The sequence below is a fragment of the Haliotis rufescens genome, unplaced genomic scaffold (genome assembly GCF_023055435.1).
Source record: "Haliotis rufescens isolate VD_foot unplaced genomic scaffold, xgHalRufe1.0.p SCAF_18, whole genome shotgun sequence".
Lineage (NCBI taxonomy): Eukaryota > Metazoa > Mollusca > Gastropoda > Lepetellida > Haliotidae > Haliotis > Haliotis rufescens.
The window spans coordinates 19,032,775-19,088,777 of NW_025963868.1; the positions used below are offsets into that span (position 1 = coordinate 19,032,775).

The 56,003-nt window shown below is 45.9% G+C and overlaps 1 protein-coding gene across 2 annotated transcripts; it reads left to right on the forward strand.

The window, feature by feature from the left end:
* The first annotated feature begins 17,971 nt into the window (after positions 1-17,971).
* On the forward strand, positions 17,972-52,137 carry LOC124121022 (ectoine dioxygenase-like). Of its 2 annotated transcripts, none has more exons than XM_048398311.1 (9): positions 17,972-18,222; positions 19,799-19,877; positions 20,225-20,306; positions 30,445-30,555; positions 31,282-31,373; positions 37,918-38,008; positions 39,720-39,849; positions 50,784-50,935; positions 51,779-52,137. In XM_048398311.1, exons 1-9 carry the CDS (start codon positions 18,063-18,065, stop codon positions 51,878-51,880), a joined length of 999 nt encoding a protein of 332 aa, XP_048254268.1. In that variant the 5' UTR covers positions 17,972-18,062; the 3' UTR covers positions 51,881-52,137. The 2 variants fall into 2 exon arrangements, with proteins under 2 accessions (XP_048254268.1, XP_046339918.1); XM_046483962.2 differs by lacking the exon at positions 37,918-38,008 and adding an exon at positions 35,185-35,275 and having other exon boundaries at positions 17,976-18,222.
* The last annotated feature ends 3,866 nt before the right edge of the window (positions 52,138-56,003 follow it).

The following is a 56,003-nucleotide window of genomic DNA, read 5'->3' on the forward strand; positions in this document are numbered from 1 at the left end:
GGTGAACGGTGCTTCCAGCTCTTACACAGCAAATACAGGTGAACGGAGGTTCCGGCTCTTACACAGCAAATACAGGTGAACGGTGCTTCCAGCTCTTACACAGCAAATACAGGTGAACGGAGGTTCCAGCTCTTACACAGCAAATACAGGTGAACGGAGGTTCCGACACGTACACACAAAATACAGGTGAACGGAGGTTCCAGCTCTTACACAGCAAATACAGGTGAACGGTGCTTCCAGCTCTTACACAGCAAATACATGTGAACGGAGGTTCCGGCTCTTACACAGCAAATACAGGTGAACGGAGGTTCCGGCTCTTACACAGCAAATACAGGGGAACGGAGGTTCGGGCTCTTACACAGCAAATACAGGTGAACGGAGGTTCGGGCTCTTACACAGCAAATACAGGTGAACGGAGGTTCCGGCTCGTACACAGCAAATACATGTGAACGGAGGTTCCGGCTCTTACACAGCAAATACCGGTGATTGGAGGTTCCGGCTCTTACACAGCAAATACCGGTGAACGGAGGTTCCGGCTCTTACACAGCAAATACAGGTGAACGGTGCTTCCAGCTCTTACACAGCAAATACAGATGAACGGAGGTTCCGGCTCTTACACAGCAAATGCAGGTGAACGGTGCTTCCAGCTCTTACACAGCAAATGCAGGTGAACGTCGGTTCCGGCTCTTACACAGCCAATACAGGTGAACGGAGGTTCCGACACGTACACACAAAATACAGGTGAACGGAGGTTCCAGCTCTTACACAGCAAATACAGGTGAACGGAGGTTCCAGCTCTTACACAGCAAATACATGTGAACGGAGGTTCCGGCTCTTACACAGCAAATACATGTGAACGGAGGTTCCGGCTCTTACACAGCAAATACAGGTGAACGGAGGTTCGGGCTCTTACACAGCAAATACAGGTGAACGAATGTTCGGGCTCTTACACAGCAAATACAGGTGAATGGAGGTTCCGGCTCGTACACAGCAAATACATGTGAACGGAGGTTCCGGCTTTTACACAGCAAATACCGGTGAATGGAGGTTCCGGCTCTTACACAGCAAATACCGGTGAACGGAGGTTCCGGCTCTTACACAGCAAATACAGGTGAACGGTGCTTCCAGCTCTTACACAGCAAATACAGATGAACGGAGGTTCCGGCTCTTACACAGCAAATGCAGGTGAACGGTGCTTCCAGCTCTTACACAGCAAATGCAGGTGAACGTCGGTTCCGACACTTACACAGCAAATACAGGTGAACGGAGGTTCCAGCTCTTACACAGCAAATACAGATGAACGGAGGTTCCGGCTCTTACACAGCAAATACCGGTGAATGGAGTTTCCGGCTCTTACACAGCAAATACAGGTGAATGGAGGTTCCGGCTCTTACACAGCAAATACAGATGAACGGAGGTTCCAGCTCTTACACACCAAATACCGGTGAACGGAGGTTCTGACACGTACACACAAAATACAGGTGAACGGTGCTTCCAGTTCTTACACAGCAAATACAGGTGAACGGAGGTTCCAGCTCTTACACAGCAAATACCGGTGAACAGAGGTTCCGACACGTACACACAAAATACAGGTGAACGGTGCTTCCAGCTTTTACACAGTAAATACAGGTGAACGGAGGTTCTGACACGTACACACAAAATACAGGTGAACGGTGCTTCCAGCTCTTACACAGTAAATACAGGTGAACGGTGCTTCCAGCTCTTACACAGCAAATACAGGTGAACGGTGCTTCCAGCTCTTACACAGCAAATACATGTGAACGGAGGTTCCGGCTCTTACACAGCAAATACAGGTGAACGGAGATTCCAGCTCTTACACAGCAAATACAGGTGAACGGAGGTTCCAGCTCTTACACAGCAAATACAGGTGAACGGTGCTTCCAGCTCTTACACAGCAAATACAGGTGAACGGTGCTTCCAGCTCTTACACAGCAAATACAGGTGAACGGAGGTTCTGGCTCTTACACAGCAAATACAGGTGAACGGTGCTTCCAGCTCTTACACAGCAAATACAGTTGAACGGAGGTTCCGGCTCTTACACACCAAATACCGGTGAACGGTGCTTCCAGCTCTTACACAGCAAATACCGGTGAACGGAGGTTCCAGCTCTTACACAGCAAATACAGGTGAACGGAGGTTCCGGCTCTTACACAGCAAATACAGGTGAACGGTGGTTCCGACACGTACACACAAAATACAGGTGAACGGTGCTTCCAGCTCTTACACAGCAAATACAGGTGAACGGAGGTTCCGGCTCTTACACAGCAAATACCGGTGAACGGAGGTTCCGACACGTACACACAAAATACAGGTGAACGGAGGTTCCGACACGTACACACAAAATACAGGTGAACGGAGGTTCCAGCTCTTACACAGCAAATACAGGTGAACGGTGCTTCCAGCTCTTACACAGCAAATACAGGTGAACGGTGCTTCCGGCTCTTACACAGCAAATACCGGTGAACGGAGGTTCCGGCTCTTACACAGCAAATACAGGTGAACGGAGGTTCGGGCTCTTACACAGCAAATACAGGTGAACGGAGGTTCCAGCTCTTACACAGCAAATACAGGTGAACGGAGGTTCCGGCTCGTACACAGCAAATACAGGTGAACGGAGGTTCCGGCTCTTACACAGCAAATACCGGTGAACGGAGGTTACAGCTCTTACACAGGAAATACAGGTGAACGGTGCTTCCAGCTCTTACACAGCAAATACAGGTGAACGGAGGTTCCGGCTCTTACACAGCAAATACAGATGAACGGAGGTTCCGGCTCTTACACACCAAATACCGGTGAACGGAGGTTCTGACACGTACACACAAAATACAGGTGAACGGTGCTTCCAGTTCTTACACAGCAAATACAGGTGAACGGAGGTTCCAGCTCTTACACAGCAAATACCGGTGAACGGAGGTTCCGACATGTACACACAAAATACAGGTGAACGGTGCTTTCAGCTCTTACACAGCAAATACAGGTGAACGGTGCTTCCAGCTCTTACACAGCAAATACAGGTGAACGGTGCTTCCAGCTCTTACACAGGAAATACATGTGAACGGAGGTTCCGGCTCTTACACAGCAAATACAGGTGAACGGAGGTTCCAGCTCTTACACAGCAAATACAGGTGAACGGTGCTTCCAGCTCTTACACAGCAAATACCGGTGAACGGAGGTTCCAGCTCTTACACAGCAAATACCGGTGAACGGAGGTTCCAGCTCTTACACAGCAAATACCAGTGAACGGAGGTTCCAGCTCTTACACAGCAAATACAGGTGAACGGTGCTTCCAGCTCTTACACAGCAAATACAGGTGAACGGTGCTTCCAGCTCTTACACAGCAAATACAGGTGAACGGTGCTTCCAGCTCTTACACAGCAAATACAGGTGAACGGAGGTTCCGGCTCTTACACAGCAAATACAGGTGAACGGAGGTTCCAGCTCTTACACAGCAAATACAGGTGAACGGTGCTTCCAGCTCTTACACAGCAAATACATGTGAACGGAGGTTCCAGCTCTTACACAGCAAATACAGGTGAACGGAGGTTCCAGCTCTTACACAGCAAATACAGGTGAACGGAGGTTCCAGCTCTTACACAGGAAATACAGGTGAACGGTGCTTCCAGCTCTTACACAGCAAATACAGGTGAACGGTGCTTCCAGCTCTTACACAGCAAATACCGGTGAACGGAGGTTCCGGCTCTTACACAGCAAATACAGGTGAACGGAGGTTCTTGCTCTTACACAGCAAACACAGATGAACGGTGCTTCCAGCTCTTACACACGAAATACCGGTGAACGGAGGTTCCGACATGTGCACACAAAATACAGGTGAACGGTGTTTCCAGCTCTTACACAGCAAATACAGGTGAACGGAGGTTCCAGCTCTTACACAGCAAATACACGTGAACGGTGGTTCCGACACGTACACACAAAATACAGGTGAACGGTGCTTCCAGCTCTTACACAGCAAATACCGGTGAACGGAGGTTCCAGCTCTTACACAGCAAATACAGGTGAACGGTGGTTCCGACACGTACACACAAAATACAGGTGAACGGTGCTTCCAGCTCTTACACAGCAAATACAGGTGAACGGAGGTTCCAGCTCTTACACAGCAAATACAGGTGAACGGTGCTTCCAGCTCTTACACAGCAAATACAGGTGAACGGAGGTTCCATTTCTTACACAGCAAATACAGGTGAACGGAGGTTCTGGCTCTTACATAGCAAATACAGGTGAACGGTGGTTCCGACACGTACACACAAAATACAGGTGAACGGTGCTTCCAGCTCTTACACAGCAAATACAGGTGAACGGAGGTTCCGGATCTTACACAGCAAATACAGGTGAACGGAGGTTCCGACACGTACACACAAAATACAGGTGAACGGAGGTCTAGCTCTTACACAGCAAATACAGGTGAACGGTGCTTCCAGCTCTTACACAGCAAATACAGGTGAACGGAGGTTCCGGCTCTTACACAGCAAATACAGGTGAACGGAGGTTCCGACACGTACACACAAAATACAGGTGAACGGAGGTCTAGCTCTTACACAGCAAATACAGGTGAACGGTGCTTCCAGCTTTTACACAGCAAATACAGGTGAACGGTGCTTCCAGCTCTTACACAGCAAATACAGGTGAACGGTGCTTCCAGCTCTTACACAGCAAATACAGGTGAACGGAGGTTCGGGCTCTTACACAGCAAATACAGGTGAACGGAGGTTCCGGCTCTTACACAGCAAATACAGGTGAACGGTGCTTCCAGCTCTTACACAGCAAATACAGGTGAACGGAGGTTCCGGCTCGTACACAGCAAATACAGGTGAACAGACGTTCCGGCTCGTACACAGCAAATACAGGTGAACGGAGGTTCCGGCTCTTACACAGCAAATACAGGTGAACGGAGGTTCCAGCTCTTACACAGCAAATACAGGCGAACGGAGGTTCCGGCTCGTACACAGCAAATACAGGTGAACGGAGGTTCCGGTTCTTACACAGTAAATACAGGTGAACGGAGGTTCCAGCTCTTACACAGCAAATACAGGTGAACGGAGGTTCCAGCTCTTTCACAGCAAATACCGGTGAACGGAGGTTCCAGCTCTTACACAGCAAATACAGGTGAACGGAGGTTCCGGCTCTTACACAGCAAATACCGGTGAACGGAGGTTCCGGCTCTTACACAGCAAATACAGGTGAACGGAGGTTCTGGCTCTTACACAGCAAACACAAATGAACGGTGCTTCCAGCTCTTACACAGCAAATACCGGTGAACGGAGGTTCCAGCTCTTACACAGCAAATACAGGTGAACGGAGGTTCCAGCTCTTACACAGCAAATACAGGTGAACGGTGCTTCCAGCTCTTACACAGCAAATACAGGTGAACGGTGCTTCCAGCTCTTACACAGCAAATACCGGTGAACGGTGCTTCCAGCTCTTACACAGCAAATACAGGGGAACGGAGGTTCCCACACGTACACAAAAAATACAGGTGAACGGTGCTTCCAGCTCTTACACAGCAAATACAGGTGAACGGAGGTTCCGGCTCTTACACACCAAATACCGGTGAACGGTGCTTCCAGCTCTTACACAGCAAATACCGGTGAACGGAGGTTCCAGCTCTTACACAGCAAATACAGGTGAACGGAGGTTCCGGCTCTTACACAGGAAATACAGGTGAACGGTGGTTCCGACACGTACACACAAAATACAGGTGAACGGTGCTTCCAGCTCTTACACAGCAAATACCGGTGAACGGTGCTTCCAGCTCTTACACAGCAAATACCGGTGAACGGAGGTTCCAGCTCTTACACAGCAAATACAGGTGAACGGAGGTTCTTGCTCTTACACAGCAAACACAGATGAACGGTGCTTCCAGCTCTTACACACCAAATACCGGTGAACGGAGGTTCCGACATGTACACACAAAATACAGGTGAACGGTGTTTCCAGTTCTTACACAGCAAATACAGGTGAACGGAGCTTCCAGCTCTTACACAGCAAATACAGGTGAACGGTGGTTCCGACACGTACACACAAAATACTGGTGAACGGTGCTTCCAGCTCTTACACAGCAAATACCGGTGAACGGAGGTTCCAGCTCTTACACAGCAAATACAGGTGAACGGTGGTTCCGACACGTACACACAAAATACAGGTGAACGGTGCTTCCAGCTCTTACACAGCAAATACAGGTGAACGGAGGTTCCAGCTCTTACACAGCAAATACAGGTGAACGGTGCTTCCAGCTCTTACACAGCAAATACAGGTGAACGGAGGTTCCATTTCTTACACAGCAAATACAGGTGAACGGAGGTTCCAGCTCTTACATAGCAAATACAGGTGAACGGTGCTTCCGACACGTACACACAAAATACAGGTGAACGGTGCTTCCAGCTCTTACACAGCAAATACAGGTGAACGGAGGTTCCGGCTCTTACACAGCAAATACAGGTGAACGGAGGTTCCGACACGTACACACAAAATACAGGTGAACGGAGGTCTAGCTCTTACACAGCAAATACAGGTGAACGGTGCTTCCAGCTTTTACACAGCAAATACAGGTGAACGGTGCTTCCAGCTCTTACACAGCAAATACAGGTGAACGGTGCTTCCAGCTCTTACACAGCAAATACAGGTGAACGGAGGTTCGGGCTCTTACACAGCAAATACAGGTGAACGGAGGTTCCGGCTCTTACACAGCAAATACAGGTGAACGGTGCTTCCAGCTCTTACACAGCAAATACAGGTGAACGGAGGTTCCGGCTCGTACACAGCAAATACAGGTGAACAGACGTTCCGGCTCGTACACAGCAAATACAGGTGAACGGAGGTTCCGGCTCTTACACAGCAAATACCGGTGAACGGAGGTTCCAGCTCTTACACAGCAAATACAGGTGAACAGAGGTTCCGGCTCGTACACAGCAAATACAGGTGAACGGAGGTTCCGGTTCTTACACAGTAAATACAGGTGAACGGAGGTTCCAGCTCTTACACAGCAAATACAGGTGAACGGAGGTTCCAGCTCTTACACAGCAAATACCGGTGAACGGAGGTTCCAGCTCTTACACAGCAAATACAGGTGAACGGAGGTTCCGGCTCTTACACAGCAAATACCGGTGAACGGAGGTTCCGGCTCTTACACAGCAAATACAGGTGAACGGAGGTTCTTGCTCTTACACAGCAAACACAGATGAACGGTGCTTCCAGCTCTTACACAGCAAATACAGGTGAACGGAGGTTCCGGCTCTTCCACAGCAAATACAGGTGAACGGAGGTTCCAGCTCTTACACAGCAAATACAGGTGAACGGAGGTTCCAGCTCTTACACAGCAAATACAGGTGAACGGTGCTTCCAGCTCTTACACAGCAAATACAGGTGAACGGTGCTTCCAGCTCTTACACAGCAAATACAGGTGAACGGAGGTTCCCACACGTACACAAAAAATACAGGTGAACGGTGCTTCCAGCTCTTACACAGCAAATACAGGTGAACGGAGGTTCCGGCTCTTACACAGCAAATACAGGTGAACGGAGGTTCCGGCTCTTACACAGCAAATACAGGTGAACGGAGGTTCTTGCTCTTACACAGCAAACACAGATGAACGGTGCTTCCAGCTCTTACACAGCAAATACCGGTGAACGGAGGTTCCAGCTCTTACACAGCAAATACAGGTGAACGGAGGTTCCAGCTCTTACACAGCAAATACAGGTGAACGGAGGTTCCAGCTCTTACACAGCAAATACAGGTGAACGGTGCTTCCAGCTCTTACACAGCAAATACCGGTGAACGGTGCTTCCAGCTCTTACACAGCAAATACAGGGGAACGGAGGTTCCCACACGTACACAAAAAATACAGGTGAACGGTGCTTCCAGCTCTTACACAGCAAATACAGGTGAACGGAGGTTCCGGCTCTTACACACCAAATACCGGTGAACGGTGCTTCCAGCTCTTACACAGCAAATACCGGTGAACGGAGGTTCCAGCTCTTACACAGCAAATACAGGTGAACGGAGGTTCCGGCTCTTACACAGCAAATACAGGTGAACGGTGGTTCCGACACGTACACACAAAATACAGGTGAACGGTGCTTCCAGCTCTTACACAGCAAATACAGGTGAACGGTGCTTCCAGCTCTTACACAGCAAATACAGGTGAACGGAGGTTCCAGCTCTTACACAGCAAATACAGGTGAACGGAGGTTCTTGCTCTTACACAGCAAACACAGATGAACGGTGCTTCCAGCTCTTACACACCAAATACCGGTGAACGGAGGTTCCGACATGTACACACAAAATACAGGTGAACGGTGTTTCCAGTTCTTACACAGCAAATACAGGTGAACGGAGCTTCCAGCTCTTACACAGCAAATACACGTGAACGGTGGTTCCGACACGTACACACAAAATACTGGTGAACGGTGCTTCCAGCTCTTACACAGCAAATACCGGTGAACGGAGGTTCCAGCTCTTACACAGCAAATACAGGTGAACGGTGGTTCCGACACGTACACACAAAATACAGGTGAACGGTGCTTCCAGCTCTTACACAGCAAATACAGGTGAACGGAGGTTCCAGCTCTTACACAGCAAATACAGGTGAACGGTGCTTCCAGCTCTTACACAGCAAATACAGGTGAACGGAGGTTCCATTTCTTACACAGCAAATACAGGTGAACGGAGGTTCCGGCTCTTACATAGCAAATACAGGTGAACGGTGCTTCCGACACGTACACACAAAATACAGGTGAACGGTGCTTCCAGCTCTTACACAGCAAATACAGGTGAACGGAGGTTCCGGCTCTTACACAGCAAATACAGGTGAACGGAGGTTCCGACACGTACACACAAAATACAGGTGAACGGAGGTCTAGCTCTTACACAGCAAATACAGGTGAACGGTGCTTCCAGCTTTTACACAGCAAATACAGGTGAACGGTGCTTCCAGCTCTTACACAGCAAATACAGGTGAACGGAGGTTCCATTTCTTACACAGCAAATACAGGTGAACGGAGGTTCTGGCTCTTACATAGCAAATACAGGTGAACGGTGCTTCCGACACGTACACACAAAATACAGGTGAACGGTGCTTCCAGCTCTTACACAGCAAATACAGGTGAACGGAGGTTCCGGCTCTTACACAGCAAATACAGGTGAACGGAGGTTCCGACACGTACACACAAAATACAGGTGAACGGAGGTCTAGCTCTTACACAGCAAATACAGGTGAACGGTGCTTCCAGCTTTTACACAGCAAATACAGGTGAACGGTGCTTCCAGCTCTTACACAGCAAATACAGGTGAACGGTGCTTCCAGCTCTTACACAGCAAATACAGGTGAACGGAGGTTCGGGCTCTTACACAGCAAATACAGGTGAACGGAGGTTCCGGCTCTTACACAGCAAATACAGGTGAACGGTGCTTCCAGCTCTTACACAGCAAATACAGGTGAACGGAGGTTCCGGCTCGTACACAGCAAATACAGGTGAACAGACGTTCCGGCTCGTACACAGCAAATACAGGTGAACGGAGGTTCCGGCTCTTACACAGCAAATACAGGTGAACGGAGGTTCCAGCTCTTACACAGCAAATACAGGTGAACGGAGGTTCCGGCTCGTACACAGCAAATACAGGTGAACGGAGGTTCCGGTTCTTACACAGTAAATACAGGTGAACGGAGGTTCCAGCTCTTACACAGCAAATACAGGTGAACGGAGGTTCCAGCTCTTACACAGCAAATACCGGTGAACGGAGGTTCCAGCTCTTACACAGCAAATACAGGTGAACGGAGGTTCCGGCTCTTACACAGCAAATACCGGTGAACGGAGGTTCCGGCTCTTACACAGCAAATACAGGTGAACGGAGGTTCTTGCTCTTACACAGCAAACACAGATGAACGGTGCTTCCAGCTCTTACACAGCAAATACAGGTGAACGGAGGTTCCGGCTCTTCCACAGCAAATACAGGTGAACGGAGGTTCCAGCTCTTACACAGCAAATACAGGTGAACGGAGGTTCCAGCTCTTACACAGCAAATACAGGTGAACGGTGCTTCCAGCTCTTACACAGCAAATACAGGTGAACGGTGCTTCCAGCTCTTACACAGCAAATACAGGTGAACGGAGGTTCCCACACGTACACAAAAAATACAGGTGAACGGTGCTTCCAGCTCTTACACAGCAAATACAGGTGAACGGAGGTTCCGGCTCTTACACAGCAAATACAGGTGAACGGAGGTTCCGGCTCTTACACAGCAAATACAGGTGAACGGAGGTTCTTGCTCTTACACAGCAAACACAGATGAACGGTGCTTCCAGCTCTTACACAGCAAATACCGGTGAACGGAGGTTCCAGCTCTTACACAGCAAATACAGGTGAACGGAGGTTCCAGCTCTTACACAGCAAATACAGGTGAACGGAGGTTCCAGCTCTTACACAGCAAATACAGGTGAACGGTGCTTCCAGCTCTTACACAGCAAATACCGGTGAACGGTGCTTCCAGCTCTTACACAGCAAATACAGGGGAACGGAGGTTCCCACACGTACACAAAAAATACAGGTGAACGGTGCTTCCAGCTCTTACACAGCAAATACAGGTGAACGGAGGTTCCGGCTCTTACACACCAAATACCGGTGAACGGTGCTTCCAGCTCTTACACAGCAAATACCGGTGAACGGAGGTTCCAGCTCTTACACAGCAAATACAGGTGAACGGAGGTTCCGGCTCTTACACAGCAAATACAGGTGAACGGTGGTTCCGACACGTACACACAAAATACAGGTGAACGGTGCTTCCAGCTCTTACACAGCAAATACAGGTGAACGGTGCTTCCAGCTCTTACACAGCAAATACCGGTGAACGGAGGTTCCAGCTCTTACACAGCAAATACAGGTGAACGGAGGTTCTTGCTCTTACACAGCAAACACAGATGAACGGTGCTTCCAGCTCTTACACACCAAATACCGGTGAACGGAGGTTCCGACATGTACACACAAAATACAGGTGAACGGTGTTTCCAGTTCTTACACAGCAAATACAGGTGAACGGAGCTTCCAGCTCTTACACAGCAAATACACGTGAACGGTGGTTCCGACACGTACACACAAAATACTGGTGAACGGTGCTTCCAGCTCTTACACAGCAAATACCGGTGAACGGAGGTTCCAGCTCTTACACAGCAAATACAGGTGAACGGTGGTTCCGACACGTACACACAAAATACAGGTGAACGGTGCTTCCAGCTCTTACACAGCAAATACAGGTGAACGGAGGTTCCAGCTCTTACACAGCAAATACAGGTGAACGGTGCTTCCAGCTCTTACACAGCAAATACAGGTGAACGGAGGTTCCATTTCTTACACAGCAAATACAGGTGAACGGAGGTTCCGGCTCTTACATAGCAAATACAGGTGAACGGTGCTTCCGACACGTACACACAAAATACAGGTGAACGGTGCTTCCAGCTCTTACACAGCAAATACAGGTGAACGGAGGTTCCGGCTCTTACACAGCAAATACAGGTGAACGGAGGTTCCGACACGTACACACAAAATACAGGTGAACGGAGGTCTAGCTCCTACACAGCAAATACAGGTGAACGGTGCTTCCAGCTTTTACACAGCAAATACAGGTGAACGGTGCTTCCAGCTCTTACACAGCAAATACAGGTGAACGGTGCTTCCAGCTCTTACACAGCAAATACAGGTGAACGGAGGTTCGGGCTCTTACACAGCAAATACAGGTGAACGGAGGTTCCGGCTCTTACACAGCAAATACAGGTGAACGGTGCTTCAAGCTCTTACACAGCAAATACAGGTGAACGGAGGTTCCGGCTCGTACACAGCAAATACAGGTGAACAGACGTTCCGGCTCGTACACAGCAAATACAGGTGAACGGAGGTTCCGGCTCTTACACAGCAAATACAGGTGAACGGAGGTTCCAGCTCTTACACAGCAAATACAGGTGAACGGAGGTTCCGGCTCGTACACAGCAAATACAGGTGAACGGAGGTTCCGGTTCTTACACAGTAAATACAGGTGAACGGAGGTTCCAGCTCTTACACAGCAAATACAGGTGAACGGAGGTTCCAGCTCTTACACAGCAAATACCGGTGAACGGAGGTTCCAGCTCTTACACAGCAAATACAGGTGAACGGAGGTTCCGGCTCTTCCACAGCAAATACAGGTGAACGGAGGTTCCAGCTCTTACACAGCAAATACAGGTGAACGGAGGTTCCAGCTCTTACACAGCAAATACAGGTGAACGGTGCTTCAAGCTCTTACACAGCAAATACAGGTGAACGGTGCTTCCAGCTCTTACACAGCAAATACAGGTGAACGGAGGTTCCCACACGTACACAAAAAATACAGGTGAACGGTGCTTCCAGCTCTTACACAGCAAATACAGGTGAACGGAGGTTCCGGCTCTTACACACCAAATACAGGTGAACGGTGCTTCCAGCTCTTACACAGCAAATACAGGTGAACGGAGGTTCCAGCTCTTACACAGCAAATACAGGTGAACGGAGGTTCCGGCTCTTACACAGCAAATACAGGTGAACGGTGGTTCCGACACGTACACACAAAATACAGGTGAACGGTGCTTCCAGCTCTTACACAGCAAATACAGGTGAACGGAGGTTCCGGCTCTTACACAGCAAATACCGGTGAACGGAGGTTCCGACACGTACACACAAAATACAGGTGAACGGAGGTTCCGACACGTACACACAAAATACAGGTGAACGGAGGTTCCAGCTCTTACACAGCAAATACAGGTGAACGGTGCTTCCAGCTCTTACACAGCAAATACAGGTGAACGGTGCTTCCGGCTCTTACACAGCAAATACCGGTGAACGGAGGTTCCGGCTCTTACACAGAAAATACAGGTGAACGGAGGTTCGGGCTCTTACACAGCAAATACAGGTGAACGGAAGTTCCAGCTCTTACACAGCAAATACAGGTGAACGGAGGTTCCGGCTCGTACACAGCAAATACAGGTGAACGGAGGTTCCGGCTCTTACACAGCAAATACCGGTGAACGGAGGTTCCGGCTCTTACACAGGAAATACAGGTGAACGGTGCTTCCAGCTCTTACACAGCAAATACAGATGAACGGAGGTTCCAGCTCTTACACACCAAATACCGGTGAACGCAGGTCCTGACACGTACACACAAAATACAGGTGAACGGTGCTTCCAGTTCTTACACAGCAAATACAGGTGAACGGAGGTTCCAGCTCTTACACACCAAATACCGGTGAACGCAGGTTCTGACACGTACACACAAAATACAGGTGAACGGTGCTTTCAGCTCTTACACAGCAAATACAGGTGAACGGTGCTTCCAGCTCTTACACAGCAAATACAGGTGAACGGTGCTTCCAGCTCTTACACAGCAAATACATGTGAACGGAGGTTCCGGCTCTTACACAGCAAATACAGGTGAACGGAGGTTCCAGCTCTTACACAGCAAATACAGGTGAACGGTGCTTCCAGCTCTTACACAGCAAATACCGGTGAACGGAGGTTCCAGCTCTTACACAGCAAATACAGGTGAACGGAGGTTCCAGCTCTTACACAGCAAATACAGGTGAACGGAGGTTCCAGCTCTTACACAGCAAATACAGGTGAACGGTGCTTCCAGCTCTTACACAGCAAATACAGGTGAACGGTGCTTCCAGCTCTTACACAGCAAATACAGGTGAACGGTGCTTCCAGCTCTTACACAGCAAATACATGTGAACGGAGGTTCCGGCTCTTACACAGCAAATACAGGTGAACGGAGGTTCCAGCTCTTACACAGCAAATACAGGTGAACGGTGCTTCCAGCTCTTACACAGCAAATACCGGTGAACGGAGGTTCCAGCTCTTACACAGCAAATACAGGTGAACGGAGGTTCCAGCTCTTACACAGCAAATACATGTGACAGAGGTTCCAGCTCTTACACAGCAAATACAGGTGAACGGTGCTTCCAGCTCTTACACAGCAAATACAGGTGAACGGTGCTTCCAGCTCTTACACAGCAAATACCGGTGAACGGAGGTTCCGGCTCTTACACAGCAAATACAGGTGAACGGAGGTTCTTGCTCTTACACAGCAAACACAGATGAACGGTGCTTCCAGCTCTTACACACCAAATACCGGTGAACGGAGGTTCCGACATGTACACACAAAATACAGGTGAACGGTGTTTCCAGCTCTTACACAGCAAATACAGGTGAACGGAGGTTCCAGCTCTTACACAGCAAATACAGGTGAACGGTGGTTCCGACACGTACACACAAAATACTGGTGAACGGTGCTTCCAGCTCTTACACAGCAAATACAGGTGAACGGAGGTTCCAGCTCTTACACAGCAAATACAGGTGAACGGTGGTTCCGACACGTACACACAAAATACAGGTGAACGGTGCTTCCAGCTCTTACACAGCAAATACAGGTGAACGGAGGTTCCAGCTCTTACACAGCAAATACAGGTGAACGGTGCTTCCAGCTCTTACACAGCAAATACAGGTGAACGGAGGTTCCGGCTCTTACACAGCAAATACAGGTGAACGGAGGTTCCAGCTCTTACACAGCAAATACAGGTGAACGGTGCTTCCAGCTCTTACACAGCAAATACCGGTGAACGGAGGTTCCAGCTCTTACACAGCAAATACAGGTGAACGGAGGTTCCAGCTCTTACACAGCAAATACAGGTGAACGGAGGTTCCAGCTCTTACACAGGAAATACAGGTGAACGGTGCTTCCAGCTCTTACACAGCAAATACAGGTGAACGGTGCTTCCAGCTCTTACACAGCAAATACCGGTGAACGGAGGTTCCGGCTCTTACACAGCAAATACAGGTGAACGGAGGTTCTTGCTCTTACACAGCAAACACAGATGAACGGTGCTTCCAGCTCTTACACACCAAATACCGGTGAACGGAGGTTCCGACATGTACACACAAAATACAGGTGAACGGTGTTTCCAGCTCTTACACAGCAAATACAGGTGAACGGAGGTTCCAGCTCTTACACAGCAAATACAGGTGAACGGTGGTTCCGACACGTACACACAAAATACTGGTGAACGGTGCTTCCAGCTCTTACACAGCAAATACCGGTGAACGGAGGTTCCAGCTCTTACACAGCAAATACAGGTGAACGGTGGTTCCGACACGTACACACAAAATACAGGTGAACGGTGCTTCCAGCTCTTACACAGCAAATACAGGTGAACGGAGGTTCCAGCTCTTACACAGCAAATACAGGTGAACGGTGCTTCCAGCTCTTACACAGCAAATACAGGTGAACGGAGGTTCCATTTCTTACACAGCAAATATAGGTGAACGGAGGTTCTGGCTCTTACATAGCAAATACAGGTGAACGGAGGTTCCGACACGTACACACAAAATACAGGTGAACGGTGCTTCCAGCTCTTACACAGGAAATACAGGTGAACGGAGGTTCCGGCTCTTACACAGCAAATACAGGTGAACGGAGGTTCCGACACGTACACACAAAATACAGGTGAACGGAGGTCTAGCTCTTACACAGCAAATACAGGTGAACGGTGCTTCCAGCTTTTACACGGCAAATACAGGTGAACGGTGCTTCCAGCTCTTACACAGCAAATACAGGTGAACGGTGCTTCCAGCTCTTACACAGCAAATACAGGTGAACGGAGGTTCGGGCTCTTACACAGCAAATACAGGTGAACGGAGGTTCCGGCTCTTACACAGCAAATACAGGTGAACGGTGCTTCCAGCTCTTACACAGCAAATACAGGTGAACGGAGGTTCCGGCTCGTACACAGCAAATACAGGTGAACAGACGTTCCGGCTCGTACACAGCAAATACAGGTGAACGGAGGTTCCGGCTCTTACACAGCAAATACAGGTGAACGGAGGTTCCAGCTCTTACACAGCAAATACAGGTGAACGGAGGTTCCGGCTCGTACACAGCAAATACAGGTGAACGGAGGTTCCGGTTCTTACACAGTAAATACAGGTGAACGGAGGTTCCAGCTCTTACACAGCAAATACAGGTGAACGGAGGTTCCAGCTCTTACACAGCAAATACCGGTGAACGGAGGTTCCAGCTCTTACACAGCAAATACAGGTGAACGGAGGTTCCGGCTCTTACACAGCAAATACCGGTGAACGGAGGTTCCGGCTCTTACACAGCAAATACAGGTGAACGGAGGTTCTTGCTCTTACACAGCAAACACAGATGAACGGTGCTTCCAGCTCTTACACACCAAATACCGGTGAACGGAGGTTCCGACATGTACACACAAAATACAGGTGAACGGTGTTTCCAGCTCTTACACAGCAAATACAGGTGAACGGAGGTTCCAGCTCTTACACAGCAAATACACGTGAACGGTGGTTCCGACACGTACACACAAAATACTGGTGAACGGTGCTTCCAGCTCTTACACAGCAAATACCGGTGAACGGAGGTTCCAGCTCTTACACAGCAAATACAGGTGAACGGTGGTTCCGACACGTACACACAAAATACAGGTGAACGGTGCTTCCAGCTCTTACACAGCAAATACAGGTGAACGGAGGTTCCAGCTCTTACACAGCAAATACAGGTGAACGGTGCTTCCAGCTCTTACACAGCAAATACAGGTGAACGGAGGTTCCATTTCTTACACAGCAAATACAGGTGAACGGAGGTTCTGGCTCTTACACGGCAAATACAGGTGAACGGTGGTTCCGACACGTACACACAAAATACAGGTGAACGGTGCTTCCAGCTCTTACACAGCAAATACAGGTGAACGGAGGTTCCGGCTCTTACACAGCAAATACAGGTGAACGGAGGTTCCGACACGTACACACAAAATACAGGTGAACGGAGGTTCTGGCTCTTACACAGCAAATACAGGTGAACGGAGGTTCCGGCTCTTACACAGCAAATACAGGTGAACGGTGCTTCCAGCTCTTACACAGCAAATACAGGTGAACGGAGGTTCCGGCTCGTACACAGCAAATACAGGTGAACAGACGTTCCGGCTCGTACACAGCAAATACAGGTGAACGGAGGTTCCGGCTCTTACACAGCAAATACAGGTGAACGGAGGTTCCAGCTCTTACACAGCAAATACAGGTGAACGGGGGTTCCGGCTCGTACACAGCAAATACAGGTGAACGGATGTTCCGGTTCTTACACAGTAAATACAGGTGAACGGAGGTTCCAGCTCTTACACAGCAAATACAGGTGAACGGAGGTTCCAGCTCTTACACAGCAAATACCGGTGAACGGAGGTTCCAGCTCTTACACAGCAAATACAGGTGAACGGAGGTTCCGGCTCTTACACAGCAAATACAGGTGAACGGAGGTTCCAGCTCTTACACAGCAAATACAGGTGAACGGTGCTTCCGGCTCTTACACAGCAAATACAGGTGAACGGAGGTTCCGACACTTACACAGGAAATACTGGTGAACGGAGGTTCCAGCTCTTACACTGCAAATACAGGTGAATGGAGGTTCCAGCTCTTACACAGCAAATACAGATGAACGGAGGTTCCAGCTCTTACACAGCAAATACCGGTGAACGGAGGTTCCGACACGTTCACACAAAATACAGGTGAACGGTTCTTCCAGTTCTTACACAGCAAATACAGGTGAACGGAGGTTCCAGCTCTTACACAGCAAATACCGGTGAACGGAGGTTCCGACACGTACACACAAAATACAGGTGAACGGTGCTTCCGAAATAAACTCCGTTGCAATTAGTTCCAAGTGAAACCGCATTTTGCCTGGACTACTATATTAGTAATAAGCATAAAACAGATGATGATTTGCAATCGGCAAACCAAAACCTTTCTACAAGTCCTGACGAAACAAAGACTACTCGTCAGGGCAGTATGTAGAACAACCTACTGGCAGCAGAGCCGGGAGGCACAACATGTATTCACTCGTAAGTGGATCAATACATACTAGAGATGCGGTTTGTATTGGAAGTATGCATTCAGCCGGGGACCTGCTCCAACAGCAGGACTCCACATCGAACTGGCTAGGTTCACTAAACGGGACGCCATTTAATGTTTACATTAAGTAAGTGTACGCTAAAAATAAATGTTAATATTGACAACTTGTGTGTGACATCCACTTGCACACTGACCTACATGCCGACAGAGCACATCTGCCGTGCTGATTACGCCAGCCACAACCAGACGAGACGCGGCGCCATGGCTCTCACTGGTAGGTGCATTCATTTATATATTGTCACCATGACACCATGACGTAGTAGTTGATACTCTCCAGGCGACGTGGAGTGACATAATACTGATCCTTTGGCCCAGGTGATATAGTGGCAAACCCTATTGTCGACCACATATCCATATGCAGGTGTTGAGTACAGCAAGGAACATAAAGTCTAGCATATCACTGAATCAGCCCACGATGTTCTCTTTAAGTAAATGAATCGAATTATTTATTATAGAAAGAGCAGAACCTTTTACATAACAATGAATTGGTTCCAAGATATATTGTATCCGTTTTATACAGTCATTCATGTTATAAGCACTTGTGTTGAGACTTCTGTCTCTCCCAAAAACTGTTCAGTACACAAAGGGTGAATGCGTATCAGCTTGATCACGCTACGTTTTTCCGGTCGGTTCATTGGCAGGACCGCATAAGGACACTGTGCGAATATTGTTAGTGTTGTGTTGTGTTGTATTGTATTGTCAGAGTACTGTCTGATGTAGCATCATCAAGGTAGTAATCGGTACTGTCTTCTGTGCATCATCAAGGCAGTATTCGGTATTGTCTGCTGTAGCATCATCAAGGCAGTATTCGGTACTGTCTGCTGTAGCATCAAGGCAGTATTCGGTATTGTCTGCTGTAGCATCATCAAGGCAGTATTCGGTACTGTCTGCTGTAGCATCAAGGCAGTATTGGGTATTGTCTTCTGTAGCATCATCAAGGCAGTATTCGGTATTGTCTTCTGTAGCATCATCAAGGTAGTAATCGGTATTGTCTTCTGTAGCATCATCAAGGCAGTATTCGGTATTGTCTTCTGTAGCATCATCAAGGCAGTATTCGGTATTGTCTGCTGTAGCATCATCAAGGCAGTATTCGGTATTGTCTTCTGTAGCATCATCAAGGCAGTATTCGGTATTGTCTGCTGTAGCATCATCAAGGCAGTATTCGGTACTGTCTTCTGTAGCATCATCAAGGCAGTATTCGGTACTTTCTTCTGTAGCATCATCAAGGCAGTATTCGGTACTGTCTTCTGTGCATCATCAAGGCAGTATTCGGTACTGTCTGCTGTAGCATCAAGGCAGTATTCGGTATTGTCTTCTGTAGCATCATCAAGGCAGTATTCGGTATTGTCTTCTGTAGCATCATCAAGGTAGTAATCGGTATTGTCTTCTGTAGCATCATCAAGGCAGTATTCGGTATTGTCTTCTGTAGCATCATCAAGGCAGTATTCGGTATTGTCTGCTGTAGCATCACCAAGGCAGTATTCGGTACTTTCTTCTGTAGCATCATCAAGGCAGTATTCGGTATTGTCTTCTGTAGTATCATCAAGGCAGTATTCGGTACTTTCTTCTGTAGCATCATCAAGGCAGTATTCGGTATTGTCTTCTGTAGCATCATCAAGGCAGTATTCGGTACTGTCTTCTGTAGCATCATCAAGGCAGTATTCGGTACTGTCTGCTGTAGCATCTTCAAGGAAGTATCACCCGGAATGATTATTGTATTGTATTGTATTGTATTGTATTGTATTGTATTGTATTGTATCGTATTGTATTGTATTGTATTGTATTTTCAGAGTTTAACTACACATCGCCCTTCGAGGCTACTGACGCGATGAAAAGAGGATTTGATGAGAAGGGATATGTTATTATTCGGTACTGTCTACTGTTGTATCATCTTGGCAGTAGTAGCTGTCTTGTGAAATACCATCAACCTGAACTTTGCCCTGAATGTCATTACATTAATGTATTATTTCCCAAAACTGAAACACAGCGAATGAATATTCTCAATTTGTGTGTTAAATTCCTCTCACCCATAGCAGATTTAGTTGTCACTGCTTTGTAAAGTATCTTATGAAATGCATAAAGTGTATCGTAATTGCGTTATTAGAAAATCACTGCAAAAATTGTTTTTAAAAGAATTAATTTGTTGTGGTCTGAGTTAATTTCGACGTTGTTGTCATTGTTGTCAGAGTTCGTGTGAACTTTGGATGTTTTTTCAGTGGTCTTCTCGAGCCCGATGAACTGAAGAAAGTGACACGCGCCTTCGAGGAGAGTGAATATATCCAGGCTAATGCGTATTCTGTGAGGAGCTGTCAACATTATCTTCTAAATCCAAAAGCAACACTCACAGATTACAAAGTTTCACACAGCCCAAGACTATGCGGCAACACAATACTGACAGATTACAAAGTTTCACTGAGCCCCAGACTATGCTACAGCACAACACTCACAGATAACAAAGTTTCACACAGCCCCAGACTATGCGGCAACACAACACTCACAGATAACAAAGTTTCACACAGCCCCAGTCTATGCTACAACACAACACTCACAGATAACAAAGTTTCACTGAGCCAAAGACTATACGGCAACACAATACTCGGATATTACAAAGTTTCACTGAGCCCCAGACTATGCCGCAACACAACACTCACAGATAACAAAGTTTCACACAGCCCAAGACTATGCCGCAACATAACACTCACAGATAACAAAGTTTCACACAGCCCCAGACTATGCGGCAACACAACACTCACAGATAACAAAGTTTCACACAGCCACAGTCTATGCTACAACACAACACTCACAGATAACAAAGTTTCACACAGCCCCAGACTATGCCGCAACACAACATTCACAGATAACAAAGTTTCACACAGCCCCAGTCTATGCTACAACACAACACTCATAGATAACAAAGTTTCACACAGCCCCAGACTATGCCGCAACACAACACTCATAGATAACAAAGTTTCACACAGCCCCAGTCTATGCTACAACACAACACTCACAGATAACAAAGTTTCCCTGAGCCCCAGACTATGCTACAACACAACACTCACAGATAACAAAGTTTCACTGAGCCAAACACAATACGACAACACAATACTCGGAGATTACAAAGTTTCACTGTGCCCCAGACTATGCCGCAACACAACACTCACAGATAACAAAGTTTCACTGAGCCAAAGACTATACGGCAACACAATACTCGGATATTACAAAGTTTCACACAGCCCCAGACTATGCCGCAACACAACACTCACAGATAACAAAGTTTCACACAGCCCCAGACTATGCCGCAACACAACACTCACAGATAACACAGTTTCACACAGCCCCAGTCTATGCTACAACACAACACTCATAGATAACAAAGTTTCACACAGCCCCAGACTATGCCGCAACACAACACTCACAGATAACAAAGTTTCACACAGCCCCAGTCTATGCTACAACACAACACTCACAGATAACAAAGTTTCACACAGCCCCAGTCTATGCTACAACACAACACTCACAGATAACAAAGTTTCCCTGAGCCCCAGACTATGCCACAACACAACACTCACAGATAACAAAGTTTCACTGAGCCAAACACAATACGACAACACAATACTCGGAGATTAAAAAGTTTCACTGTGCCCCAGACTATGCCGCAACACAACACTCACAGATAACAAAGTTTCACACAGCCCCAGTCTAAGCTACAACACAACACTCACAGATAACAAAGTTTCACACCGCCCCAGACTATGCTACAACACAACACTCACAGATAACAAAGTTTCACACAGCCCAAGACTATGCCGCAACACAATACTGACAGATTACAAAGTTTCACTGAGCCCCAGACTATGCCACAACACAACACTCACAGATAACAAAGTTTCACTGAGCCAAACACAATACGACAACACAATACTCGGAGATTACAAAGTTTCACTGTGCCCCAGACTATGCCGCAACACAACACTCACAGATAACAAAGTTTCACACAGCCACAGTCTATGCCGCAACACAACACTCACAGATAACAAAGTTTCACACAGCCCCAGACTATGCCGCAACACAACACTCACAGATAACAAAGTTTCACACAGCCCCAGTCTAAGCTACAACACAACACTCAGAGATAACAAAGTTTCACACCGCCCCAGACTATGCTACAACACAACACTCACAGATAACAAAGTTTCACACAGCCCAAGACTATGCCGCAACACAATACTGACAGATTACAAAGTTTCACTGAGCCCCAGACTATGCTACAGCACAACACTCACAGATAACAAAGTTTCACTGAGCCCCAGACTATGCTACAGCACAACACTCACAGATAACAAAGTTTCACACAGCCCAAGACTATGCGCAACACAATACTGACAGATTACAAAGTTTCACTGAGCCCCAGACTATGCTACAGCACAACACTCACAGATAACAAAGTTTCACTGAGCCAAAGACTATACGACAACACAACACTCACAGATAACAAAGTTTCACACAGCCCCAGACTATGCCGCAACACAACACTCACAGATAACAAAGTTTCACACAGCCCCAGACTATGCCGCAACACAACACTCACAGATAACAAAGTTTCACACAGCCCCAGACTATGCCACAACACAACACTCACAGATAACACAGTTTCACACAGCCCCAGTCTATGCTACAACACAACACTCATAGATAACAAAGTTTCACACAGCCCCAGACTATGCCGCAACACAACACTCACAGATAACAAAGTTTCACACCGCCCCAGTCTATGCTACAACACAACACTCACAGATAACAAAGTTTCACTGAGCCCCAGTCTATGCTTCAACACAACACTCACAGATAACAAAGTTTCACACCGCCCCAGACTATGCTACAACACAACACTCACAGATAACAAAGTTTCACTGAGCCAAAGACTATACGGCAACACAATACTCGGATATTACAAAGTTTCACTGTGCCCCAGACTATGCCGCAACACAACACTCACAGATAACAACGTTTCACTGAGCCAAAGACTATACGGCAACACAATACTCGGATATTACAAAGTTTCACTGAGCCCCAGACTATGCCGCAACACAACACTCACAGATAACAAAGTTTCACACAGCCCAAGACTATGCCGCTACACAACACTCACAGATAACAAAGTTTCACACAGCCCCAGACTATGCGGCAACACAACACTCACAGATAACAAAGTTTCACACAGCCACAGTCTATGCTACAACACAACACTCACAGATAACAAAGTTTCACACAGCCCCAGACTATGCCGCAACACAACACTCACAGATAACAAAGTTTCACACAGCCCCAGTCTAAGCTACAACACAACACTCACAGATAACAAAGTTTCACACCGCCCCAGTCTATGCTACAACACAACACTCACAGATAACAAAGTTTCACACAGCCCAAGACTATGCCGCAACACAATACTGACAGATTACAAAGTTTCACTGAGCCCCAGACTATGCTACAGCACAACACTCACAGATAACAAAGTTTCACTGAGCCCCAGACTATGCTACAGCACAACACTCACAGATAACAAAGTTTCACACAGCCCAAGACTATGCGGCAACACAATACTGACAGATTACAAAGTTTCACTGAGCCCCAGACTATGCTACAGCACAACACTCACAGATAACAAAGTTTCACTGAGCCAAAGACTATACGACAACACAACACTCACAGATAACAAAGTTTGACACAGCCACAGACTATGCCGCAACACAACACTCACAGATAACAAAGTTTCACACAGCCCCAGTCTATGCTACAACAGAACACTCACAGATAACAAAGTTTCACACAGCACCAGACTATGTCGCAACACTTTACTGACAGATTACAAAGTTTCAATGAGCCCCAGACTATGCTACAACACAACACTCACAGATAATAAAGTTTCACACAGCCCCAGTCTATGCTACAATACAACATTCACAGATAACAAAGTTTCACACTGCCCAAGACTATGCTACAACACAACACTCACAGATAACAAAGTTTCACTGAGCCCCAGACTATGCTACAACACAACACTCACAGATTACAAAGTTTCACTGAGCCAAAGACAATACGACAACACTCACAAATCACAAAGTTTCACTGAGCCCCAGACTATGCTACAACACAACACTCATAAATAATAAAGTTTCACACAGCCCCAGATTATGCTACAACACAACACTCACAAATCACAAAGTTTCACTGAGCCCCAGTCTATGCTACAACACAACACTCACAAATCACAAAGTTTCACTGAGCCCCAGTCTATGCGCAACACAACACTCACAGATAACACAGTTTCACTGATCAAAACACAATACGACAACACAACACTCACAAATCACAAAGTTTCACTGAGCCCCAGTCTATGCTACAATACAACACTCACAAATCACAAAGTTTCACTGAGCCCCAGACTATGCTACAACACAACACTCACAGATAACAAAGTTTCACACAGCCCCAGCCTAAGCTACAACACAACACTCACAGATAACAAAGTTTCACACCGCCCCAGACTATGCTACAACACAACACTCACAGATAACAAAGTTTCACACAGCCCAAGACTATGCCGCAACACAATACTGACAGATTACAAAGTTTCACTGAGCCCCAGACTATGCCGCAACACAACACTCACAGATAACAAAGTTTCACACAGCCCCAGACTATGCGGCAACACAACACTCACAGATAACAAAGTTTCACACAGCCACAGTCTATGCTACAACACAACACTCACAGATAACAAAGTTTCACACAGCCCCAGACTATGCCGCAACACAACACTCACAGATAACAAAGTTTCACACAGCCCCAGTCTAAGCTACAACACAACACTCACAGATAACAAAGTTTCACACCGCCCCAGACTATGCTACAACACAACACTCACAGATAACAAAGTTTCACACAGCCCAAGACTATGCCGCAACACAATACTGACAGATTACAAAGTTTCACTGAGCCCCAGACTATGCTACAGCACAACACTCACAGATAACAAAGTTTCACTGAGCCCCAGACTATGCTACAGCACAACACTCACAGATAACAAAGTTTCACACAGCCCAAGACTATGCGCAACACAATACTGACAGATTACAAAGTTTCACTGAGCCCCAGACTATGCTACAGCACAACACTCACAGATAACAAAGTTTCACTGAGCCAAAGACTATACGACAACACAACACTCACAGATAACAAAGTTTCACACAGCCCCAGACTATGCCGCAACACAACACTCACAGATAACAAAGTTTCACACAGCCCCAGACTATGCCGCAACACAACACTCACAGATAACAAAGTTTCACACAGCCCCAGACTATGCCGCAACACAACACTCACAGATAACACAGTTTCACACAGCCCCAGTCTATGCTACAACACAACACTCATAGATAACAAAGTTTCACACAGCCCCAGACTATGCCGCAACACAACACTCACAGATAACAAAGTTGCACACCGCCCCAGTCTATGCTACAACACAACACTCACAGATAACAAAGTTTCACTGAGCCCCAGTCTATGCTTCAACACAACACTCACAGATAACAAAGTTTCACACAGCCCCAGACTATGCTACAACACAACACTCACAGATAACAAAGTTTCACTGAGCCAAACACAATACGACAACACAATACTCGGAGATTACAAAGTTTCACTGTGCCCCAGACTATGCCGCAACACAACACTCACAGATAACAAAGTTTCACTGAGCCAAAGACTATACGGCAACACAATACTCGGATATTACAAAGTTTCACTGAGCCCCAGACTATGCCGCAACACAACACTCACAGATAACAAAGTTTCACACAGCCCAAGACTATGCCGCTACACAACACTCACAGATAACAAAGTTTCACACAGCCCCAGACTATGCGGCAACACAACACTCACAGATAACAAAGTTTCACACAGCCACAGTCTATGCTACAACACAACACTCACAGATAACAAAGTTTCACACAGCCCCAGACTATGCCGCAACACAACACTCACAGATAACAAAGTTTCACACAGCCCCAGTCTAAGCTACAACATAACACTCACAGATAACAAAGTTTCACACCGCCCCAGACTATGCTACAACACAACACTCACAGATAACAAAGTTTCACACAGCCCAAGACTATGCCGCAACACAATACTGACAGATTACAAAGTTTCACAGAGCCCCAGACTATGCTACAGCACAACACTCACAGATAACAAAGTTTCACTGAGCCCCAGACTATGCTACAGCACAACACTCACAGATAACAAAGTTTCACACAGCCCAAGACTATGCGGCAACACAATACTGACAGATTACAAAGTTTCACTGAGCCCCAGACTATGCTACAGCACAACACTCACAGATAACAAAGTTTCACTGAGCCAAAGACTATACGACAACACAACACTCACAGATAACAAAGTTTGACACAGCCCAAGACTATGCCGCAACACAACACTCACAGATAACAAAGTTTCACACAGCCCCAGTCTATGCTACAACACAACACTCACAGATAACAAAGTTTCACACAGCCCCAGACTATGTCGCAACACTTTACTGACAGATTACAAAGTTTCAATGAGCCCCAGACTATGCTACAACACAACACTCACAGATAATAAAGTTTCACACAGCCCCAGTCTATGCTACAATACAACATTCACAGATAACAAAGTTTCACACCGCCCAAGACTATGCTACAACACAACACTCACAGATAACAAAGTTTCACTGAGCCCCAGACTATGCTACAACACAACACTCACAGATTACAAAGTTTCACTGAGCCAAAGACAATACGACAACACTCACAAATCACAAAGTTTCACTGAGCCCCAGACTATGCTACAACACAACACTCACAAATCACAAAGTTTCACTGAGCCCCAGTCTATGCTACAACACAACACTCACAAATCACAAAGTTTCACTGAGCCCCAGTCTATGCTACAACACAACACTCACAAATCACAAAGTTTCACTGAGCCCCAGTCTATGCGCAACACAACACTCACAGATAACACAGTTTCACTGAGCAAAACACAATACGACAACACAACACTCACAAATCACAAAGTTCCACTGAGCCCCAGTCTCTGCTACAATACAACACTCACAAATCACAAAGTTTCACTGAGCCCCAGACTATGCTACAACACAACACTCACAGATAATAAAGTTTCACACAGCCCCAGTCTATGCTACAACACAACACTCACAAATCACAAAGTTTCACACAGCCCCAGTCTATGCTACAACACAACACTCACAGATAACACAGTTTCACTGAGCAAAACACAATACGACAACACAACACTCACAAATCACAAAGTTTCACTGAGCCCCAGTCTCTGCTACAATACAACACTCACAAATCACAAAGTTTCACTGAGCCCCAGACTATGCTACAACACAACACTCACAGATAATAAAGTTTCACACAGCCCCAGTCTATGCTACAACACAACACTCACAAATCACAAAGTTTCACACAGCCCCAGTCTATGCTACAACACAACACTCATAAATAATAAAGTTTCACACAGCCCCAGATTATGCTACAACACAACACTCACAAATCACAAAGTTTCACTGAGCCCCAGACTATGCTACAACACAACACTCACAAATCACAAAGTTTCACACAGCCCCAGTCTATGCGCAACACAACACTCACAGATAACTCAGTTTCACTGAGCAAAACACAATACGACAACACAACACTCACAAATCACAAAGTTTCACTGAGCCCCAGTCTATGCTACAACACAACACTCACAAATCACAAAGTTTCACTGAGCCCCAGACTATGCTACAACACAACACTCACAGATAATAAAGTTTCACACAGCCCCAGTCTATGCTACAATACAACACTCACAGATAACAAAGTTTCACACCGCCCAAGACTATGCTACAACACAACACTCACAGATAACAAAGTTTCACTGAGCCAAAGACTATGCTACAACACAACACTCACAGATTACAAAGTTTCACTGAGCCAAAGACAATACGACAACACTCACAAATCACAAAGTTTCACTGAGCCCCAGACTATGCTACAACACAACACTCACAGATAACAAGGTTTCACTGAGCCTCAGACTATGCCGCAACACAACACTCATAAATAACAAAGTTTCACTGAGCCCCAGTCTATGCTACAGCACAACACTCACAAATCACAAAGTTTCACTGAGCCCCAGTCTATGCGCAACACAACACTCACAGATAACAAAGTTTCACTGAGCCCCAGTCTATGCTACAACTAAACACTCAGAAATCACAAAGTTTCACTGAGCCCCAGTCTATGCTACAACTCAACACTCACAGATTACAAAGTTTCACTGAGCCCCAGTCTATGCTACAACTCAACACTCACAGATTACAAAGTTTCACTGAGCCCCAGTCTATGCTACAACTCAACACTCACAAATCACAAAGTTTCACTGAGCCCCAGTCTATGCTACAACTCAACACTCACAGATTACAAAGTTTCACTGAGCCCCAGTCTATGCTACAACTCAACACTCACAGATTACAAAGTTTCACTGAGCCCCAGTCTATGCTTCAACAAAACACTCACAGATAACAAAGTTTCACACAGACCCAGACTCTGCCGCAACACAACACTCACAGATAACAACGTTTCACTGAGCCTCAGACTATGCCGCAACACAACACTCACAGATGACAAAGTTTCACTGAGCCCCAGACTATGCCGCAACACAACACTCACAGATTACAAAGTTTCACTGAGCCCCAGACTATATTGCAACACTATGGGTTGACTTAGTGTTGGTGAAATACATGACCAATGGGATGACTTAGTGTTAGTGAAGTACATGACCAATGGGATGACTTAGTGTTAGTGAAGTACATGACCATTGGGATGACTTAGTGTTAGTGAAGTACATGACCAATGGGATGACTTAGTGTTAGTGAAGTACATGACCAATGGGATGACTTAGTGTTAGTGAAGTACCTGACCAATGGGATGACTTAGTCAGTGTTAGTGAAGTACCTGACCAATGGGGTGACTTAGTGTTAGTGAAATACATGACCAATGGGATGACTTATAGTCAGTGTTAGTGAAGTACATGACCAATGGGATGACTAAGTGTTAATGAAGTACCTGACCAATGGGATGACTTAGTGTTAGTGAAGTACATGACCAATGGGATGACTTAGTGTTAGTGAAGTACATGACCAATGGGATGACTTAGTGTTAGTGAAGTACCTGACCAATGGGATGACTTATAGTCAGTGTTAGTGAAGTACATGACCAATGGGGTGACTTAGTGTTAGTGAAATACATGACCAATGGTATGACTTAGTGTTAGTGAAGTACATGACCAATGGGATGACTTAGTGTTAGTGTAGTACATGACCAATGGGATGACTTAGTGTTAGTGAAGTACCTGACCAATGGGATGACTTGGTGTTAGTGAAGTACCTGACCAATGGGATGACTTAGTGTTAGTGAAGTACCTGACCAATGGGATGACTTAGTGTTAGTGAAGTACATGACCAATGGGATGACTTAGTGTTAGTGAAATACGTGACCAATGGGATGACTTAGTGTTAGTGAAGTACCTGACCAATGGGATGACTTAATTTTAGTGAGGTACGTGACCAATGGGATGACTTAGTCAGTGTTAGTGAAGTACATGACCAATGGGATGACTTAGTGAAGTACCTGACCAATTGAATGACTGACACGTGCACACTTGCAAAGTTAGACAAGCTCTTGTTGTAGTCAGTTTAATGGTTGTTTCTAAATGACCTTTGTTCGTCAACATAACAACATGCTTTGTTTCTCATATGAGCTTATTGCTTTCATTGCTCACTTCGTTTTCATTAAATAACCTTGTTTTACAAACTGGTATAGTTTATCAAGCTGCGTGTCAACTGTCATTGCATGTATGTGTGCTGCATATATTGCACTAAAAAAATGGAAAATACCGAATATTTGTTTAAAACGTCATTAGAAGCTATAGTTTAAAACTCTTTTACTGGAAACTATGTTATTTTAGCGTTGTGTACCTTACGGACAATTTAAGAAGTATATGAACCACAGTCAGACTATAGTAGAAAAATTTGTCAGCACCATACCCGTGCTCGTGGGTTTCACCGAAGTGGTAAACGTCTGAGACCTGCATCACTTCGGGCTTTCCTCCCACATTAAGCTGACACGCCGTGATATAACTGAAATACTGTTAAAAGCGGCGTTAAACCCAACTCACTTACTCACTTTTGTAGAAAAAGAGATGGCTTTTACTGGATAGCCTGTTAAATTATTAAAACTATAAAATATATTGCCAATATGGTTGCCGTGCCGAGGCTTTATTTCATGTCATATTCAAATCTCGATACAAATTTCAGACAGATGACAACACTGGAAGGAAGACTCGCGTGGCATGTTGGAAACAACCAGGTGATGACGTCACAGGTCTTGTCACGCGCAGTGAAAGGGTTGTGAGGACTTGTGAAAAGGTATATCCGATATTATTCTGATTTCATGTACTTCTCTTGCTTACCTAGATATTTATGACTACACACAACACACGTAAAAACACATCCGTGAGTATCCAGGTCAGAATTGGTGCTCAGCAAACCCATGTTTATGGTAAGAGGTGACTATGCTTGTCGTAAGAGGCGACTCACGGCATCGGGTGGTCAGATTCGCTGACTTGCTTCTGTGAGAGGCATTTAGAAGTTGGAGTCTAAGTAAGTAAGGATATGATATATGGATAAACAACTTCTTTATTACAATTAGGAGCGACGTTTCCGTGTAGGTTCTAACACCGTTATCAAGCAAGTGATAACCTACACGGAAACGTCGCTCCTGATTGTAATAAAGAAGTTGTTCATCCATATATCATATCCTTACTTACCTTGCTGTCTTAGTTGATACATGTCATCGTATCCCAATTGCGTAGATCGATGCTCATGATGTTAATCACTGGATTGTCTGGTCCAGAGTCGATTATTTACAGACCGACGTCATATAGCTGGAATATTGCTGAGTGCGACTTTAAACAAACAAACATGTGAAAGCAAAAAAAATAATTAAAAAATGTCTCCATGACATTCTTTGACAGCTGATGGAAAAAAGTCTGTCTCTTGCTTACGTTTGACAAGCATGCGATTATTAATCAGTTAGGTATGGAATACTGTAAGGGACATTCTCGCCCGCTCGGACTTGTTTTGTGTTGCCAGTTGCTGGGAGGCGAGGTGTTCCACTACCACTCCAAGATTAACATGAAGGACGCGAGGACTGGAGGGCAGTTTGTCTGGCACCAGGACTACGGGTAATTCTGACAATGGTGTTAAATGATATATGCCATCTACATATATGTTAGTCCGTATTTTGCAAGGTGAATATGATGATAATTACAAAAAGAAATCCGATCAATTGTTTAAAAGAATGGGAGATCTGTGATAATGAAGTCTTTCTATGACGCTGTGATGCGTGCACTGCGACGACCCACGTATAGGATGGTAATAAAGGAGTGTGTGTTTAATCAGGATGTCCTTGCAAGTTCATCCTCGTCCAAAATGTAATATTTTTTCAACTAATCCAATTGCACATTTTGTGGATAACTTTTTGGCTTGAGACCGCGGAATAACCTGCTAACAACATTCACTCTAACATGGACCATGGCCTTTTTAAGCCACCCTGACACTTGCACGATTTTGGTCCCTGCAATGCCGCGCAATGCGTCGTGGCAAGGCGCGCCATTTCGGTGGTACGCAGCGAAGGGTGAAGCCGCGTTTGCGCCCTGTTCGCACACTGTACACGCATAAGTTACGCAATGTCTACGCAACGCACGGCCAAAAATGGGCCGCATTGACACGCAATGGCACGACTTGTTTACGTATAGGTTAAGTATTGTTCGCGCATTGTTCACGACTACTGTACCGCAATGTCCCGCAGTGTCACACACGACACGCATAGTTCCCGCTGTTTTCCCGCTTCTCCACGCATTGCCCTGACGACTTCGCGCATGCGTGAAGTCGTCGTGGCAATTTTGGTCACGCTTTGTCTCGCTTCAAATCCCGTTTTTGGCGTATGTAAATAAACTCCAAATAGAAGAGACGCTTCATTCCTCGACTCGCTGTGGACGATACAACATGCTGAATACCAGAGACACTGTTATTGCAGAACAGAGAAGGTGTCTCTATCTGGCAGCTGCAGGACTATTACTTCTTGAAGAGCATGAGAAAAAGCAGCAAGAGCAAGAGGTAGAGCATGAGAAAGAAGAAGAGACATCCCTAACTAGAACAAGGAAAGCAAGGGCAGGGTGGGTTAGGGAATGGCTGGCTAGAAGACATGATTTCGGACACTATGATCAGCTATTGACTGGACTCCATAAGGAAGATCACAGAGGCTAAAGGAATTACCTGATAATGACACCTGACCTGTTCCAAGAGATGGTGGAGCAGTTAACCCCTCACCTTAAGAAAGAGACCACATTCATGAGAGAACCGCTTGAAGTTGGACTCAAGCTGGCTGCCACCCTCTGCTTCCTAGTCACTGGAAATTCTTATTCAAGTCCACAGTACAGCTTCAGAGTTGAAGCAAGTACAATCTGCAAGTTCTTACCAGAGGTGTGCAAAGCCATCATTGAGGTCTTCAAGGACGAAGTGCTCAGCTGCCCCCAAACTGAAGAAGAGTGGAAGGAGGTTGCTGAGATGTTCAGCTCCAGATGGAACCACCACAACTGTCTGGGGGCCCTGGACGGCAAGCACGTTCCTATGAAGAAGCCACTCAAAGCAGGCTCCCTCTATTATAATTACAAGGGCTTCCACAGCATTGTACTCATGGCAGTTGCAGATGCTAGGTATAAGTTCTTGTATGTTGATGTTAGGGCAGAGGGTGGTGTCCCATTGAGCCAGTCCTTGTGTCTCTTGTCATACAACTGTGGGTAGTCTTTTACATATTCTGCTAATTTCATGGTACCCTCATCTGTCCACTTAAACTCAGGAATTTCTTCCTTGGACACTCTGATTTATTGTGGGCTCTTCTTCACTTGACAGTTCTATTTAAGTCTCTGTAATAACTTCAAGTTGTATCTGTGGAACAACATCCACACTTGAGCAGTAGGAAGGAGGAGAAAGACCCCTCTCCCTGTCTGCAATCTCTGTCTCTTTCTCTGTCTCTGGCCTGTCCTCTTCCTGTCTTTTCTGCACTGGTCTTCCCCTTCTTCTACGGACTTTCTCTTTGTAAGGCATGTTGTCCGTATGCTGGCAAGTTGCAGAATGGCCAGGACCCGCTTACATACGCACTGACACGAGCGCCGTCGTCGTTCATTGGTCGGGAACTACTCACGAACAATGCGTAAACACTTCGTGAGCAGTTCGTGCATTGCGCGAATGGTTCGTGACGTGCGCGACCTATGCGTGAGCTGGGCGTTTCATGATTACGTGAACAACTGGTGACAACACCCTAACGACCGCACGATCACTCCGCGACACGCTCGTATGCATGAACGCGGCGGGAACAGGCGCGCCCACAACGTGAACAGTTCATGACCAATGCGTGGCATGGCGTGTCAGAACGTGTAGTGGATTCCCATGGCACGCATTGACATGCACCGTCGGCAGTGTTCGTGCCGAGTTCGTGCAGTGTTCACGCATGGTTCACGCAAGTGGCACGCACATGGCACGAAAATAGATGCGTGCCAAATTTTTGAACATTTTGAAATTCTCTCTACGACATGGCACGTACCCCGCACCCTTCACACACTCCTCACGCTCGTTCCCGAAGACTTTAATCATTGGCACGCCGAAGTGCGAGCCATTGCGGGAACGAAAATCGTGACACGACATCTGGAGTGAATCTAGCCATCAATTTTAGGAAAGTGATTTCTCGATTTACAAAAACAAAAGGATAAAGGTGCTTTGTTAATACTCACGCTTTTGCGTTCATAGTCATTATGCTAGGCGATACAAGAGGACCCTCGACTTTGATGTTTTGTTGTTGTTGTTGGTTTGTTGTTTAACGCCGAACTCAGCAATATTCCAGCTATATTACGGCGGTCTGTAAGTTATCGAGTTTGGACCAGACAATCCAGTGATTGAAAGCGTGAGCATCGATCCACGCAGTTGGGATCGATGACAGGCATCAAACAAGTCAGCGAGCCTGACCACCCGATCCTGTTAGTCGCCTCTTACGACAAGCATAGTCGCCTTTTACGACAAGCATGGGTTGCTGAAGACCTATTTTACCCCGGATCTCACGGGTCTTGACGCAGATGTAAGCTAGTATAGTTATCAACGTGTATAGTCATCAGTGCTCTATGATCTAAAGCATCTTCCCGAGGCAAGAGAGTTAACTGACTATAAAAGTCCAGTTGCAACCCTTGCCGAACTAGGCTGGTATTATTGAGTTACATTTTGGCTGGACTAACGAGTCTATGCATAGTCCAATCAAAATCGCGCGACGAAATTGATATCCGGTTCGTAAACTGTCGTGCAGATTTCGGTCGATTGCAGGATTTGCAAAGCATATGCAACGCCATTTCGTTGTCAACAGATATTTTCCAGATCTTTTCATGTTTTAATCAAAGTACTCGCGTGATTTGATGCACTTCGCGATGTAAGACCCGTTTTATCGCAATATAGATATTGATTATCGATCAGATCGTCTTGACTGGGCGCCGCCATTTTGTTTGAAACAAATGCAAGTGAAACGAGAGGTGGGATCTGACTGGTCCATAGGAGAGGCTTAGAAGGGACGTTACTCGTTATAACCACTGGTTGCGCTTCGATCGAGCCCAGGAATTCTAGCCTATTCGGCAAGGGTGGAAACTGGACTTTAATAGTTAGCTAACTCTCTTGCCTCGGGAAGATGGGTCTAAAGGGACTTGCACAAAAGCCATACGTACACATCCGACATGTTTTGCTCGCTCTCATCTCTTTGATTTTCCCGAAGAACAATAATGAGCTCAACATCGAACGATAGATGTGTTTGTAGATCTGCATGATTTATACCCGAAGCAATACTGCAATGTTCACTGGGGGGAACACAAAGGAATGAGATTCTACACGAAGGAAATTTAAACATACCTCTCCATCGATTCGCACACTAGTTTAAACCCTACTGTCTGATGATCCCAGGTACTGGTACCAGAATGGGATCCTGTTCCCCGACATGATCAGTGTCTTCATCGCCCTGGACACCAGTGTACGAGAGAACGGCTGTCTGCAGGTATGTGGGACTGTCTGCAGGTAGGTGGGACTTTCTGCAGGTAGGTGGGACTGTCTGCAGATAGGTGGGACTGTCTGCAGGTAGGTGTGACTGTCTGCAGGTAGGTGTGACTGTCTGCAGATAGGTGGGACTGTCTGCAGGTAGGTGGAACTGTCTGCAGGTAGGTGGGACTTTCTGCAGGTAGGTGGGACTGTCTGCAGATATGTGGGACTGTCTGCAGATAGGTGGGACTCTCTGCAGGTAGGTGGGACTGTCTGCAGGTATGTGGGACTGTCTGCAGGTATGTGGGACTGTCTGCAGGTAGGATGGGCTGTCTGCAGGTAGGTGTGACTGTCTGCAGGTAGGATGGGCTGTCTACAGGTAGGTATGACTGTCTGGAGGTCCGTGGGACCGTCTGGAGGTAAATGGGACTGTCTGACGGTAGGTGGGACTTTCTGCAGGTAGATGGGGCTGTCTGCAGGTAGGTGCGACTGTCTGCAGGTAGGTGGGGGTGTCTGCAGGTAGGTGGGACTGTCTGCAGGTAGGTGGGACTGTCTGCAGGTAGGTGGGACAGTCTGCAGGTAGTTGGGACAGTCTGCAGGTAGGTGGGACTGTCTGCGGGTAGGTGGGACTGTCTGCAGGTAGGTGGGACTGTCTGCAGGTAGGTGGGGCTGTCTGCGGGTAGGTATAACGGTCTGGAGGTCCGTGGGACCGTCTGGAGGTAAATGGGACTGTCTGACGGTAGGTGGGACCTTCTGCAGATAGATGGGACTGTCTGCAGGTAGGTGGGACTGTCTGCAGGTAGTTGGGACAGTCTGCAGGTAGGTGGGACTGTCTGCAGGTAGGTGGGACTGTCTGCAGGTAGGTATAACGGTCTGCAGGTCCGTGGGACCGTCTGGAGGTAAATGGGACTGTCTGACGGTAGTTGGGACCTTCTGCAGATAGATGGGACTGTCTGCAGGTAGGTTGGACTGTCTGCAGGTATGTGGGACTGTCTGCAGGTAGATGGGACTGTCTGCAGGTAGGTGGGACTGTCTGCAGGTAGGTGGGACTGTCTGCAGGTAGGTTGGACTGTCTGAAGGTAGGTGGGACAGTCTGCAGGTAGGTGGGACTGTCTGCAGGTAGGTGGGGCTGTCTGCGGGTAGGTATAACGGTCTGGAGGTCCGTGGGACCGTCTGGAGGTAAATGGGACTGTCTGACGGTAGGTGGGACCTTCTGCAGATAGATGGGACTGTCTGCAGGTAGGTGGGACTGTCTGCAGGTAGGTGGGACTGTCTGCAGGTAGTTGGGACAGTCTGCAGGTAGTTGGGACAGTCTGCAGGTAGGTGGGACTGTCTGCAGGTAGGTGGGGGTGTCTGCAGGTAGGTTGGACTGTCTGAAGGTAGGTGGGACAGTCTGCAGGTAGGTGGGACAGTCTGCAGGTAGGTGGGACTGTCTGCAGGTAGGTGGGGCTGTCTGCAGGTAGGTGGGACTGTCTGCAGGTAGGTGGGACCGTCTGCAGGTAGTTGGGACAGTCTGCAGGTAGGTGGGACTGTCTGCGGGTAGGTGGGACTGTCTGCAGGTAGGTGGGACTGTCTGCAGGTAGGTGGGGCTGTCTGCGGGTAGGTATAACGGTCTGGAGGTCCGTGGGACCGTCTGGAGGTAAATGGGACTGTCTGACGGTAGGTGGGACCTTCTGCAGATAGATGGGACTGTCTGCAGGTAGGTGGGACTGTCTGCAGGTAGTTGGGACAGTCTGCAGGTAGGTGGGACTGTCTGCAGGTAGGTGGGACTGTCTGCAGGTAGGTATAACGGTCTGGAGGTCCGTGGGACCGTCTGGAGGTAAATGGGACTGTCTGACGGTAGTTGGGACTTTCTGCAGGTAGATGGGGCTGTCTGCAGGTAGGTGGGGGTGTATGCAGGTAGGTGGGACTGTCTGCAGGTAGGTGGGACTGTCTGCAGGTAGGTTGGACTGTCTGAAGGTAGGTGGGACAGTCTGCAGGTAGGTGGGACTGTCTGCAGGTAGGTGGGGCTGTCTGCGGGTAGGTATAACGGTCTGGAGGTCCGTGGGACCGTCTGGAGGTAAATGGGACTGTCTGACGGTAGGTGGGACCTTCTGCAGATAGATGGGACTGTCTGCAGGTAGGTGGGACTGTCTGCAGGTAGGTGGGACTGTCTGCAGGTAGTTGGGACAGTCTGCAGGTAGGTGGGACTGTCTGCAGGTAGGTGGGACTGTCTGCAGGTAGGTATAACGGTCTGGAGGTCCGTGGGACCGTCTGGAGGTAAATGGGACTGTCTGACGGTAGTTGGGACTTTCTGCAGGTAGATGGGGCTGTCTGCAGGTAGGTGGGACTGTCTGCAGGTAGGTGGGACTGTCTGCAGGTAGGTGGGGGTGTCTGCAGGTAGGTGGGACTGTCTGCAGGTAGGTTGGACTGTCTGAAGGTAGGTGGGACAGTCTGCAGGTAGGTGGGACAGTCTGCAGGTAGGTGGGACTGTCTGCAGGTAGGTGGGGCTGTCTGCAGGTAGGTGGGACTGTCTGCAGGTAGGTGGGACTGTCTGCAGGTAGGTGGGGCTGTCTGCAGGTAGGTGGGACTGTCTACACGTAGGTGGGACTGTCTACAAGTAGGTGGGGCTGTCTGCAGGTAGGTGGGACTAGTTTAAACCCTACTGTCTGATGATCCCAGGTACTGGTACCAGAACGGGATCCTGTTCCCTGACATGATCAGTGTCTTCATCGCCGTGGACGCCAGTTTACGAGAGAATGGCTGTCTGCAGGTAGGTGGGACTGTCTGCAGGTATGTGGGACTGTCTGCAGGTAGATGGGACTGTCTGCAGGTAGGTGGGACTGTCTGCAGGTAGGTGGGACTGTCTGCAGGTAGGTGGGACTGTCTGCAGGTAGTTGGGACAGTCTGCAGGTAGGTGGGACTGTCTGCAGGTAGGTGGGACTGTCTGCAGGTAGGTATAACGGTCTGGAGGTCCGTGGGACCGTCTGGAGGTAAATGGGACTGTCTGACGGTAGTTGGGACTTTCTGCAGGTAGATGGGGCTGTCTGCAGGTAGGTGGGACTTTCTGCAGGTAGGTGGGGGTGTCTGCAGGTAGGTGGGACTGTCTGCAGGTAGATTGGACTGTCTGAAGGTAGGTGGGACAGTCTGCAGGTAGGTGGGACAGTCTGCAGGTAGGTGGGACTGTCTGCAGGTAGGTGGGGCTGTCTGCAGGTAGGTGGGACTGTCTGCAGGTAGGTGGGACTGTCTGCAGGTAGGTGGGGCTGTCTGCAGGTAGGTGGGACTGTCTACACGTAGGTGGGACTGTCTACAAGTAGGTGGGGCTGTCTGCAGGTAGGTGGGACTAGTTTAAACCCTACTGTCTGATGACCCCAGGTACTGGTACCAGAACGGGATCCTGTTCCCCGACATGATCAGTGTCTTCATCGCCGTGGACGCCAGTTTACGAGAGAATGGCTGTCTGCAGGTAGGTGGGACTGTCTGCAGGTATGTGGGACTGTCTGCAGGTAGATGGGACTGTCTGCAGGTAGGTGGGACTGTCTGCAGGTAGGTGGGACTCTCTGCAGGTAGGTGGGACTGTCTGCAGGTAGGTGGTACTGTCTGAGCTAGTTGGGACTTCTGCAGGTAGGATGGGCTGTCTGCAGGTAGGTGTGACTGTCTGCAGGTAGGATAGGCTGTCTGCAGGTAGGTATGACTGTCTGGAGGTCCGTGGGACCGTCTGGAGGTAAATGGGACTGTCTGACGGTAGGTTGGACTTTCTGCAGATAGATGGGACCGTCTGCAGGTAATCGGGACTGTCTGAGCTAGGTGGGACTGTCTGGAGGTAGGTGGGATTGTCTGGAGGTAGGTGGGACTGTCTGCAGGTAGGTGTGACTGCCTGAAGGTCCGTTGGACCGTCTGGAGGTAAGTGGGACTATCTGCAGGTACATGTAGGTGGGACTGTCTGCAGATAGGTGGGACTGTCTCGAGGTAGGTGGGACTGTCTGGAGGTAGGTGGGACTGTTTGGAGTTGGGTGGGACTGCCTTTAGGTAGGTGGCAATATCCTACTCTTCATGTAAGAGCCGACAGTGCACTGTTTAAATGCCCACACATGTTTCACCCTGTTCTTGTCTCAATCACATGTCTGGAACAGGCGGCTCAGCAGGGTGCATTTCCTGGTGTACCACGACATAGACCAGAACTGCATCAGGCAATGTGACTTGGTGTCTGGTTTGTTTCTTACATGACGTTAAACAAATCGCCGTGACATAGACCGAACATAGCTGACTGTGAGGTAATCAAACATGTTAGACTTGCAGGTTCGTGGTTTCGCCCATCACACTGACGCTGGGTCGAGTCTCCGAGGTGTGTTAAACCCGTGTTGTTACAATTAGCAGGCCTAGTAACCCGGCTGACATCTGAAGGTTTGAAGTAGCTTAATGAACGCACGTGACTTTGTTGTCGCTCCCTTCACGACAGTCCATGGCACACTGTGTTGTTACAGATTCTGGAAGGGTCCCACAAGTGTGGCCGCATCGATCACGGGTTAGTCGCGGGCCAGACGGGAGCGGACGAGGCAAGGGTGGAGTTAATCAAAGACGCACTCCCACTGAAATACGTCGAGATGCAGCCAGGTGAGCCATGTCACGTGACGTCACCTGAAATAGTAGTGCTGTGAAGTATGCACCGGGGAGTCGTTGGTAACTTTAAGTAACGGTATCAGGGTGTACTCTCACTGACTGACTTACTGAAGCAGTTCTACACAGAAAGTTCTCAACTGATATAAGTAAATCACTGGTTGTAACCAGACTTCACAAGATGTTACTGCTGAGTAATTTCAGCATAAATACGGCCATGTCAAACATGCGGTCATATCATACATGCGGTCATGTCATGCATACGGTCATGTTATACATACGGTCATGTCATACATCCTGGCATGTCATACATACGGTCATGTAATACATACAGACATGCCATACATACAATCATGTCATAAAGAAGCTCATATCACACATACTCTCATGTCATACAAACGTAAAAAATGCGGTCATGTCATGCATACGGTCATGTCATACATACGTCATACATGCGGTCATGTTATACAGACGCTCATGTCATACATACGTCATAGATACGGTCATGTCATACATTCGGGCTTGTCATACATACGGTCATGTCATACATATTATCATGTCATACATTCGGTCATGTCATACATACGGTCATGTCATGCAGACGCTAATGTTATACATTCGGTCATGTTATACATACGGTCTTATTATACATACGCTCATGTCACACAGAGGGACATGCCATACATACGGTCATGTCATGCATACGGTCATGTCATGCATACGGTCATATCATGCAGACGCTAATGTCATACATTGGGTCATGTCATACATATGCTCATGTCATACATACGCTCATGTCATATATACACTCATGTCATACATACGCCCATGTCATCTCACGTTTTCGGGAACTATTTTTTCCGCCGTCAGCCATGTTGTATGGCTGTCAGTGCAAACATGACGTCACGCCATGACTTTCGGTTTGTGAGAGTTCATTGAAATGTGAACCTTCATGGAGTGTGGGACTACTCGTAGAATCTCACTATGGACTTTCATTGTTCCCAACTACTTATAGAATCTCACTATGGACTATCATTGTTCCCTACTCCTTGTAGAATCTTACTACGAACTGTCATTGTTCCCAACTACTTGTAGAATCTCACTACGGACTTTCATTGTTCCCAACTACTTGTAGAATCTCACTACGGACTGTCATTGTTCCCCACTCCTTTTAGAATCTCACTACGGACTGTCATTGTTCCCCACTACTTGTAGAATCTCACTACGGACTGTCATTGTTCCCCACTACTTGTAGAATCTCACTACGGACTATCATTGTTCCCCACTACTTGTAGAATCCCACTACGGACTGTCATTGTTCCCTACTACTTGTAGAATCTCACTACGGACTGTCATTGTTCCCCACTACTTGTAGAATCTCACTACGGACTGTCATTGTTCCCCACTACTTGTAGAATCTCACTACGGACAATCATTGTTCCCCACTACTTGTAGAATCTCACTACGGACGGTCATTGTTCCCTACTACTTGTTGAGTCTCACTACGGACTGTCATTGTTCCCCACTACTTGTTGAGTCTCATTACGGACTGTCATTGTTCCCCACTACCTGTAGAATCTCACTACGGACTGTCATTGTTCCCCACTACTTGTAGAATCTCACTACGGACTATCATTGTTCACCACTACTTGTAGAATCTCACTACGGACTGTCATTGTTCCCCACTACTTGTAGAATCTCACTACGGACTGTCATTGTTCCCTACTACTTGTTGAGTCTCATTACGGACTATCATTGTTCCCCACTACTTGTAGAATCTCACTACGGACTGTCATTGTTCCCCACTACTTGTAGAATCTCACTACGGACTGTCATTGTTCCCCACTACTTGTAGAATCTCACTACGGACGGTCATTGTTCCCCTACTACTTGTTGAGTCTCATTACGGACTGTCATTGTTCCCATACTACTTGTAGAATCTCACTACGGACTATCATTGTTCCCCACTACTTGTTGAGTCTCATTATGGACTATCATTGTTCCCCTACTACTTGTAGAATCTCACTACGGACAATCATTGTTCCCTACTCCTTGTAGAATCTCACTACGGACTGTCATTGTTCCCTACTCCTTGTAGAATCTCACTACGGACTGTCATTGTTCCCTACTACTTGTAGAATCTCACTATGGACTATCATTGTTCCCCTACTACTTGTAGAATCTCACTACGGACTATCATTGTTCCCTACTACTTGTAGAATCTCACTACGGACAATCATTGTTCCCTACTACTTGTAGAATCTCACTACGGACTGTCATTGTTCCCCACTACTTATAGAATCTCACTACGGACTGTCATTGTTCCCTACTACTTGTAGAATATCACTACGGACTGTCATTGTTCCCCACTACTTGTAGAATCTCACTACGGACTGTCATTGTTCCCCACTACTTGTTGAGTCTCATTACTGACTACCATTGTTCCCTACTACTCGTAGAATCTCACTACGGGCTGTCATTGTTCCCTACTACTTGTAGAATATCACTACGGACTGTCATTGTTCCCTACTCCTTGTAGAATCTCACTACGGACTGTCATTGTTCCCTACTACTTGTAGAATCTCACTACGGACTGTCATTGTTCCCTACTCCTTGTAGAATATCACTACGGACTGTCATTGTTCCCTACTACTTGTAGAATCTCACTACGGACTGTCATTGTTCCCCACTACTTGTAGAATCTCACTACGGACTGTCATTGTTCCCCACTACTTATAGAATCTCACTACGGACTGTCATTGTTCCCCACTACTTATAGAATCTCACTACGGACTATCATTGTTCCCAACTACTTGTAGAATCTCACTACGGACTATCATTGTTCCCCACTACTTGTAGAATCTCACTACGGACTGTCATTGTTCCCCACTACTTGTAGAATCTCACTACGGACTGTCATTGTTCCCTACTACTTGTTGAGTCTCATTACTGACTACCATTGTTCCCCACTACTTGTAGAATCTCACTACGGATTGTCATTGTTCCCCACTACTTGTAGAATCTCACTACGGACAATCATTGTTCCCCACTACTTGTAGAATCTCACTACGGACGGTCATTGTTCCCTACTACTTGTTGAGTCTCACTACGGACAATCATTGTTCCCCACTACTTGTTGAGTCTCATTACTGACTATCATTGTTCCCCACTACCTGTAGAATCTCACTACGGACTGTCATTGTTCCCCACTACTTGTAGAATCTCACTACGGACTATCATTGTTCACCACTACTTGTAGAATCTCACTACGGACTGTCATTGTTCCCCACTACTTGTAGAATCTCACTACGGACTGTCATTGTTCCCTACTACTTGTTGAGTCTCATTACGGACTATCATTGTTCCCCACTACTTGTAGAATCTCACTACGGACTGTCATTGTTCCCCACTACTTGTAGAATCTCACTACGGACTGTCATTGTTCCCCACTACTTGTAGAATCTCACTACGGACTGTCATTGTTCCCCTACTACTTGTTGAGTCTCATTACGGATTGTCATTGTTCCCATACTACTTGTAGAATCTCACTACGGACTATCATTGTTCCCCACTACTTGTTGAGTCTCATTATGGACTATCATTGTTCCCCTACTACTTGTAGAATCTCACTACGGACAATCATTGTTCCCTACTCCTTGTAGAATCTCACTACGGACTGTCATTGTTCCCTACTCCTTGTAGAATCTCACTACGGACTGTCATTGTTCCCTACTACTTGTAGAATCTCACTATGGACTATCATTGTTCCCCTACTACTTGTAGAATCTCACTACGGACTATCATTGTTCCCTACTACTTGTAGAATCTCACTACGGACAATCATTGTTCCCTACTACTTGTAGAATCTCACTACGGACTGTCATTGTTCCCCACTACTTATAGAATCTCACTACGGACTGTCATTGTTCCCTACTACTTGTAGAATATCACTACGGACTGTCATTGTTCCCCACTACTTGTAGAATCTCACTACGGACTGTCATTGTTCCCCACTACTTGTTGAGTCTCATTACTGACTACCATTGTTCCCTACTACTCGTAGAATCTCACTACGGACTGTCATTCTTCCCTACTACTTGTAGAATATCACTACGGACTGTCATTGTTCCCTACTCCTTGTAGAATCTCACTACGGACTGTCATTGTTCCCTACTACTTGTAGAATCTCACTACGGACTGTCATTGTTCCCTACTCCTTGTAGAATATCACTACGGACTGTCATTGTTCCCTACTACTTGTAGAATCTCACTACGGACTGTCATTGTTCCCCACTACTTGTAGAATATCACTACGGACTGTCATTGTTCCCTACTCCTTGTAGAATCTCACTACGGACTATCATTGTTCCCATACTACTTGTAGAATCTCACTACGGACTATCATTGTTCCCCACTACTTGTAGAATCTCACTACGGACTGTCATTGTTCCCCACTACTTGTAGAATCTCACTACGGACTGTCATTGTTCCCCACTACTTGTAGAATCTCACTACGGACTGTCATTGTTCCCTACTACTTGTAGAATATCACTACGGACTGTCATTGTTCCCCACTACTTGTAGAATCTCACTACGGACTGTCATTGTTCCCTACTACTTGTAGAATCTCACTACGGACTGTCATTGTTCCCTACTCCTTGTAGAATCTCACTACGGACAATCATTGTTCCCCTACTACTTGTAGAATCTCACTACGGACTGTCATTGTTCCCTACTCCTTGTAGAATCTCACTACGGACTGTCATTGTTCCCCACTACTTATAGAATCTCACTGCGGACTGTCATTGTTCCCTACTACTTGTAGAATCTCACTACGGACTGTCATTGTTCCCTACTACTTGTAGAATCTCACTACGGACTATCATTGTTCCCTACTCCTTGTAGAATCTCACTACGGACTATCATTGTTCCCTACTACTTGTTGAGTCTCACTACGGACTGTCATTGTTCCCTACTACTTGTAGAATCTCACTACGGACTGTCATTGTTCCCTACTCCTTGTAGAATCTCACTACGGACTGTCATTGTTCCCTACTCCTTGTAGAATCTCACTACGGACTGTCATTGTTCCCTACTACTTGTAGAATCTCACTACGGACTATCATTGTTCCCTACTCCTTGTAGAATCTCACTACGGACTGTCATTGTTCCCTACTACTTGTAGAATCTCACTACGGACTGTCATTGTTCCCTACTCCTTGTAGAATCTCACTACGGACTGTCATTGTTCCCTACTACTTGTAGAATCTCACTACGGACTGTCATTGTTCCCTACTACTTGTAGAATCTCACTACGGACTGTCATTGTTCCCTACTCCTTGTAGAATCTCACTATGGACTGTCATTATTCCCCACTACTTATAGAATCTCACTACGGACTGTCATTGTTCCCTACTCCTTGTAGAATCTCACTATGGACTGTCATTATTCCCCACTACTTATAGAATCTCACTACGGACTGTCATTGTTCCCTACTACTTGTAGAATCTCACTACGGACTGTCATTGTTCCCCACTACTTATAGAATCTCACTACGGACTATCATTGTTCCCTTACTACTTGTAGAATCTCACTACGGACTGTCATTGTTCCCCACTACTTGTTGAGTCCCACTACGGACTGTCATTGTTCCCAACTACTTGTAGAATCTCACTACGGACTGTCATTGTTCCCTACTACTTGTTGAGTCCCACTACGGACTGTCATTGTTCCCAACTACTTGTAGAATCTCACTACGGACAATCATTGTTCCCTACTACTTGTAGAATCTCACTACGGACTGTCATTGTTCCCTACTACTTATAGAATCTCACTACGGACTATCATTGTTCCCTACTCCTTGTAGAATCTCACTACGGACTGTCATTGTTCCCTACTACTTGTAGAATCTCACTACGGACTGTCATTGTTCCCTACTCCTTGTAGAATCTCACTATGGACTGTCATTATTCCCCACTACTTATAGAATCTCACTACGGACTGTCATTGTTCCCTACTACTTGTAGAATCTCACTACGGACTGTCATTGTTCCCCACTACTTATAGAATCTCACTACGGACTATCATTGTTCCCTACTCCTTGTAGAATCTCACTACGGACTGTCATTGTTCCCTACTCCTTGTAGAATCTCACTACGGACTGTCATTGTTCCCCACTACTTATAGAATCTCACTACAGACTGTCATTGTTCCCCACTACTTATAGAATCTCACTACGGACTGTCATTGTTCCCCACTACTTATAGAATCTCACTACAGACTGTCATTGTTCCCCACTACTTATAGAATCTCACTACAGACTGTCATTGTTCCCTACTACTTGTAGAATCTCACTACGGACTGTCATTGTTCCCCACTACTTGTAGAATCTCACTACGGACTGTCATTGTTCCCCACTACTTATAGAATCTCACTACAGACTGTCATTGTTCCCCACTACTTATAGAATCTCACTACGGACTGTCATTGTTCCCTACTACTTGTAGAATATCACTGCGGACTATCATTGTTCCCTTACTACTTGTAGAATCTCACTACGGACTGTCATTGTTCCCTACTACTTGTAGAATCTCACTACGGACTGTCATTGTTCCCTACTACTTATAGAATCTCACTACAGACTGTCATTGTTCCCTACTACTTATAGAATCTCACTACAGACTGTCATTGTTCCCCACTACTTGTAGAATCTCACTACGGACTGTCATTGTTCCCCACTACTTATAGAATCTCACTACAGACTGTCATTGTTCCCCACTACTTATAGAATCTCACTACGGACTGTCATTGTTCCCTACTACTTGTAGAATCTCACTACGGACTGTCATTGTTCCCCACTACTTATAGAATCTCACTACGGACTGTCATTGTTCCCCACTACTTATAGAATCTCACTACAGACTGTCATTGTTCCCCACTACTTATAGAATCTCACTACGGACTGTCATTGTTCCCCACTACTTATAGAATCTCACTACAGACTGTCATTGTTCCCCACTACTTATAGAATCTCACTACGGACTGTCATTGTTCCCTACTACTTGTAGAATATCACTGCGGACTATCATTGTTCCCTTACTACTTGTAGAATCTCACTACGGACTGTCATTGTTCCCTACTACTTGTAGAATCTCACTACGGACTGTCATTGTTCCCTACTACTCGTAGAATCTCACTACGGACAATCATTGTTCCCCACTACTTGTAGAATCTCACTACGGACTGTCATTGTTCCCAACTACTTGTTGAGTCTCACTACGGACTGTCATTGTTCCCTACTCCTTGTAGAATCTCACTACGGACTGTCATTGTTCCCTACTCCTTGTAGAATCTCACTAAGGACTGTCATTGTTCCCTACTACTTGTAGAATCTCACTACGGACTGTCATTGTTCCCTACTACTTGTAGAATCTCACTACGGACTGTCATTGTTCCCTACTCCTTGTAGAATCTCACTAAGGACTGTCATTGTTCCCTACTACTTGTAGAATATCACTACGGACTTTCATTGTTCCCTACTACTCGTAGAATCTCACTACGGACAATCATTGTTCCCCACTACTTGTAGAATCTCACTACGGACTGTCATTGTTCCCAACTACTTGTTGAGTCTCACTACGGACTGTCATTGTTCCCTACTCCTTGTAGAATCTCACTACGGACTGTCATTGTTCCCTACTCCTTGTAGAATCTCACTAAGGACTGTCATTGTTCCCTACTACTTGTAGAATCTCACTACGGACTGCCATTGTTCCCTACTACTTGTAGAATCTCACTACGGACTGTCATTGTTCCCTACTCCTTGTAGAATCTCACTAAGGACTGTCATTGTTCCCTACTACTTGTAGAATATCACTACGGACTGTCATTGTTCCCTACTACTTGTAGAATCTCACTACGGACTGTCATTGTTCCCCACTCATTTTAGAATCTCACTACGGACTGTCATTGTTCCCTACTCCTTGTAGAATCTTACTACGGACTGTCATTGTTCACTACTACTTGTAGAATCTCACTACGGACTATCATTGTTCCCCACTACTTGTAGAATCTCACTACGGACTATCATTGTTCCCTACTACTTGTAGAATCTCACTACGGACTGTCATTGTTCCCTACTACTTGTAGAATCTCACTACGGACTGTCATTGTTCCCCACTCCTTTTAGAATCTCACTACGGACTATCATTGTTCCCTACTCCTTGTAGAATCTCACTACGGACTGTCATTGTTCCCCACTACTTGTAGAATCTCACTACGGACTGTCATTGTTCCCTACTACTTGTAGAATCTCACTACGGACTGTCATTGTTCCCCTACTACTTGTAGAATCTCACTACGGACTGTCATTGTTCCCTACTCCTTGTAGAATCTCACTACGGACTATCATTGTTCCCCAGTACTTGTAGAATCTCACTACGGACAATCATTGTTCCCTACTCCTTGTAGAATCTCACTACGGACTGTCATTGTTCCCTACTACTTGTAGAATCTCACTACGGACTGTCATTGTTCCCCTACTACTTGTAGAATCTCACTACGGACTGTCATTGTTCCCTACTACTTGTAGAATCTCACTACGGACTGTCATTGTTCCCTACTACTTGTAGAATCTCACTACGGACTGTCATTGTTCCCTACTCCTTGTAGAATCTCACTATGGACTGTCATTATTCCCCACTACTTATAGAATCTCACTACGGACTGTCATTGTTCCCTACTCCTTGTAGAATCTCACTATGGACTGTCATTATTCCCCACTACTTATAGAATCTCACTACGGACTGTCATTGTTCCCTACTACTTGTAGAATCTCACTACGGACTGTCATTTTTCCCTACTACTTGTAGAATCTCACTACGGACTGTCATTGTTCCCTACTCCTTGTAGAATCTCACTACGGACTGTCATTGTTCCCCACTACTTGTAGAATCTCACTATGGACTATCATTGTTCCCTACTACTTGTAGAATCTCACTACGGACAATCATTGTTCCCCACTACTCGTAGAATATCACTGCGGACTATCATTGTTCCCTTACTACTTGTAGAATCTCACTACGGACTATCATTGTTCCCTACTACTTGTAGAATCTCACTACGGACTATCATTGTTCCCTACTACTTGTAGAATCTCACTACGGACTGTCATTGTTCCCCACTACTTGTAGAATCTCACTACGGACAATCATTGTTCCCCACTACTCGTAGAATATCACTGCGGACTATCATTGTTCCCTTACTACTTGTAGAATCTCACTACGGACTGTCATTGTTCCCTACTACTTGTAGAATCTCACTACGGACTGTCATTGTTCCCTACTCCTTGTAGAATCTCACTACGGACTGTCATTGTTCCCCACTACTTGTAGAATCTCACTACGGACTGTCATTGTTCCCTACTACTTGTAGAATCTCACTACGGACTGTCATTATTCCCCTACTACTTGTAGAATCTCACTACGGACTGTCATTGTTCCCTACTACTTGTAGAATCTCACTACGGACTGTCATTGTTCCCCACTACTTGTTGAGTCTCATTATGGACTATCATTGTTCCCCTACTACTTGTAGAATCTCACTACGGACTGTCATTGTTCCCTACTACTTGTAGAATCTCACTACGGACTGTCATTGTTCCCTACTACTTGTAGAATCTCACTACGGACTATCATTGTTCCCCTACTACTTATAGAATCTCACTACGGACTATCATTGTTCCCCTACTACTTATAGAATCTCACTACGGACTGTCATTGTTCCCAACTACTTGTAGAATCTCACTACGGACTGTCATTGTTCCCCACTACTTGTAGAATCTCACTACGGACAATCATTGTTCCCCAGTACTTGTAGAATATCACTACGGACAATCATTGTTCCCCACTACTTGTAGAATATCACTACGGACAATCATTGTTCCCCATTACTTGTTGAGTCTCATTATGGACTATCATTGTTCCCCTACTACTTGTAGAATATCACTACGGACAATCATTGTTCCCCACTACTTGTAGAATATCACTACGGACAATCATTGTTCCCCACTACTTGTTGAGTCTCATTATGGACTATCATTGTTCCCCTACTACTTGTAGAATCTCACTACGGACTGTCATTGTTCCCTACTACGTGTAGAATATCACTACGGACTATCATTGTTCCCCACTACTTGTTGAGTCTCATTATGGACTATCATTGTTCCCCTACTACTTGTAGAATCTCACTACGGACAATCATTGTTCCCCACTACTTGTTGAGTCTCATTATGGACTATCATTGTTCCCCTACTACTTGTAGAATATCGCTACGGACTATCATTGTTCCCCACTACTTGTAGAATCTCACTACGGGCTATCATTGATCCCCACTACTTGTAGAATATCACTACGGACAATCATTGTTCCCCACTACTTGTTGAGTCTCATTATGGACTATCATTGTTCCCCACTACTTGTAGAATATCACTGCGGACTATCATTGTTCCCTTACTACTTGTAGAATCTCACTACGGACGGCCATTGTTCCCAACTACTTGTAGAATATCACTACGGACTATCATTGTTCCCCTACTACTTGTAGAATATCACTACGGACAATCATTGTTCCCCACTACTTGTTGAATCTCACTACGGACTGTCATTGTTCCCCTACTACTTGTTGAGTCTCATTATTGACTGTCATTGTTCCCCACTACTTGTAGAATATCACTACGGGCTATCATTGTTCCCCTACTACTTGTAGAATATCACTACGGACTATCATTGTTCCCCACTACTTGTTGAGTCTCATTACGGACTGTCATTGTTCCTCACTATTTGTAGAATCTCATTATGGACAGTTGTTGTTCCCCCACTATTTGCTTAGTCTCATTACGGACTGTCATCGTTCCCCACTACTTGTGTTTGTAGGAGACGCTGTCTTCTTCCACAGCAACGTCCTGCACACCAGCAGCCCCAACGTGAGTGACAGACGCCGCTGGGTGTTCATCTCCTGCTACAACAAAGTCTCCAATAAGTCGGTCAAAAAACACCATTTCCCCTCGTGTGGAAAACTGGACATTGTAAGTAACAAGCGGCTGAGTTTATGAATTGGGTTACATATACATCCAGCAGTGACACGATCCATAGTCAGTGCCTGGTTCTAGAAGGTCACACATTCACACGTGTAATGTTCATAATCATCCACCCGTGTCACCAACGGTCGAAACACTCCCCTCGCCTCGCCTTGTAGTCTGAACTGGTGATTATTTGAGAAATAAACGACTCGTGGTCGTTGTTTATTTTTTATATGAGATATCAACAAACGTACATCCTTTCTTTTTCAGGATGTTAGTAAAAAGTACATGTTTAAAATATATTTACCCCTATTTAAATAATGATGACCCCCTGAATAAAATTTGTGAACGAGGCGTGGTTTATTTCACGATAAACCATTGTTCTATCATCACTTCATTACTGGAGAGTCGAACATACACTCGCAACTTGATGAAGCCATATACTTAGCAACGCAGATAAACGCAATGGCCGAACGATCACATCCAAAAGTGAGCGAGATATGGCAATCGGTGTTGGGAGAAAAGGTGCAGATAATCCATGTGAGAACTATGGGAATATACGGGAAATACCAAACGTAACACCCCTGTTCATAAGATGGACTTAAAGAGGGTGTACAAAATGTTGATATCTCATGTAAGAAATAAACTAATCGTCCCTAATGGTTTATTCACCCTGCAGTGTTTTATTGTACGATAAACAACTCCCATTCGTCGTTTACTAGTATTTCTAAATAACCAACTCTCGTCGCATGTGCGTGTGTTTAATGCAAAATAATTGTGAAACACCGGGTGCTAAATGCTGGTTAACGGACTATAGTAGACTAATACTTGCACGTGTGTGTTGTCCAGGTGTGTGACTCGGCCATCCGGAGCTGCACTAACGTCACGGACATGTCTGGGAAAGACTTCCTGGACCCCAATGACAATACGTTGATTAAAGCTGCGAAATAGAAGTCACACGACTAGATAGATACCCGGGTGACGTGATCCTGCAGGATACCCGGACGTGATCAGGATGATCCACTCCGTTACTCATATCGTACCCAAGACAAACTTTGTGATAACATCTTCGTTACACTGTGTTACACTGGAAATGCAAGTTTCTGTCATATGTTCTTATTTTCAGTCAAATAATATGTATTCCAGGTCTTATTCTTATAAAAAGTGCCAACGTAATTTAATTTAAAATAAATATTAACCACCTTTTGTCCTCGATGTGGTCTTCCGACTATTTTCAAATCTATGACATGAGAGCCCTCCGTGAAGGTCACGGCTCACTGAGGATCCTCAGTCTTGTCATGATGAAGGGAGATTAGGGCCTGGGTGATATTGTATCAGTGGCGTGGATAGTTGCAACAGCTGGTTTGTCCAAGCTTGGGGTAACTCTCCAGGCGTTAATCAACAGTATGCTATCAATGTGTTGTGCATGTATCTCCCAACATGGTGGATACGCCAGATATTGATCTACACGCCCGAAATTCATTTTACAGACATTTATCGTCATTGCACATCCACTATCATTTCATCAGTTCCCTTACTTTATGCCGTTAGTATATAGAATGAGGGCATTCGTCTGGTATGGTTCACCTCTTGCCCTGCTAAACTTCAACTATTTGTCCTGCAACAAGTACTCTACCTATATTGCGTTTTAGTGTGGCAAATATGAGCAACACAACTTGGCGATAAAACATGTGTATGACGATAAATAGAATTTTGTAGTAATTAATTTGATAAAAATGTGATATAACTTTAAAAAATTATTTTAAACACATTCATATATTTAAATAGTATTAAAAGAAGAATATTAATCTTCCATAGGTAGCTAGATGTTCCAGAACACAGGTGTTACCCCAGTACATAGATGCATGCCACGATGTTACTTGGGTATATATGTAGGTACCAGGTGTCACCCCAGTACATAGATGCATGCCACGATGTTACTTGGGTATACATGTAGGTACCAGGTGTCACCCCAGTACATAGATGCATGCCACGATCTTACTTGGGTATGTGTACGGCTGGGTGTGGGTGGTACAGGGGGCCAGTTGTGTACGGCTGGGTGTGGGTGGTACAGGGTGTCAGTTGTGTACGGCTGGGTGTGGGTGGTACAGGGTGTCAGTTGTATACGGCTGGGTGTGGGTGATACAGGGTGTCAGTTGTATACGGCTGGGTGTGGGTGGTACAAGGTGCCAGTTGTATACGGCTGGGTGTGGGTGGTACAGGGTGTCAGTTGTATACGGCTGGGTGTGGATGGTACAGGGTGTCAGTTGTGTACGGCTGGGTGTGGGTGGTACAAGGTGCCAGTTGTGTACGGCTGGGTGTGGGTGGTACAGGGTGTCAGTTGTATACGGCTGGGTGTGGGTGGTACAGGGTGTCAGTTGTATACGGCTGGGTGTGGGTGGTACAGGGTGTCAGTTGTATACGGCTGGTGTGGGTGGTACAAGGTGTCAGTTGTATACGGCTGGGTGTGGGTGATACAGGGTGTCAGTTGTGTACGGCTGGTGTGGGTGGTACAGGGTGTCAGTTGTGTACGGCTGGGTGGAACAGGAGTGGCAGTTCTTTATGGGTTGTGTGCGGTACAGCGTGTCGATTACATGTGTTGTGTTCGGCAGGACCCAAGGACCCTGGAAACACTCAGGGGCCAAGTTTACGCACACGGTCACCCATCCAACTCCTCATCGAGATCGACGTTGCTTAACTTCAACTGACTTGCGACCTGTGCACAGAACCACGTGCCACAAGATTATGTCACCACGGGTTTAGTCAACACTATGCTTAATGTTCCAACATCGGCTTATTCGTTTGTTAGCTTGAACATGCTAAACTCAAAAACAATGCATATTTTATCAGATTATAACATCAATTATTAGGTATCTTGAAAAATATGTCACATTCGTATTAAATAAATGTAGTGTATGATTAATGTATCCAAATGAAGTTTAAAAACTGTATAAACATACCGCTCGGCGTTCGTTACGGAAAGCTATGAACACTTAGTGGATAGTACTTCACTTACCATTCGACAATACAACAGCGTTGGCATGTAAGTAGTTGAGTCTGGGGCGGTAGGAAGGGCCGCTTCAGAAACAGATGAACATAAATTGAATGATAGTTCAAGCAGAGATGTGGGGACAATTGGCTATCCTAGATCGTATAGAAAACGCAACCTTTCAACCTTTCAAAGCAGTGAGTATGGATAAACGACGCTTATAGAACCTATAGAACCATCTAGATTATTTTAGAACACGTACACCTATGACTTGCGTGTTTAGCATTGAAAACTCGGATAGTAACGTTGTCCTGGTTTGTTTCTTACTCAGCTAACTGTTTGCAACTCTTTATGCTGCAGTTAGGAAATGTAAGGAAACAAGGTACGGCTTGGCATAGGTCATTTTAAGACAATGAGCCGCAAAAAGGATACCGTCACGAGTAATTGCACAATCTAACTCATCATCAGGTAGCAATTCACACATCATCGCAGTCTTCAGCTAGTCCCCCATTTAAGTCTCTGAAATGAACGATTAATATTTATATCTATTTCATCCTTTTTAATACCATGATCATTGATTTTAAGACATAGCAGAAAGATTTTTTATCTTGTTTACAACGCAACTTTACAACACAATTCATTCTTAATGAGGTGAAAGATTGTTCTAAAGTTTCCCTGTAAGTTTTACTGGCTTTCGGAAAATTAGATCAATATCCGTGAGATTTATTACACCTATAAGTACGCTTATGTTTGTGATAATTACGTCTCAAAGAGACACTGAATTCTGTAGACTTAATACATGAGTCAAATTTGGCGCGTTAATATCTTTTTTAAATATCATTTTTTTTTTTTTTTTTTTTTTTGGGGGGGGGGGGGGGGTACTTTTCATCATTGTTACATTAGCCATATTTCGATTCATTTTAGTATTTAGAATTGGAGCATTTTGTCTAATGCTATGGAAAAGATTTGACACTTAGACCGTTACGGAACAAAAAACCCACACACACACATCCATGATTCTGACAAAACTATACTTAAGATACACATAAAATATTAGAATGATAGCTGATTGAAAATGTACATATGTTATAATCATAGTAATGCACTTCATATTGTTATGAACGTTAACTATGTTGCGACACTAATTAGGATGTTTCTCCTTATGTGTAGTTTACACAAGTACACTTATCTTTTTGTAACGCCACAGCAATGGGGGGCAGTGGGGTAACCAAGTGGTTAAAGCGGTCGCTCGTCACGCCGAAGACCCAGTTCGATTCCCCACATGGGTACATTGTGTGAAGCCCATTTCTGGTGTTCCCCTCCGTGATATTGCTTGATTTTTGTTTAAAACGACGCGGTGTTCATCAAATTATTATATGCAAGTACATGTACTTGTAGATTTGCACAATACAAGAGACACAATACAAGTTGATTATAAATCAAATGTCAAAATGAATATTTACGGACAACAGTATGACACACTGTAACATTATATACTACTGAAAACAAGTTATGGAACACCCACAATTTGAAGATTGTATTTTGCAATACTTTCTTTGGAAAATTATATATCTTAATATTTATTATATATATTTTATATTTAGACATAAAACTAACAAGGCCATGAAGCAATCAATCACATTTTACACAGAAATCTGTGGATTGTTTTAAAATCACCTACGTATGTACAGTTAAATTATGTTTTAAGTAAATAGTGAGAAAAGTTCAACATTCCCTCCCAATTGAAACTGATAACACATGCGGCCCCTCTATAGTGGTCAAGAGGGGATATGGCTTTACCGCGAGTGAGCGATGTCCCCTCTCGGCCACCATAATCGTGCCATGTATTAACATGCACGTGCAAATTCTGATGAACGACCGACCTTACAGTCGAGGAAATGTCTACATTAATATGTATTGAAAGATGCATTTTATAATTTCAGAATAAACTTATTTTCGCTGAACACAGTTACTATTTTCCTTTAGTGTAGAAGGACTTACATTGAACCCTATGGGGAATCCGCCCCACACCCAAAGCCAAAGAATTCGATGTTTTGACAGTAATGGAGTGACATTGCTGGAATA

Bases quoted from the DNA above. Each gene is read 5' to 3' on its own strand.
- LOC124121022 (XM_048398311.1), top strand. From the start codon at position 18,063: ATGTTTACATTAAGTAAGTGTACGCTAAAAATAAATGTTAATATTGAC. The intron at 30,556-31,281 runs GTATATCCGATA...TTGTGTTGCCAG, and splicing joins TTGTGAGGACTTGTGAAAAG to TTGCTGGGAGGCGAGGTGTT. The intron at 39,850-50,783 runs GTGAGCCATGTC...TTGTGTTTGTAG, and splicing joins ATACGTCGAGATGCAGCCAG to GAGACGCTGTCTTCTTCCAC.